The following is a 72,089-nucleotide window of genomic DNA, read 5'->3' as shown; positions in this document are numbered from 1 at the left end:
CAGAACTATGCACCTAAAAATGGTAAATTTTATATATATTTTATCATAATTTAAAAAATGTTGGTCGATATTGCCAAATAGTCTTCAAAGAGGCTTTAGCATTTAACTCTTCCATCCCCACTGGGTAAAGCAGTGCTTGTGTTTCCATGTTTTGAACCTAGTGCCACATCAGCGGTCCCCAACTGGTGGCAGTGAGGGTCTTGGTAGATTTAAGAGACCAGCAGATTCTTCATAAGATCAGCAACAGAAAAGTGCAGCTGTAGAAGTAAAAGAATCCCCAGGAGGGGAGGGTTTAGTAGGCATTCCCTTCTTTTCTTGGAGTTATACCCACTTCTGAGCTTCTTTCTTCATATTGCATCAACTCATTGTGGTCGCTCCAGGATTCTGATGCTTTAATTCTCTGACATAAGTGAGGGCAACTGTCTAGTCCCTTACTTCCCTTTGTTAAGAAAAATTATTCAAAAATTGGAAATTCAGTGAAAAGGTTACTAAGTACTCTTTCAAAACCACATGACTGTGAGTCTGGGTAGCAGTCTGCCTACGTGTCATCTGATTTTCCAAGGGAGGTAACTGACCTACTATTTACAAATGATTAGAGTGAGTTCTGTAAAGTTACATCTATTGGGTAAAAGAGTGCCATGTTTTGCAAATGACCTTTTTTTCCAGTAAAGAAGCAAATGATTTCTGTCTAATAGAAAAAAATACTCAGTTTGACTGCCCTGTGAGGTCATCAGCCTTTCAGTATCTAACTCAGCCATCTTATCCCAGCATTCTCTTCACTCAACAGATACACTTTGATCTATTCTTCTTGGAAATAGCTTTGTCATCATGTTGGTCCTTTATTAGTGAACTAAATAATTTTTTTAATGTTTTTCATGGTTATTTGCTTGAGAGAGAGAGAGAGCGTGCAAGTGGGAGAGGTGCAGAAGGAGAGAGAGAGAGAGAGAGAGAGAGAGAGAGAGAGAGAATCTCACACAGGCTCAACCCTATCAGCACAGAGCCCAACATGGGGCTCAACCCCATGGACCATGATTTCATGATCCTGAGTCAGACACTTAACCAACTGAACCTCCCAGGCCCCCCTAGTGAGCTACACAGATTTCAACAAGGGCTCACTGTATGTTTGTTTGAGAGCTATGTCTTTACCTTTTGGAAAATGATACTTTGACACTCTTAGCCCAGTGGTGGCAGGCTTTCAAAATGACTGTTAAATATGAAAGAAAAAGAATAACAGAAGGAATTTAAGAAGCATAAAAACAGTCTGGCTTCTGATTCTATCACAGTAAAGGTGTTACCTACTTCATGCCTTGTCCCCCAGAAATTACAAGGCCTGGTGACCCTCCCACATCTCCCTCCTAACCCTACAACATCCACAACGACAGTGTCATCTGACCAGCTGCCAAACTCAAGGCCCTCTAACATCTCCAAATTAAGGCCATGAGAACATCAAAATCTACCACTCACTTCTGGACCCTGTTTTGACACTGGGGGCTTGACTTTCTCCCAGAGGGTGAACCGGGCTGGATATGGCTGTGTTCTCCTTCCTCTGGACCCCTTCTCCCACCCTGGTTGGATGGGCTCTGACTCTTCCAGCACTCAACTGTACACTGCACCCTTGCTGTGCATGTCTCCAGTGTGGGCTGGGAAGTCCTCAGTCCCAGGAAGGCACCCAGTCCTTTAACCTTCACATCCAAATGGTTCAAACTGCACCTTCCTGGGGTTTTCCTTCTGGTGGCCACTTCCTTCCAATGTCCTGTTCCCACTGACTGCCTGTGTCAAGTACTGTGGCTGTTTCCATCTCTTGGCCCCAGCTTTAGAACCCAGCTTCCTCTTAATTTCTCAGAGCCATTACCTCCCTAAAGCAGTTACTCCTAAAGACTTGGAGGTGTTTGGTTCCTTCACAGCACTACGCAGCCAACATTTTCACATTTACTAGTAGAACCCACCGGCCTTCCTGCCTTCTGAGTGTTTTGCTGGTCCTCCCTTCTGGGGCCTCACACTGTACTATCTGGATGGTAAGTCCTTCTAAGTTCCCTTCTCTAAACCTCTACCTACCCCTCCCTTCTCTTCCCAACCCCACAGGGCTTTTTCTGGGGAAAGTGTAGCCGTGAGCTTTAGGCCTAGATCTGAATGATTATTGACTTTTTAAAAATATTTATTGAAAGAGAGAGAGAGAGAGAGAGAGAGAGAGAGAGAGAGAGAGCATGCTCACATGAATGTGCAAGCAAAGGAGGGGCAGAGAGAAAGGAAAAGAGAAAATCCCAAGCAGGCTCTGCACTGTCAGTGCAGAGCCCCACCTGGAGCTCCGTCTCACAAACCGTGAGATCATGACCTGAGCTGAGGTCAAGAGTTGGACACTAAACTGAATGAGCCAGTCAGGTGCCCCATGAGTGTTCACCTTTAACACCAGGACTGGCAAGGTATTCCCCTCAGACAAAATAAGACATTTCTGTAGAATGGGAATGTGGCAGCAACTGGTTCTTGTTTTAAAAAGGTAAAATTTTCTCCTCCCACCACACATGGGAGATATATATATCGCACAAAGGAGAAAGGGAAGAGGAACTTTTTTCTGTTACATGGCTCTCAAGGAAGTTGCTCCTAAATTTACAATATTTTATTCTCTCTTTCTCACAGAGTGAAAAAAGAGCTGGATTCAGAATTGCCCTTTAGGGAAGAATACAGTTTTCTTAAAGGCAGAACAAATCTTTTGGGCAGAGATCGTTGGTGTGCTCCTGATACACACTCCAAGGGCGCTTAGTGGGATCACAGAGTGATGGGGGTCTTGGGAGAGGCCTCAGCAGCTACCAGGTTCTGCACTACTGAAACAGCAGCGTGAGACCTGGTGGGACAGCAAAATTCTCTTGCATTTGGTGTCAACTCATAATCTCCATATGTTAGCCAGCACAAAAAAAAAAAAAAAAAGTCAAGGAACAGTTAAGTTCCATGTTGCAATTTCTAAAAACAAAACTTCCTAATTTTGAGTTTCACCAAGCTTAGGTTTTGTTTTGCAATATTACACATATATTCTCTACTTCTTACATTGTCTCAACTTTCATACTGCTTTTAAGAAACGTCCTGTTGCATGGAGAAACTGTCCTAAGAAAGCTTGCTGTTAACCTTCCTGTTGACCTCCAGTATGGGAGTATACCAGACTGTATTAGACTATGTGGGCTGCCATGACAGAATACCATTGATCAAGGTGGCTAAACGACAGAAATTTATTTCACAATTCTGGAGGCTGGGAAGTCCAAGATCAAGACATTTCTGTAAAATGGGAATGTGGCAGCAACTGGTTCTTGTTTTAAAAAGGTAAAATGCCAGCAAGGTAGGTTTCATCCTGAGGCTCCTTCTCTTGCCTTTTAGGAGGCTGCCTTCTCACTGTGAGTTCTTCTTTCTGTGCATATAAAAAGAGAGAGAGCTCTCCAGTGTTTCTTATTAGGGCACTTATCCTACCATGATGGCCCCACCCTAATCACTTTATCTAACCCTAAACACCTCCTGAAGACCCAACCTCCAAATACTATCACATTGCAGAGTAAGGCTTCAACCTATGAATTTCAGTGGCTGGTGAGGGGGTGACACCATTTAGTCTATAGCAAGGTATCAGCCTTTGGGGCAGTCTCTCCAATTCCCAATCATGTGATGTGAAATGACAACCAAGACCACAGGCTGCATTTTATTTTATTTTTTCAGGTTTTTTTTTCTAATTAGAGAGAGAGAGAGAGAGAGAGAGAGAGAGAGAGGAAGAGAATGCACATGAGCAGGGGAGAGACAGAGAGGGAAAGAGAGAATCTGAAGAAGGCTTCATACGGTCAGGGCAGAGCCCAATGTGGGGCTTGATTTTATGAATTCTGGGATCATGACCTGAGCTGAGATCAAGAGTCAGACATTCAACTGACTGAGCCACCCACATGCCACCACAGGTTACATTTTAAACTCTGCAAAATTTACCTCTTATCTTCCATGACTATAAATAGGAAAGCATATTTTAAGTTATTATCCTAATTTTTAGTTTTTTTGCAACCCTCTTCAAATACTTCATTAGAATAGAAGGTGGTAGCATTCCTTTGAATTTCAAAAAGTTTCTGTCAAATGACCTACTGGAGAAAAAGAAACTCATGCTAGACACAGGAAGAAGACAACAGTAAGTTCTTCTCTGTGGTGATCTAAAAATATCACAGAATGCTGCATGTTAAAATGCATTACAAATGCATAATGACTTTCTTCTCATCCTTATATCTCCCTTATGGACTGTGATTCATACGTAAGAATGCTCTGTCACTGGAAAAGCATAAAAATCTAATTTTACCATGGCACATTGCTACTAGGAAAATATGCAGTGTTAAGACACTCCTTTGGTCTTTTTTTTTCTTTCCTGTGTTATTACAATGTTAATTGTACATTTATTTCTAGAACAATAGTAAATAATAATAGCTAACATTGAATTCTTAGCAAGTGTCAGCAACGTACCAAATGTTTACACTCCCTGTCTCTTTTAACCCTCAAAAACCCCAGGAGGTAGATATTGTTATAATCTGTGAAACCACACACAAAAAGTTAAATGTTAAGTATTTATAATTGCCTCCCTGCTCTCCAGGTAGAGTCCCTGGAGGAGTCTTTATTTTCTTTGGTGGGTGCTATTGGGGACAGGAAATGGAGAAGCCAAGAGAGAGGGGGCTAAATTCAAACAAAGAGATGGAGCCACTGAGCTGAAGGGCTGGTGGGAGCTGGGCTGACTAAGGCCTGGAAGCGGAGAGGAAAGAGAAAGAGAGGGTAGAGAGGAGGGATAGGTGGAGCCTGGCAAGGCCTGGCAGGTGGCATCAAGGCACACCATGGTCACCATAGAGAATTGGGGGAAAGAGTGGGCTAGTGGGAGAGGATACTTCAAACTTCAGGTACATAAAGTATAACTTACTCTTTCGTAGCTCTGGGAAAGCCTCACTAATGACTCTGCCATATTTCATCTAATCTAAGACACCACTGCCTATAAGATATAATCATTGTCAAGATACGTCATTATTTTATATGCCAGGAAAAAAGGAAGGAAGGAAAAAAGGCAGGAAGGAAGGGAGAGAGGGAGGGAGGGAGGAGAAAGAGAGGGAGAGAGAAGAGAGAGAAAAGAAAAAAAAAAGTAAGACAGAGAAGGAAGGAAGAAAGGGAAGGAGGGAGGGAAGGAGACAGAGAGGGAGGGAGAGAGGGAGGAAGAAGGAAATTACAAGTCCCCATCATTTGAACACATGTCCTGATTTCAGAGAAACATAATAGATTACTCTGTAATCCTCTCTCAATCAGGTTTATGGGGTTTTTCCTTCTTTTTTTTAGTGCAACATTATTTGGTTAGCCCAGATCTGAGCTGCCCAGGAAGGTTTGGCTATATTTTAGTTACATAAATTTTACAGATAAAATTGAATCTCAGAGAAGCTAAGTCACTTACCCCTGGGCTCACAGCTAATAAATGGAGAGCCAAGATTCCAACCCAAGTTAGCTTAATTCCCAAACCTGTCCTCTCTACTTTTTAATTAAGACACGCAGGCAATAGTTGGCCAGTATTTTTATTAAAGCTGTCGTTAGTAACAAAAATAAGTTTGGAATTAAAAAATAACAGCTTTATGTAACATCATTTACACGTTGTTGTGCTTCAGAACTTCTTGCTCCATCTGGAGCAAATTGTGAAAAACCATGATTTGGGCTTTGTGGCTCAAGAATTTCTTTCTATTCTTTTCAAATTATCTTGAATCAAATAAGGATAGGATGGTCAATGGGGTGCCTGGGTGACTCAGTTGGTTAAACATCTGACTTCAGCTCAGGTCATGGTCTCACAGTTTGTGAGTTTGCTGACAGCTCAGAGCCTAGAGCCTGCTTTTGGATTCTGTGTCTCCCTCTCTTTCTGCCTCTCCCATGCTTTCTCTCTCTCTCTCTCTCTCTCTCAAGAATAAACAAAAACATTTTTAAAAATTTTTTTTAAAAAGATAGTGTGGTCGGGGCGCCTGGGTGGCTCAGTCGGTTGAGCCTCTGACTTCGGCTCAGGTCAGATCTCACGTTCCTGGGTTCGAGCCCCGCATCAGGCTCTGTGCTGACAGCTAGCTCAGAGCCTGGAGCCTGCTTCCAGTTCTGTATCTCCCTCTCTCTCTGCCCCTCCCCCTCTCATGCTCTATCTCTCTGTATCAAAAATAAATTTTAAAAAAACATTAAAAAAAAAGATAGTGTGGTCAAACTCCTGAATATTCATCAGGAGGGTCTAAAATCAAAGCCAACATTTTATGTACCTCTGCTAAGCAAACATTTTCTTTTGGAGACAACAAAAGGGAAAACCTTTCTATGAGTCATAGAATTAAAGAAACATCAAGCTCTAGGACCAAGCTCTAAGGACAAGTTCTAGAACCAAGATCAAATATATAAAATGTAAATGAAGGAGCAGAACATGAACATGGGAAAAAGTGTTCAACCTCACTGATAATTACAAAAATCCCGGACTCTCCAATTCTAAAATGCGTACCTGACAATACGGTTCTGCTACATCAACTGACACTTTTAACAATCTGAACTTTTGCTTACTCTGGCCTTCTACCCAAGAATGCCTCCTCCCCCTACTCCCACTTATCAAAATCCTTCAAGGAGGAATCAAAAGCTTCCTTTTCTGTAAATCCCTCCCAAATCCTCCAAGAGGATTAATGACTCTTTATGGATTTTCCTGTCCTGATACTGATTTTCTTCCTCGTTCATTTACAGATTGTTGATGAAAGACTTCCTTAGTAGATGATCAGCTTCCTAAAGACAGGCGTCATTTGCTTGTTTGTTGGCTTGTTTTTAATGAAATCATGCTTGTAAAGCTTGAGCACAGTGAATGACATGTAAAGGGGAGCTGACAGAAGTCCAGAGCAAGGACCACCGTAAGAGACCAGAATATGGGGTTGGCTGGGTGGCTCAGTCAGCTGAGCATTGACTCTTGATCTCCGCTCAGATCAGGATCTCACAGTGCATGGGCTCGAGCCTTGCATTGGGTTCCAGGCTGACAGCGCAGAGGCTGCTTGGGATTCTTTCTCTCCCCGTCTCTCTGCCCCTCCCCTGCTCACATGCACACTCACTCATGTTTACTCTCTCTTTCAAAATAAATAAATAAACATGAAAAAAGGACCAGAATATGCCACCCCAAATATGTCTCTTTGGTTTAAGGTTTATTTTGAGCTCATGTTTTTTGAGAAACAGCAGACACAGAAGAAACTGAAAGCAGGGTAGAAGTTACCATTTTATAAGGGAGATTTAAATTTATAAAAGAAATGTCCATTTGTAAGGATGTGCCAGATAGAGAAGGAAGACTTTAGATCACAAAAGACTTCCCAACAGAGAAGGCACTGACTTAAATCTATATTAATAAGCCTTGCCTTGTTGACTGTACTCTTTCTGGTCATTTTCTCAGAACTTGCCTCCCCACCCTTCCTTTGTTTTAGCTAATGATGGTATTTAAGCTCAAGTTCTAGCCACCTCTTTGAGTTACTCTTCCTTGAGTTTCTCCCATTTATATGAGACACATGTTAATAAACATTGTTTGTTTTTGTTTTTCTCTCATTCATCAGTCTTTTAACAGAGGCTCCAGCCAAGAACTTACAAGAGTAGAAGCCGAGGGTTTTTTCTCTTCCCTACACCACCTAGTTAATGGTTGAACCAGATGGAGCTGAGAATGCAAAAGCGCTTTTCCATGGAACACTGGCTCCTGCTGCTGCCCCTGTGGGCACTCCAGTTGCTATTCTTGATAGCAGTAACAACAACAACAAACAAGTACTTTAAAAAACAAAACAGTATATAAGGAACAAAATACAAAGAACAACTTTGTGGGGTTAATGTTCTATTTCTTCTTTTCTTCAACTTTATTAAGAAAGTTGTTGAACTATTGAATCAAAAAGTTGAAATAGATGACAGAATGAACTTCATCTATATTTATTAGTTGTTAACACTTTTGCCTATTCTTTTTTTTAAATTATTCTTCTCCGTTCCTTTTTTTTTTAATGTTTTATTTATTTTTGAGAGACAGAGAGAGAAGTGCAAGCAGGGGAGGGTCAGAGAGAGAGGGAGATACAGAATCTGAAGCAGGCTCCAGGCTCCGAGTTAGCCATCAGCAGAGAGCCCAACACAGGGCTCAAACCCACGAACCATGAGATCATGACCTGAACCGAAGCCGGATGCTTAACCGACTGAGCCACCCAGGTGCCCCCTATTATTCTGAACAACTTGAAAATAAGTTATACATCCAGACACTTCACCACTGATTATTTCATCATGTACCTCCTAAAAATAAGGACATTCACCTATGTAATAATAATAAGATTATCAATAATAAAAATAATTTCCTGACACTAATTCTTTTTTAAAATATGGATCACTTCACACATTTGCATGTCATTCTTGCACAGAGGCCATGATCATCTTCCCTGTATCATTCCAGTTTTAGTATATGAGTGAGCTGCCAAAGTGAGCACTGACACTATCTAATTCTAATTCTAATTCCTCCCCCCAACTATGCCCAGAAGGTCTTTTACAACTAGAGTTTGTTTTTATTCCACTAGGATCTAATCAAGGTTTATACATTGCATTTGGTTATTTCTCTTTAGCTTCATTTAATGTAAAACAATCCCTCAATTATTTTTATTATTTATGGCATTGACTTTTTGAAAAATGCAGGCCATATGTCTTACAGAATGTTCCACTGTCTGAGTGTGTGTGTGTGTGTGTGTGTGTGTGTGTGTGTGAGAGAGAGAGAGAGAGAGAGAGAAATGTAGTTTAATGTTTTTTTTCTACCACCTGTATTTCCTATTAAATACTGAGGTTGGGTGATTTAGGTTTAAAATTTTGGTAAAATTATTTCACAGGTGATGCTTTCTATGTCATAGAGCATCTCATCAGAACGCACACATCAGGTGTCTCACTCTTAGTAACCTGGTTGGACTGTATCGCTAAAGTGCTGACCAGCAGATACCTCCCTTCGCAGTGAGCAAATAACTTGTGGAGTGACACCCTGTTGTACCTTGTTCATTTCTGTAGCTCTCAGTCCCTAGCACAGGCCACACCCAGCAGATGGATGCATTCTACCTTGGCACTACAAACTACCGTTGAGCACAAGCACACAGATCTCAGAAAGGCACTTCCTTTAATGGATTATTCTGAAATAATAGAGGCCTTGCAGCCCTAGGAGACGGCAGTAGGAATACCCAGAGCAGGTGCTGAGGAGTAGCATGGTTTCTGCTGACGGCTCAGGCTGAGTTTCCAGACTCTGTCTTCTTTCAGAGACCTGCTGGAGGGGGCCACCCAGAGCTAGGTGGAAGGCAGAAAAACAAACAAACAAAAAATTTGAAACTATCATTTCAAAGCTGGGGACAGTTTTCTGTTTTGCAATAAGTGAAGACTCGAAATCTTCCTTAGTTTTCAGAAAACCATCTGCCTGGCTCATTAATGTTATGAAATTTCAAGCAGAAAATGTTTGAGCTACATTGCTTATTATAATGTAAGAGGATGTCTATGTTTTTGCATAGTCATATCTTTTCAGAGTTTGTTCCCTTATGAGAAAAATCCTAATTTGTTTGCTTGTTTGTTTTGGGATGTGTGTATGTGTGTGTGTATGTATTGCCTGGCCATGGTTTAAAAATTCTCTGCCCATGAAAACCGTTGCTCGCTGCGCTGGAGATGGGTGGGAGGGGCACCCCAAGAATTAGTCTGTGTGAAGTTCTCACTGTTGTCATGAGGGCACCATCCACAGAAGCCCCTTCAAGCTGAATGGGAGAATGTGAATAGTCTGGCTCCAAAGCAACCCTGGGCATTCATAAAAACACCTGAGGGACATCTGCGGGGTAGCTGAAACTCATCTTATCTGTGTATGAAAGTTAAAATATGACCTCATTGAGATGTAGTTTGACGTAGCACACAAAATGCTCTCACACCAGTATGTGCACATAAAACTTCTCTGAGAAAGCAGTGTGGGCACAGAAGTGGTGGACACAGAAGTAAGAGCCACCCCATCACTAGCAGCTTTGAGAGAGAACAAAAGGGAACATGTTGGCCCCAGATCCTTTCACATTTTTTAAAATATTTATTTTTATTTTGGGGGAGAGCGGGAGAGGGGCAGAGAGAAGGGGACAGAGGATCTGAAGCAGGCTCTGTGCTGACAGGCTGACAGCAGCGAGCTGATGTGGGACTTGAACCCATGAACTTCAAGATTATGACCAAGGCCGAAGTCAGACGTTCAACCAATGGAACCACCCAGGTTCCCCTTCACATTTGACCAGGCAAAGAACTGTCTTCTTTGGCCAGGAGTGGAGGGTAACTACAGCAGTATCACTAAAAATGAGTCAGTTCTAGGTAAATAGCAATTCATATCACCTGATACGTTATCAATGGGTCAGAATTGGCCACAGTAGAGTGGATGTCTTCAGTGGAATGAACACACTATCCAAGATTTCTTGATTCCTAGAATTCCAGTTTTTTGATTCCTAGAATTTCTAGATACCTTAAACCTCTCAGCAATAAAGTTCAAGGAACAATCCACCAATCTCCACTTATCCCAAACTAAACATAAGCCTCTTCCCAAGTCCCCAGGGACAAGCAATGTACTTTCAGGATTCACCCTGTGCGGGGTTTTGTGTAGCACTGGGGCTAATTTTGCTCAGACAGGTGCGGTTTATAGCACAGGGCCCAAGGACTCAAAGTCTTGTCTCCCTTAACATCTTTCTTTGTTAATTAAATTTTTTTTCCTAAATGTTTATTTATTTTTGACAGTGAGAGAGACAGAGCATGCGTGGGGGAGGGGCAGAGAGCGCGGGAGACACAGAATCCGAAGCAGGCTCTAGGCTCTGAGCTGTCAGCACAGATCCTGGTGAGCTGTCAACCACCCAGGTGTTGAAAGAGGACACTTCAGATGCCATGAAATCTACCTGCCTGCCCAGGCAGGGTCCTCAGTATATGGTCAACTATTAGTGTTTCTCTCAATTAATTGAAGTGTCTCTGAATATAAGTTTCTAAATTAATAAATAAACTTTTTAAAAAAGTTTTAAATAAAGTAGGAAGAAGGAATTTTCTGATCTCAGTATCAAGGAATTTTTTTCTCCACTTCATAAGAAGTGGAATAGATCCAGGCCTGGTGAACCCTGAAGTTTATGCAATTTTATGGCCCTCTTACACCAAAGAACATAAAATTCCAAACTCACACAAAATCACTTTTCTTAAAATAAGGAAGAAAATCAAAACAAATTAAAACCTATATAGGGGCATCTGGGTGACTCAGTTGGTTAAGTGTCCAACTTCAGCTCAGGTTATGATCTTGCAGTTTGTGGGTTTGAACCCCGTGTCGGGCTCTGTGCTGACATCTCAGAGCCTGGAGCCTGCTTCAGATTCTGTCTCCTTTTCTTGCTCTGCTACTCCTATACTTGCACTTTGTGTCTCTCTCTCAAAAATTAACGTTAAAAAATTGTTTTAAATTAAAACTATATAAACTTTAGAAATATAAGAATCATAAAACCCAGAAATATTACGTATTTTCATAAACTGTCTGACGTATCTCTATAACACTTTTTCCCCACATTTTTTGGTCCATACACTCTCTGGTTGCTACTTCGTATAACAGTAAATTTGTGAAATACGTTTTTATGGAAAAAAAAGAAAAAGAAGGATAATTTAGTCTTTCCTCCACCATTTTTGGTCAAAGCTTACTTTTCAGGGTGTTTAGGTGGCTCAGTTGGTTAAGCATCAGACTCTCGGTTTTGGTTCAGGTCATGATCTCACTATTCATAAGAGCTTCACAGCTCAGAGCCTGGAGCCTGCTTCAGATTCTGTGTCTCCCCTTCTCTCTGCCCCTCCCATGCTCATGCTCTGTCTCTCTCTGTCTCTCAATAATAAATAAATGTTTAAAAAATAAAAAATAGGGGCGCCTGGGTGGCTCAGTTGGTTGAGCCTCTGACTTCGGCTCAGGTCAGATCTCACATTCGTGGGTTTGAGCCCCGCGTCGGGCTCTGTGCTGACAGCTAGCTCAGAGCCTAGAGCCTACTTCCGGTTCTGTGTCTCCTTCTCTCTCTGCCCCTCCACCTCTCATGCTCTGTCTCTCTCTGTATCAAGAATAAATAAAACATTTAAAAGAACATTAAAAAAATTTTTTTAAATAAAAAATAAAAAATAAACCCACTTGAAAAAAAAAAGAAAAGTCAACTTCTCCAGCTCAGTTTTACAATTCATTATTTGTAATGTCATGTATATTGTTGGATTTTCCCCAAATTTGGAAAAACTATCAAGTTCATTTTGTACAGGAGCTATATATAATTTCAGGAACTTCCAAGTTTTTCTTGTACAGTGAGTCATCTTATTCTTTGAATTGATAACACTCATTATCCAGTTTGCCACCAATATTCTCATAGTGGCATATGTCAATGTTTTATGTCAAGACAGCAAAAACTTAGTAAGAATCTACAAAGATGTGCTTGGGAGATGCCATTTCAAGTTGGAGAGAAGTATGAGCACAAGCACGCCTAGCAAAGACAAGAATTAAATGGATGAAGCAAAGGCTACATGGGTGATGGCAAACAGGTGATAAGACTGTAGGTGGAAAATCGTGCCAAACAAAGCAAATATCTGAGGACACACTCTCATGCCTTTAAGTATACAATCAAATCCTCTGATGGATCACTGAGAATAAGAAAGCCAACCCAGTCTTGCATTAAGTTCATAAGATGAACCTTGGATTGAATCCTAACTTTGCCAAGATCAGCCTGGCAACAACATGACTTTCCGCAGAAACGACTAGCTAGCAACATGAATGAATGCCTTGAAATCCACTAACTGTATCTCCAAGTCAACTTTCCCTTAGTCAAATCCTCAAAATGCCCCAACCATTCCCACACCAGCAGACTCAAGAGGAAGTATAATGGAGGTGCCTGGGTGGCTCAGTCGGTTAGGTGGCCAACTTCAACTCAAGTCATAATCTCATGGTTCATGGGTTTGAGCCCCATATTGGGCTCTGTGCTGACAGTTCAGAGCCTGGAGCCCGCTTCAGATTCTGTGTCTCCCTCCCTCTCTCTGCTCCTTCCCTGCTCACACTCTGTCTTCCTCTCTCAAAAATAAATAAACATTAAAAAAAAAGAAGTATGAGGGAGGGAGAGCTGAAGCAGTAAGAAGACTCAGCCCTAACTGATTGCAGTTAAAATGGTTTCTGTAAATTTTACAAAAACATATGACTACATGACCACATTGCTAGGAACTCTCCCAAGGCCATGCAAGGGGCTTATGCAAGTGAGGGGCCCAGAAATGCAAGTTTCTCTAGTTTCATTGTACATTCATCTCTTGGTGGAGAGCATAAAACAAAAACCACATACACACTGTATTAGTTATTTCCTGTTGAGTAACAAATTATATCAAAACTTAGTGCTTTCAAACCACATACATTTATTATCTCAGTTTCTGAGGGTCAGGAATCCAGGCATAGCTCAGTTGAGTCCTATGCTTCATGGTCTCTCACAAGGCTGCAGTCAAGATGTTGGCCTAGGGTCTACAGTCTCATCTGAAGACTTGACTGGGGAAAGACTGGCTTCCAAGCTCATTCATGTAGTTGTTGGTAGGATTCATTTCCTTGAGAACTGTTAGACTAAAGTCCTCATTTCCTAGTTGGCAGATGGTCAGAGCCTACCCTCAGTTCCTTGCCACATAAGCCTGTCCAACATGGCAGCTTGCTTCATTAAAACTAGGAAGAGAGAGTTTACTAACAAGACAGAAGTCACAATCATTTAGAATTGAATCATGGAAGTGGCATCTTATTATCTTTGCTGTAGTCTATTGGTTTAAAGCAAGTCACTAAGAATAGACACTTGGAGGCTCCAAGAAGCAAGCCAGTCTCTAGAATAATTTTTCAAGTCTGCCCACTGGCAGGAATACGAGGCACAACACAACCTGGCTGGTTAGCCTACAGGGTATAGCAGGAAGTAGAAATGCCTCTCACACACTGCGGCCACAGGAAGTGGGGAAGATGGAATGCCAGACTCCAGTCTAAATGGATCATCCTGCGATTCAGGTTTCAAAGTGAATCATTAAATGCAGGACTGAGACAGATATCAAAGTCAAGAACAGAGGCAATGGGAGTTGGACAAGAAGTGATTCAGGGAGTCCTTCAGGCAAGTGGCCAGCACCTGTGGCAGGGTGTTTAGCTATCTTCAGGTTATCTTTGCATAGGCAGGTGGTCCATTAAGAGGTTGGGAATGGACAGACAGAAAGGACATAAATGAAGAGTTAGCAACTATGTGAAACAAACACTTCCTTGCTTTTTCTTCCTCCCCTCTCTGGAGACATTTTGAGTGCCACTCTAACTTTTCCTCTTTCTTTTTTTTTAATATTTGTTTATTTTGCAGGGGGAGGGGCAAAGAGAGAGAGAGAGAGAGAGAGAGAGAGCGCAAATCCCAAGCAGGTTCCGTGCTGCCAGCCCTGATCCTGATGCGTGGCTCAATCTCACAAACCATGAGACCATGACCTGAGTCAAAATCAAGACTCAGACACTTAACTAAACCACCCAGATGCTCCAGTGAAATTTTATTTTTTTAAACAAATTTCTTGAGACATAACTCACATACCATACAATTCACCTACTAAGGCATAGAAGCAATGGTTTTTAGTGTATCAACAGAGTTATGCAACTATTATCACAATGAATTTTAAATCATTTTCTTTATCCTCCAAAGAAATCCCACATTCCTTACTAGTCATGTCCCATTTCCCTCAACCAGCACTTCCAAGCCCCAGGCAATCACTATTCCGCTTTACCTTTCACTGCCTATTTGCAATTAAAAGGTCACATGCTCTACAGATCTCACCTAATAACACTTCTCAGTGACCACAAACCTTTGACAAACAAGGTAGATCTGTGAGTAGAACATCAGGGATTGCATAGTGAGGAGTGGTGATGACTCTGTGGGGTGGGGCGTGGTGATGACTCAGTGATGACAAAACCTGAGTGAAGCAGCTGATGGAGACGAAAATCCCTAGACAGCAGGGTCAAAGACCAAAGAGCAAGTACAAGTCCATGGCTAAGGACTAGCAGAAATGCCACAGCACCAGTGGCACTTTATTGGATCACAATAGTCTCCCAAATTCTTTTCTGGAAGGCCTAAGCAGACAGTCCCACAGCGGGATAAAGCTCTTGGGCTTTGGAGTCAGAGGGCCGGGTATAACTACTGGTTTCCCACTTGCTAGTTGTGTGAACTCGGGCTGACATACTTCTTAAGCCTCACTTTCCTGATTGGTAAAGACGAAACCAGGCCTAGGATGGGTGGATCACGGTGTGCAGGCTCATGGGACTTACCTCCCTGCGGTGAGAGCTTGACACACATCTGGGCCCCTACCAGGTGTGGAGGACCCACCTTCCCACATCCACCAATGCCAAGCGAATTTTTAAAAAAATTTTAAATGTTTATTTATTTTTGAGAGACAAAGAAAGCATGAACATGAGCAAGGGAGGGACAGAGAGAGGGCAGAGAGAGAGGGACACACAGAATCTGAAGCAAGCTCCAGGCTCCGAACTGTCAGCACAGAGCCCACCGGGGCCTTGAACCCATGAACTCACGAATCATGACCTGAGCTGAAGTTGGACACTTAACCAACTGAATCACCCAGGCGACCCGCCAAGTGCAGTTTTGAAAGAATGACCACGTGATCATAAAAGCAGAGAATTGTTCTTTGGCTGTTCCATCCTTTGCAGCTGGGCTGCTGGGGCTCAGCGTGCTCAGGCCCAGAAGAGTCCTGGGCAGCTTGCAGCCCAGAATTTTCTAGCAAGCATCCATCCACTTTCCCGCTTGCAGCTGGGCCAAGTTATTCACTCCCCACTGTGGAGGAGCCAGGGTCTGGACTCAGGTTCTGCCTCCCTTGACCATACGGCCCCACACAGTGGACAACACCCTACACGTGATAGGGTAGCTGCATGGACAGCTAAGCACCACCCCCTGCCCTATCTTTTCCTACCTCACCAGCATCTTGTCCCGAGGAACTGGATTTTGCACATGCAAACACACACACACACACACACACACCTACCTCTACCCTTTGTTGTCAGCTCTTCAAGGCAAACACATGAACAAAGCCGACTGACCCAACCCTGAAAGAGAAGCTGTAAACTGTCCTGCCCAGGGACCTCCAAACCTGCGCTGAATACACCTTGGGAGAAAGGAAGGCCTGCCCCACTTCCTAAGTTTCTCCACCCAAATTCTTGGTTCTAAGACAACTATATAACTCCCATCCCCAGCTGCCAATCAGCGTCTCAGGGTAGGACTCTGGGGCGGCACCCACGGCTGGCCTCAACCTAAAACTCAGAGAAGTGAGGATTTCATGATAGCAGCCGGGCCCAAGGCACCTCACTCCAACAAGCCTGAGCAAAAAAGGGAACGCACTGGTTCAAACGCCGGTGAGGACAGGGTGGCAGTGGATCCAGGGCTCTACGTTGTCCTGTGTCACCTTTGCTCTCTTCACTCCTGCCTGTTCCCACGGGTGTTGTCCTTATCTTTTTGCCAATGGGAAACTTTCTGCAGACAGTCAGGGAGCTGGCGGGGTAACCCCATGTAGCAACCCCTCTCCCATTCCCGGAGGATTCCCACAGGCCCTGTTCAGCCACGTGCCCGGCCCTCCCATCCCGGGGGTCCGTCCGTCTCCAGGAGGAGGATGGAGAAAGGCATTCTGGGCAGGCAGAAATAGTAGCTGTGACAGTCCTCTACGTTGCAGCTGTTTTCAAACATGGGAAACTTCTCCTCACTGAGTAAAAATAGAGCCCAAATGCTCTAAAATAGGGGAGGAGTCTGGAAGGCCAAGAAAACTGCCAAGAAGAGCCGTTCTGTAAATAATGCACTCTGTGCTGGAGCAGGACAAGGGATCTCCTGGAAAGCAATTCATAGCAGGCTCTCCGTGCGCACACTGGCATCTCCCGACCCTGGCTGAGGGGCTGCTGCTCTCCACTAGAGGGAACGAGGTCACCTTAACTCGGGCCTCCTTGCCCGGCGTGGGAAGAGAAGGCAGGGCTCTCCCATATCAGACTTTGCTGCTTCCTCCACCATCACCAGACCCTTCTCCTCTAGTGTGACCCCTAAAAGTTGCCCAGTGCTGCAAACCACCCCCTCATTGGAGAAAGCTCCACCAGCTTCTATGGGAGGAGGTCCACCTCTGGCCCATTCTAGGACCAGTGACTGTGGGTCCTCAGGTTCTGGTCCAGACTCCCACCACAAGGGATATGGGACAGCTTCCCCTGACCCCAGGCACGGGCACCTCAATGTAAACAGCTGAACCCTTCCTCCTGTTCCACAGGGGCTCTGCCCCCGCCCTGGAGTAATAGTAGGCTGTTGCCCTGCTCTGATCCCCACATGCTGAGAAGGATTCAACCCTTTGTGCCCTTCTGGAACCGCCAGTTATTCTGAATGAGAGTGCCAACCCCACTGCGAGAAAGTGACCAGCATGAGGTGGATCAGCACGGGATGCAGAGGATAAATGAAGAAACAGAAGTAGCCAAACCAGAGGAAGAAAACAAGAGAAAGAACAGGAACAGAGGGAGCAACAATGATGAGGGGAAAAGCAACAGCCACCATTTACCGAGCACTTACTACATGCCAGGCTCTAACCACTTCACATGCATTAACTTACTTAATTATCTGGACCTTTTAAAAAATATCTCCTTAATGTTATTTATTTTTGAGAGAGAGAGAAAGTGAGAGAGGAGAGAATACAAAAGGGGGAGGGGCAGAGAGGGAAGGGGAGACAGAGGATCCAAAGCAGGCTCTACAATGACAGCAGAGAGTAGCAGAGTCCAATTCGGAGCTTGAACTCACAAACTGTCAGGTCATGACCTGAACTGAGGTCGGACATTCAACCAACTGAGCCACCCAGGCGCCCCTATCTGTACATTTTATTTTTTTTAAACTAAGAGTTACTTCTTTTTTTTTATGTTTTTTATTTATTTTTGAAAGACAGAGAGAGACAATACGAGCAGGGGAGGGTCAGAGAGAGAGGGAGACACAGAACCGGAAGCAGGTTCCAGGCTCTGAGCTAGCCGTCAGCACAGAGCCCGACATGGGGCTCGAACCCACGAACTGTGAGATCATGGCCTGAGCTGAAGCCGGACGCTTAACTGACCCAGGCGCCCCTATCTGTACACTTTAAACGTACAAACTTTTATTTATTCTTTTAAGTTTGTTTATTTATTTATTTATTTATTTAGAGAGAGAGCACACAGGAGCCAGGGAGGGACAGAGACAGGGGGAGGCAGACAGGATCCCAAGTAAGCACAGAGCCTGATGCAGGGCTTGAACCCACAAACTGTGACATCATGACCTGGGCTGAAACCAAGAGTTGGATACTTAACCGAATGAGCCACCCAGGCGCCCCTGTACAAACTGTTAAATGTATAAATGTCCCCCAATATATTTCTGCAAAAAGAAAGATAGCACCTTACAAAGGAGAAACCCAGTCTCCATGTTTAAATGACCAGGAGTCAGACATTATTAACCCCCACTGCGATGCACGGAGAAGGACAAAACATCACGTCTGTGGCATTCTTGCCCAAAATACATGACCTCATTCTAATTGTGAGAAAACAGCAGACAAACTTAAACTGAAGGACATTCAACTACTCAAAAATACTCTTCAAAAGTATTAAAGTCATAAAAAGCAAAGAAATGTGAAGAAACTGCAACAGATTAGAGGACTCCAAGGACAAATAACTCATTGCAATGTGGGACCTTGAATAGGATCCTGAAACAGAAAATGGGCATTAGTGGGAAAGAAATGGTAACGTTCAAGATCTGTAGTGTAGGTAAGAGATGTTGGTTCATCCAGTGTGATTATTGCAATGCGGTTGTGTTAACATTGGGGAAAGCCGCCTGGGGGTAGATGGGGACTTTCTGAACTACAACTTGTGAGTCAAAGATTAATTCAAAATTTAAAATTTTTAATTACTTTTGAATTTTATGTTTTTGGGGGGATTTGTTTATTTTTAAGATTTTGGGTTTTTTAAATTATTATTTTTGAGAGAAAGAGAGAGAGAGAGAGAGAGAGAGACAGAGCATGAGTTGAGGAGGGGTAGAGAGAGACACAGAATCTGAAGACAGGCTCCAGGCTCTGAGCTGTCAGCACAGAGCCTGACGCGGGGCTCAAACTCACAAACTGTGAGATCATGACCTGAGCCGAAGTGGGAGGCTTAACTGACTGAACCACCCAGCTGCCCCTTGTTTGTTTATTTAGTTTTGAGAGAAAGGAAGAGAGAGAGCATGAGCAGGGGAGGGGCAGAGATAGTGAGAGACAGAAAAGTGGGGCTTTAACCTACCGACCATGAAATCAAGAGTTGGACACTTACCTGAGTGGCTACCCAGGTGCCCCTGAATTTAAAGTTTTTGAGTGCAAGATTTCTCCAAACAAATCAATCCATCTCAGAAGAGTAACTTACAGGATTGGTGTACGAGCAATGAAAAACACCAGACTTTGGGTAAGGCAGAGAATATTTTCGTGTGCAATGACACGGTATTGTAGGATACCATGGCACAGGGTGCCATGTGGTAGCCCCTTTTTGTTAAGCACGTCCTCGGTTGTAAGGACTGTGTGGCTCCCATTTCAACAAGCACCTCTGCAGTTTCTGGAGGTGGAACAGCAAGGCCGGTTGCCTCCAACCAGCCCCACGAGCCAGGAGGTTGTTTTGCGTTTTCTGTCCTGTTCTTCAGCCCAGCAGGGCCCAGTGACTGGGAAAGTTCTCGGCTTCCTTGACAGTGCATCCCAGCCCCTCCTCCTTCATTCCTTCCATGGTGACTCACTTTTGGAGGCTTTCACAATCAGATAAATAAAGGCATTTCCCACCAACCGTAAGCTTGACAACTTCAATCCTCAGTGTCCACCAATCCTTTCTTATATCCCACAGAGGAAAAAATCAGTGTGGCGTAACTGCTTTCTAAGTGGTTGGGTTTGCCTACGTTTACTTATCTTCTTTCTCTTGGTGCTGTCTTTGTGCTGAACCAGCAAAGCTGTTTTCATTCTCTTCTCTGCACCCCACAGACTGGAAACAAATTATCCAATAATTAGTTAACACTTTATCATTGTACCACATTTTGAAATGAGGTGGGACAAGTGGGGAAAAAAATTCTGATCTCAGTGTCTTGAACCCTTGAACAACAGTAGGAAGAGCCCAGAAGGCTATTGATTCAAAGGAGGTGAGGGCTGAGCATTTCTCCACTGTCCAAGGAGACCTGGGGTGGGGCCAGAGTGAGGCTGGGACAGCTCAATCACTTCCCACCCACCCAGAAATTTTTGGCAGCTTTGGGGGTGCTGCCTGGGCAGGCTTGGCTGTCTGTGAACCAACCCAGAGCCCTCTTCCCAAAGCCACCCCCTTGGCTACAAGAAACAGATCTGGGGACCCCAATTCAGGAGAACGGGCAGTCAGAGGTGTTGTTCTTCTCCCCCTATTAAAATCGCCTTGAAATGACAATAAAGGGATACAAAAATGAAGAACCCCAAGGCAGCATTGGCAACAAAGATGGTACCATCAACAGAAAGATCATTTCTGAAAGATGAGAAATATATGCAATTATATTACTGAACAAGATGAAAGAAGGGAAGCAGAGCCCAGAATATGGCTGAGAGAAAACTAGCTTTCCCAGGGGAGCCCCACAAAGGCCCTCAGCTTGCAGGAGGCAGTGGGGATGATTTGCTGAGGGGCTGGCTGCACCACAGCTGGCCCCACCTATCCAGACACACACACACACACTTCACACACACACACACACACACACACACACACACTTCACACACTTGGGTGAACATGAGCTCAGATGCTTATATGCCAAGAAATGTTTCCTCAACAGAGAGAGACAATGTTCTGGTTGGCAGGAGAAGCTGAGTAGTACAGCCTGAAATAGAGGCAAAGCATAAAGGAGGAAAGGAAGCTCCAGCATCTGGGTTCCAGCCTACCTGTCTCTCACCTCAGACCCTGAAATGATATTGACCTCTACCCGGACACTACTCATACACACCCTCACTCAGCCTCCCAATGCAAGGAAGTGGCCTCTGGGATGAATGGCCCTGAAAAGAAACCGTTTCCAGGAAGTGACACAAGTCAGCTCAGTGCATCCATTCACAGAAATGGCCAAGGATCACTTGGTATTCTCTTCCATGAAAATTAAAGTGAAAACCAGGTAAGACCTGAGATACTTCACTAAGAATTATCAAAATAAAACAGGACCAACTCTTCTAAGTCACTGCAGCCTGTGGATGCAGTGTGAAAAGCAGAGTAATAAACAAAATATTGTTTTTTGAAAATTAAAAAAGAAAAAAGATGGCCAAAATAAAATATTTCTATAGAGGGCCAAGTAAAAGAATGATTAAGACTAGAAACCTGTGTGTGTGTGTGTGTGTGTGTGTGTGTGTGTGCGCGCGCACGTGCACGTGCACGTGCTGCAAAAAGCTTTGTTACATTTGGTCCCCGGCTTGGGAGAGGGTAAAAACCTGCCTAGGGGCCGCAGGAGGAGGCTCAGGCACAAGCCCTGGGGATCGCATGCCAGAGGCCCCTCAAAGGCTGCCGGGCTTCGGAGGCTCCTAGTCGTGCTTGAGGGTGAGCCTTGCGAAGAGATACGCCCCCGGCAGCCTGGGGGCCATCCCGCCTGCAGGGGTGAGTCATGGTTGCCCATCTTCTTGATCCCCTTCTTGTCTTGGTCCTCCAGGAAGTCACAGAGATGGGGGTTGCGTGGGCGGAACCCAGGGCACACAGAGCCAAAAGGGCCTTGGTCAGGTTCTCCAGAGCTGGGGTGGCTTGTGTGGTGTCCAGGGTTTTATTACGCTCATCCTGGAACAGCTTCTGCCTGATCCTGGTCCTGGAAGAGGTGCAGCTGCCTGGCTGATTTGGCATCTTCCGGGGACACTCAGCACCCTCACACTTCTCGGCCAACATGTGGAAGTGGCCCAGGCCCTCCAGATCCCCATTGTCACAGTTGGAATAGAAGCCCAGACAGAGGTAGGTGTAGGAAGCCTGCAGAGGCGTGTTGACCGGGCAGTTGACCCCTCCACTCGGTATAATAATTCTGAGGAATCCAGGAAGCTCACAGTTGATGGTTAATAAGGAGCTAAGCTCAAAATAGGGTGTTGGCCAGTCCCAGAGCCAGAGCATGACTGAGAAGATGGCTCTGAAGGTTGTGACTGGAAAAAAGGTTGGAAGGTGGTCAGGAGGCCAGTAGCACGGGCGTCCCTGCCTCTGTTCTGTCCAGACACTGTTGAAACAAGAGACAGATCCACAGGGCATACTGTGGGAAACCAAATTATTTTTGTAGTGGATTGCAGTGCAAGCTACAGCACATTCTAACTGACCAAAAATCATCATACACAGAATGGGTCACTATCCTGGTGAAAAATTATACCTCAATAAAGCTGCTGTAAACAAAAGCCCAGCCCCCTCAGACCTTAAGAGGGATCATTCTGGGGCATGTTTTCTACACTGTTCTCCACAGATATCCCATGGGATTGAGCTCCAGTTCCATGCTGGCAGTTGGCTTAACTGAATACACTCTTTATTGGCTGCCTTTCTTCCCAACATTACCGTCGCACAGAACATGTACTCAAAAAACTACTTGTGCTAGAATCCTTCTCTAGAGGTCTACTTCTGGAAGAACCCAAAGCAATGGCAGGATAGTTTTTCATTTTGTACTCTTCAGATAGTTAAGGAAGAGATGGTAAAGTTGGTGCCAGGATCAGGGTTACTGATGACATTTCAAAAGAAAGGTTAAGAAAGCCAAGCTGGGGAAGGACTTGGTGACTGGTGGGAAGAGAATTTAGTTGAAGACGGGCCAGGAAAAGGCATGTCCCAGGATGGTAGATTTCCAGGGCGATGAGAAGCACTTGCTGGGATGTGCAAGCTCCTCTCCAGGCCTACTGGCGGGGTAGGACGAGAGCAGTCCTGATTCAGGACCACGATGGGGAAACTGGCCTCTGACTTAGAAATAAACCCTTGGATTACAATCAAATTAAAAATCCTACTTTGCTGCTTCGGTGCAATCAACGTACCTCCCCTTCCACAGTGCACACTAGGCAACAAGAAAGCACTCAAAAGCCACCACATGGTTGCTTGGGTGGAAATTGCTAGCCACAGAAAGTGACGGGAAAGCAGGAAATATACCTAAGCAGGGCTCTATTTTTCAATTTAAGAGTTTTAAATTTTTATATATATGCATGTAATACACACACTAAGTCTACATTTCAACTATTTTAAGGAGTAATAGTTCACACTGTTAATATTTCTGCTATTGAGGCTTTATCAACAACTGATATATATCATATTGAATGGATTTTCAGTGGTACATAAAATACCACATTTTAAAATTAACAAATATACTTTATACACAATGCGACATGATTTTTTGGCTCCTTAAAATATAAAAATGCCTCATTCTTGGCCTCTAACTTTTCAAAGTATTACTTTTTTTTAAATTTTTAATGTTTTTTATTAATTTTTGATATAGGAGAGACAGAGCATGAGAAGGGGAGGGTCAGGGAGAGAAGGAGACACAGAACTGGAAGCAGGCTCCAGGCTCTGAGCTAGCCGTCAGCACAGAGCCTGACGCGGGGCTTGAACCCACGAACGTGAGATCTGACCTGAGCCGAAATTGGAGGCTTAACCGACTGAGTCACCCAGGGGCCCCTCAAAGTATTACTTTGAGGCCTGAGTGAATCAGGACAAATACTTTAATGTTTCAGATTTACTGTTAACTCTAACAAGGTGAAGTTCAGCTTCAAGATTATGTGGTAGATGTTCCTAACATATAAAACATATAACCAATGTAAGTGTCTGACTCTGGATTTCAGCTGAGGTCATAATCTCGCGGTTTGTGAGACTGAGCCCCACTTTAAGCTCTGCACTGACAGCACAAAGCCTGCCTGGGATTCTCTCTTTCTCTCCCTCTCTCTCTGCTCATCCCTCAGGTCATGCACTCTCTCTCTCTCAAAATAAATAAATATTAAAAAAAATAAAACGGGGGCATGGTGGCTCAGTCGGTTAAGCAACCGACTTAGGCACAGGTCACGATCTTGTGGTTTGAGTTCGAGCCCTGCATCAGGTTCTGTGCTGACAGCTCAGAGCCTGGAGCCTGCCTCAGATTCTGTCTCCCTCTTTCTCTGCTCCTTCCCCACTCACATTGTCTCTCCCTCTCAGAAATAAACATGTAAAAACTTAAGAATAAAATAAAATAAAACATATTCCCAATATACAATTAACATTAAGGAAAAACTGAATTTATCCAATAATCCCCACAGCCCAGCACATGAAATATTTGTTTTCAACTGTTTTACACAAGAATGTTTACTTCATCTGACATTTTTCCTTAAGAAGGTAAATCGCATTGAATTAACATTTGGCCCAAGTAAAGGCTTTATTCATTTCAGCTTTCTTAGCAATGAGTAAATGCCTTAATAAATGCATCTTTTCTCTTTCTGCATCTGAGGAATCGAAGACAACCCAGAACATCAAATATTCTAGACCAATGTCAATCAGGAGTAGCAAAGTAGGAGATGGTCATACTTGGGGATAAGGGGGCGGCGTGCTTTAACTAGAGTCAACTTGCAGGTGACTCACAGTATATTTCCTTCCTGCCCTTCTTTTCCATTCTGCCTTGACCAACTGAAGAAAAGAAACCACGGTCAGGGATTTCCCTTTTAACACCTGCTTGGGTTCATGGAAATTTAAATCTTGGCAATGGTCATTCAGCCTTGACCTTCAAACCTAAAATCAACATGTCTTGGGAGTAGCTGTGAAAAAGGTCCAAACACATTTCTGCTCAGACCTCAGTTGAGTAATTCTCAAAGAATGAATTAGACGGTGGAGATTCAGGAGAGAATCCATCTCGTAGGCTCCAAGAGAGGGTTTCATGAACTCGAAGATCAATTGGTGCCATTATGGAGCCAAAGGCACATGTAAAGATTTAAAACACAGCCCCCAAATAGACACGGGGTAGGATAATAAAGTCTGTAAGATGCTGCTTTAGAGACAAGAATATAAAATGAAGAAAGGACAAGTCTCTTTACTAAATTGTGCTGGGAAAACTGGACAGCTACATGCAAAAGATTGAAACTGGACCACTTGCTTATACTACACACACAAAAATAAACTCAAAATTGATTAAAGACCTAAACGTGAGACCTGAAACCACAAAACTCCTAGAAGAAAATACAGATAGTAATTTCTCTGACATCTGTTGTAGCAACATTTTTTAATATGTGTCTTCAGGCAAGGGAACCAGATCAAAAACAAACCATAGAGGCTACACCAAAATAAGAAGCAAAGGAAATCAGCAATAAAAAAAGGCAACCTACTGAATGAGAGAAAACATTTGCATAAGATATAGAACCAATGTATAATTTGATTAGTATCCAAAATGTATGAAGAACCTTTATAACACCAAAAAATAATCCAATTAAAAACGTGCAGAGGACATGAATTGACATTTTTCCAAGGAAGACCCACAGATGGCCAAGAGACATATGAAAAGATGCTCAGTATCTATCATCAGGAAAATGTAAAGTAAAACCACAATGAGGAATCACCTCACTGACTAGAATCAAAATGACAATAAAAAGGATTGACAATGATGTAGAGAAAAAGGAACCTTCATGCATAATTGATGAGAGTGCAAATTGGCACATGCATACAGTATGGAGATTCCGCAAAAAATTACAAATACAAATATCACATGACCCACATAATTCCACTACTGGTATTTACGTACAGAAAATAAAAACATGAATTTGAAAATATCTACACACCCCTATGTTTACTGCAGCATTATTTACAAAAGTGGAGATACGAAGCAACTCAAGGGACCATGCATAGATAAATGGATAAAGGAGAGATGGTATATACATGCAATGGAATATTACCTAGCCACAAAACACACAATGGAATATTACCCAGCCACAAAACACACAATGGAATATTACCCAGCCACAAAACAAGGAAATCTTGCCATTTGTGACAACATAGATGGACCAAGAGAGTATTAATGGTAAGTGAAATGAGTCAGACAAAGAAAGACAAATACCGTAGGATTTTACCTTTACTTATACGTAGAATCTAAAAAACAAATTAATAACTACAAAGCAGAAACAGACCCATAAACAGAGAACAAACTGATGGTTGCCAGAGGAAAGGGGGAGGGAAGATGGGCAAGATGAAAGAGACAGGCTTCCAATTAGAATAAAATTCGCCGAGATAAAAGGCATAGCACCGGGGAATATAGTTGATGATACTGTAATCGTGTTGCATGGTCGAAGATAGAAGATACACTCATGGTGAGCAGAACATAATATAGGGAGAAATTTAATCACTATGCTGTACACCTAAAAATAATGTAACATTGTGTACCAATTATACTCAAAAATATTAAAAAGTTGCTGCCTTTTTCCTAGTTAAATTCTCTCTACTTACCACAAATGGAAGCATAAATAAATAAGTATTTATACTCTTCTTTCAAGACTCTAAATGGGAAAGCACTTTTAAGAATTTTAAATGCAAAGACAGAGGACCCCCCTGAAACAGAAGAAGTTACAGGTCAAGAGTACTATAATAGTTTCTGGGTAGAAAAAAATTGTCTCTTCTGGGAAAATGTAATCAAATACAAGAAACAAAAGAGAGCATAGATGATTACACATTACACATGGCAATTAAAAATACAGTGACTTTATTTCCATCATCTTACAGACCCCAGTATCACATCTGGTAAGAAGCATCATTTCTATAAACAGAAAAATATTTCGAGAAAGCATGTTACAAGATAGTATATATAAGCAACAGTTTGGCAGAATTTTATCAACTCTAGTAGTTCACAGACCCCTCCCCCGAAAAAAGCCAAATTTTAAAATTCAAAAATAACAGTTAGCTTTAACATATGTTACACCTTAACACTTAAAATACCATGCTCTAGTTAAATAGTTTCATCAACAACACTGTATACAAATAAAATATTACACAAAATATATTTAAGAAAATGTTTTGGTCTTTGATCTGAACAATAAATAAAAACACAGGCACTTCTACACTGAGACAGGGAAGCAGTCACTACTCAGAATAATTTTGTATAAGTGACACGAGAAAATATGGCAAGAATAGAATCCTGGAGTTTTAAACTGACAATCCATTCACGAGAAGGTCTGCAATTTCAATCTTTTCACTTGAAGTTCAGAAATTACAAATGCCTTCTTGGTCCCCATCGAAAAATCCCAAGCACAATATGGCTCCCAGGGTCAATTTAATCTTCCAATGGCCATTAAGAAATCAATCTTCAAATACTAAAATTAGAGAACTATCATGGTACCACCAGCAAACCAAATACCGGACAGTTAAGCTTTCTCCTTATTATGGTCATAAGACCATATAACAAGGTAAACTGGGTAAGTGTCACACAGTGATTCTCATTTTGCAAAATTAACTGACTTATGAAAATAAGAAAATACTGTTGGGGTGGCAGGAAATCTTGACAGAAGTTAATTTTTGTAGACCATTTAAAAATTTCATCCAAATTTCATGAATATAAATGGAATTCCATTCAACAAAAACCACTGAATCATGTATAACAAGATTTTTGTAGCCAAAATGTTTATAAACAGCTAAATTGCAGATAATTCACTCATTATAATGGAAAGTAAGAATATTCTCATAGGAGGGCAAAACATACACATCCTAAACTGGTCAAATTCCAGAAATTATGATTTCAGCTGGGAAGGGAGGCAAATTAGAAAATAATGGCCACTACAGGAAGGATTGGAACCAATTTTCCCACCATATCCTCTGTAAAAAGTTAACAATCTTCTGCTTTCCCTCTTCAGAAAGTACCACACTGGAGGGTTTAGAGGCCCTCCAATGGGTACTACTAACGAAGGCAATTTTGATGCTTTAACATGGATATTACTCCTAATGTGGAAGAACACAACATGGGAACTACTGAAGATATGTCTTTCTATGCAAAACTTAGTTTGTATATATTTCAGCAATTTAAATGAGCATTTCGCAACCGAGACCAAATATCAATCATCTCTTGAGGTTTTCTACTATGTACTAACATCAAATCTACATAGGAACAAATGTTATTCTTGTTTTTCTCTTCTATATCAAATGTCTTGAAGCCTTTGTGTTTCTCTGGAACGAGGCCGAGTTTCTGAAGGCACATTCCAGTATAAACATCATCGATGGGGTAGAGGAGGACCCGGTCAGTCACATTGTACAGCCTCAGGGCCAGGTGGCCAGAGTAGAGGAACCCACCTCCCCCTGCATAAGGCGGATAGACACCAGTGTAAACAACTTCTGGGATGTAGTACTTCAGTTTCTTATCCCGATGAGGTCCAGCATTGTGGATCACATCACCTATAAACAAATCTTTGGCTTTGTTCTTGGATAAGCTATTCAAGTAATTCAGGATGTGATGCGTGTTCACAAAAACATCGTCATCGCCCTTGAAAACAAACTCAGCATTTGGGCAGGAAGTGCTCACCCACCGGAGAAAGAGCACTTCTTTCAGGGACAAGTTGAAGAAAGTGTCTCTGTAGTTCCACATAAGAATGTCTTGGTGCTTCTCACTCTCAAATTTCAACATATCTGACAGGTCTGGGTGGTTGTCCTCTGGCGGAGTCTGACCCAGTAAGAAGACTCGCACTACGGTTTGGTTCTCCACATTGGTTTCTCTGCCCCAAGATTCTCGAATTGCTTGCCTTCTAGCAAAATGTGGAATGAGGGACTTTATCGCCAGTAATAAGAAGGGTTTCTTTGCACATTTATCTGGTTGATCTATAAGTAGTGAATAATTTCGACATCTCAAATACAGTAGAAAGTCTTTAAATCTGTCTGGCAAATTGTTGAAACCTGAAACTACTGACGTGACCCTCAGGTCAGGCTCACAAAAATTTAGATGGCTTATGTTGGAAAACCCGTATACTTCCCCTGTCTGGTTGGGCAACATATTCAAAATGGGATTGTACCGCCTGTTCAGCTTTTCTTGTTCTCTGTTCCAATATGCCACAGGGGGATCAGATATCTTCCAGAACTTTTCTTTGGGTATTATTACTTCCCCCTTTCCATTTTTTTCTTGGCTGCTGCTTTTGGAGACTTCCACAATCAAATAAATGAAGACATTAACCATCATCAGGATACCCAACAATTTTATTCTTCGTCGTCCAACACTCATGTCTCATATCTGGAATAAAGAGGAGGAGCATTGTATTAATTAGATCATTATTAATTTGCATTTGCTGACATATGTCACTTGCCTCTTTGTCTTTATCTTCTCTGGAATAGTAGTTTAGAACATAGATTCAAGGCTCATACTGCCTAGGTTCAAATCATGGCCCTACAGGGGTGCCTGGGTGGCTCAGTTGGTTAAGCCTCCAACTTCGGCTCAGGTCAGAACTCACCTTCGTGGGTTCGAGCCCCGCATCAGGCTCTGTGCTGACAGGTAGCTCAGAGCCTGGAGCCTGCTTCCAGTTCTGTGTCTCCTTCTCTCTCTGACCCTCCCCCTCTCATGCTCTGTCTCTCTCTGTATCAAAAATAAATAAAACATTAAAAAAAGTCATGGCCCTACCGTTCTAACTCTGTGACTGTGGGCAAGTTGTGTAACTGAGGTCTCAGTTTCTCCTCTATAAAATGGGGATAATAACTCACTTCATAGAATGGTTGCAAGAGCTTTATGACTTTTTATATGTAAACCTTTCAAAACAGTGGCTGGCCCACAACAAGCAGTACATAAGTGACTGTTACAACAGAGGGGATGTTTTAGACACCTGAAGCCAAAGATATGCATTTACTAAATAACCCCACAGGTGTTCAACTTCCTTACTTACAAGGAGACAAACAGAAACCTCTGTCTTGCAAACTGATTCACCCACAATACATAACAAATTTTGTACTATGACCCAATAAGCACATAGAACTGTATTCATATGTGTGTTACAGTGTTACAATGTGTAATTCACAGATTTTTCTATTTTGTTTTATTTCATTTTTTAGAAAATGGCGATCCCAACCCTGAGTGGTTTCTCAATTCACAGTTTTATAGATGAAGAAACCGAGGCAGAGAGATTAAGATGCTTGCCCAGGGGTGCAGGGCCAGGAGGTGGAAGAGGCTGAGTATGCAGAGAAAGAAAATGACAAGACTCATATTGGCTTTATCCTACTGGCCAAAAATTGAGGACAACCCAAATACCATCAATAGAATAGATCATCAAATTGTAGTATTTCATAAAATGGAATAACCCCCAGCAATAAAAATGCTGAAAGACAGTGCATGAAAGACAAACCTCAGGGGCACTTGGCTGGCTCAGTCAGTAGAGCATGCTATTCTTGATCTTAGGGTCATGAGTCTGAGTCCCATGTTGGATGAAGAGATTACTTAAATAAATAAACAAGCATTGTTGTTTTTATTTTTTAAAGAAGACCTCAAATTCCATATGTTAGGTTCAAGAAGGCAAGATAAATCTGGGATCTAAAAATCTGAAAATGACAGAAGTAGAGGTTTTGACTAGAAAGTGACAGGAGGGAACTTCCTAGGGAACAGAAATGTACTGTGTACGTCTTGGCCTGGATGAGGGTTTCATGGGTGTACACATTTGTCAAAACTCAAACTGCATATTTAAGATCTCTGCTGTTCATAGCAAACTGAAAAAGGGAAATGAAAATGACATTTTCGTGAAATATCAAAGGCCAAGAATAGATTTCAGGCTGTGGGCAACTGAAGAAAGAGCAATAAAATAGTTGGTTTGCCAGGGATGTAACTCCAGAGTTCTAGTACTACTGTGATGGATGACCTATGACCTACAAATGGATGACCTACACAAGAACCATCTAGATAACCTCGACAACCCAAAAAAGTGGTAATGGGAATATACTGTAAGAATGTTCTTACCAGGTTAATTCTATCACTGAGAATCTATCCTTAGAAAAGAATTCCTAAGAAGTACTGTGTCCCAGGAAGGGATACAATGTATCTATGAAGTAGGTGTGGTTACTTTTATTCCGACTTTATACCTGAGGAAACAGATTTAAAGAAGTAACTGTTAAGGGCAGACCTGGAATCCTAGCCAAGGCAACCAGGTTCCAAGGCCACCAAATTAAACAGTAGCCACTCTCCTCTGACCTCCAGAAACAAAGCTGGGTGCCTATTTCAGTAAAGGATAGTGTTTATTATTTTTAAAAAATTTTTTAATGTTTATTTTTGAGAGAGAAACAGGGAGAGATAGAGAATGTGTGTGCATGCCTGTGTGTGTATGTGTGTGTGTAAGGGAGGGAGGGTCAGAGAAGAGACAGAGATACAAAATTTGAGGCAGGCTTTAGGCTCTGAGCTCAAATTCAGACTGTGAGGTCATGACCTGAGCTGAAGATGGACGCTTAACTGACTAAGCCATCCAGGCGTCCATATATATTTTTTTTAATATAAGAGGGTTTTTACATTAACTGGGCTCTAACATCAAGTCCTAAGATGAAAGTATTTGTTATGCTGAGAATGCTGTGAAGTTATAACCTGCTGCACAGCCCACATTAGATGGGGTGGAATTTGCAAGTTCTTTTGTGTCTTTTAAAATCTGCTTACTAGGTCCTCATCTAACTGCTTCTGTTTACCACTGCTACACAGCTTTGGTTACACACAAGGAAGTAAAAGGTGTTTTAAAAAAGCATGACCCCCGGATTGTGGGATCTAGTCCTGCATCGAGTCTCAGATGAGCATCAAGCCTACTTAAGATTCTCTCTCTCTCTCTAAAAAATAAAGAAAGAAATAATGTAAAACATGCATACACCACACACACACACACACACACACACACACACACACACACACACACACACCAGCCCCTATCCCATACTTCTAAAGCTTTTGCACATCTAGAAGACATGGCAGATGACAAAGTTATGTCAGTGCCCTCAACTCACCCAATCACCAACCCCCATCCCACTCCAAATCTCCCTTTACTTCTGAACCATGACCTACCCCTCAAAAATCCCACCACTGAGCTACTAAGAAAGGGCTTTGTTAAGCTTCCTCCAGAGAAGGCAGTAGAAAAACCAGAAGACATTCCTTACTTCCTTATTCCAGTTTTAAAGGGCCTCAAGGCACACACAACCTAAATAATTCAAACACCCATAACCAGGTGTAGGGTCTGCATTCCTCAGGTCAGCTCCTTTCAAATGAGCTTTTGGGCAAACTTAATGCTCAAACTGAAGGTCTCAGTCCAACACATCTTTTGCAACCTAAACCCCTTTGCTCTGGGACTTCCTTGCGAGGGCAAGAGAACTCAAATGGATATATAGAATGTACTTACAGGAGTACCTCATACAGTTAAAGAAATAGCCATTTTTTTAGAAAATAAATCATAATTTTAAGGGTCTTTTTTGGCTTCTAGATTTGAGAAAAAGTAGTTTTCAAAAACAAGTAATTCTCTTTAAATTGGGATAACTCTTCCTAGAGCTATAATAGCATTTGACCCAGTATCTCTGATCTCTGTATCTTGGGTGCTTCATGTAAACAGCTTGAAGGAAGGACAATAAGGAAAAGTATGAGGGTGAACGGAGAAAGGCTACAATGAGAAAAAAGATTTGGAAGGAATTCAGGAAAAAATAGTTAGCACACACTATGGACAGCTAACTACTGACATTTTCAACTCCAAAAAGGAATACAGGTATCAGAAGACTATCTCTGAAATTTCTAGAGTGAAAGAGGTCAAGCTTAAGGAAGAAAAAAGGAAAGCACAATACTTTATATAGCAGGTTGTGAACCTCTAAGTTAATTTTCCTAAAGGAAGATTCAGGGTGAATAAGATGGGAGATGATTCCGGATAAATTAGCTAAATGGGCTGGTTGTGCATCCAGGCTATGGGGCAGGGCTCTGGCTACCTGGAATGCAGTCATACTGTCTGAAGTGATGGTCTGAAGCTTCTGTCACGAAAAGCACTAATCCTCCTTTTGGGAACACTCTGAGGAATACATTAGGCTTGCTGCCCAACATCACCCATTGCAAGTCAGGCTTTTGTTTCCATGACTAAGACCCACCCAGGACTTCCCATCACCTCGGGAAAGACCTGGGAAAGACAGGGCTTTGTGGCTCTCAAAGGGACATCATCCTCACTTTATATGTGCTCAAGGATTCCAGGCTGCAGAGCATTTTTCTGCCCATTTTTCACTTGTACCCCTAAGGGAAGCTGAAAAGACAGCACCTTCACAGTGAGAAAAATGGAGGCTCAGAGAGGGTTAACTGAGCTGCCTAAATATTACGTAAGAGTTAAGCGACAAGAGTGACGTGATATAGTTTTTTGGTTCCAAATCCTGGGCTCTTTGGATCTCCTCCTTTTTCTACAAGGCACAGCCACATTCTTGTAACCTGACCCAGGTCAACAGCAAAGTCGCAAGGGCTGGCTCAAGACTGAAAAAACCCAAAGCACGGGAAAACTCTATTTGTTAGCTCAAGTGTACCAACATACATTTGATCATTACTAAGACTCTCCGAAAAAAGAGAAATACGAGTGCCTAGAGGCTCCCACCCCGCTTCTGGAATGGGCCAGCCTTCTTTGTCAAATTCCCAAACATGCAGCTCAGGCTCATGCTTACCACTACTTGCTAACGGACATTTCTTCCAACCTGAGAAAAAAAAGATGGGAAAATCAAGATTCTCAACTACACTTTTCCACCAAGTTTAAATGTCATCTTTCATTTGTGACCTGGGCACAGTCCCTCGCATGAGAACTCTGCTTTTGGTAGACTCTTACTACAAACCAAAGTTCATGGAAAGGAGGACAAAACAGTGACCCCCCCATAAAAATATCTGTGGGAAAAAGCTCTCTGAATATCTGACTAAATATTCCCATTACAGACATAAAACCAATACATGTCCTTTTCTGAGCAGGAAGTTACATTGCTTAAAAAGAATTTGAGTAAGAAAACTTACCCCAAAGCTGGACAAGATGTTATACAACCCTGAGTGAGAAGCACAGAATTTCTCTTATGAGTAACAGGAAGAAATCCCATATGCTAACAAAGACCAGCCTTAGCCTTTCACTTGGTGCTCCCCAATAAGGACTGAACAGTTTTAAATTGCTAAAACACTTCAGTTGGTTCTGTTAATGGAAAACAACTTTCCTTATTTTGCAATTAAAATATTTAGAAAAGCAAGGTATCAACAAGAAAAATATATTTGTTAGCTGAAAATGGATTATAAGATAGCACAGAGGCTATGCTTCAACTATGTGAAAATCCAGATAAAATACAATATGAGAACAAAACTGGGTTCATCAGGGCGGTAGGATTACAGATGATTTTAACATTCTTTAACGCTGCCACACCATGTCCCTCCTTGAATAGCCTCTACACCACATGCATCCGGACTGCCTGGGATGGGCGTGGGGAGCACATCACACATAATTCCTGAGACTGGTTCCCCTTTATGAAGCCCACGTCACTAGCCTGTGTCATGGCCTCAGTCCCACAGTCGCTGTATCGCTGCACTGGACCCCTCACAGCGTTCCGCAGAGGCTCTGTCACAACATCCCCCCTTCGCCCATCTGTACATCTCCTGTGCCCTTTATCTGAATCCATCTATTAGAAAGGATGCTTTCTATGAACACATACGCTTTATTTGAATAAATACTTAGGTGCCTACCAGGCACCAGCAATCCTATGAGGCAGATACCCTCCAAAAGGTGACTGAACTTCCCCAAGGTCACAGAGCTGGTTCAAACTCAAACAGCTCAGCTCCAGAGTCTGAATATTAAACCATAATGCAAATAAATGCCATTGCACTGGGTTATGACTAATGGGATGCAAGTCTTACTCTCAATGGTTAATCTCCTTAAAAGTTATTAAACATTTTAAAGCGTTTCATTTATACACTTTAACCTACAAAACCACCATCAGTCAAAGTCAGAAATGGGAGGCAGGGTGGTAAATAAGTAACCTTCATTGAATGACTACTCTATAAACCAAGTTCTGGGCAAAATACCTCACATACCTCATTTTGTTTCCCAGTATGCAGTCCAAGCAAGCTCAGTATTTCATTCATGGACACCTGAGTGGGAAGTACTGATGTGGATCATCCTAAAAGGTTTCCTCCAGTTCTGAAAGCCCTAGAAACACTGAAACAAAGTGCTGGCCAGAAAACATTTTACTGTGGCCAAGAGGACTCATTCTCACAGAACTCCAACTCAAGGAGAGTCCATATCTCTCACTCTCACTCTGTCACTCATACACACACACACACACACACACACACACACACACACACACACAGAGCCAAGGAGCTCAAGCAAGTTAGGGAGATGGCTACCAATAGCTAATCAGGGATAGAGCCAGCAATCACACCCAGGCCTGTCCCAAAACTTGTGCTTGAGACTGCTGTACCTTCTCACCCCAATATTCCCCAGGTTAAGGATAAAGGAAAGGCAGGACCTTCTTGTGTAACCATTAAATAAAATGAGCAGCCATCCCTGTCTGGTCAGGCTGAGGCAAGGAGGCTGGAATTCCAAGCTCTTGATTCAACCACAGTATGAGCTCGTAGCCTTCGTGTCCAGGGGGTCCCGCTTTCTGCTCACTCTCCTGCACAAACCAGACACACACACCTTCAGGGGGGAAAGAGCCCAAGCCCACTGCCGTATCATGAGAGCAGGGGAAACACGTACAGTTTTTGGAGAAGGTGCACATCATTCTAGCTGGCGCTGCTCTCCCCCGCCCTCCAAGAGCCTGGCGAGAATGGCTTTCCTAAATCCTTACCTCCCAGGCTGCTCCCATCTGTTGCCTAGTCCTTGCCAGACCCTTCCAGGCTCTGCTCCGATAAACAGAGACAGGGACAGTTTGCAGCTAAGTGATTCTGGGGGAGAGAACAGCTTCTAGCACTCGTGCAGAGACAGCGGGGTGGTTAGGGTTTGAGGGAAGCAGCTCAGAAGAGCTGGGCCAGACCTAGAACCCGTTCCTTAATAGGAACAAGATGGCTGGCCTGGGTTCTTGCCAGGGCTGGGGCAGGGAAGCCCAGGACTTCCCCTATAACCGAGAGGCTGGCACAGAGAGAATATGTGTCTTTGACTTTGCTTTCTAATCTCTAAGTCATGGAACAACTATTGGATAAATTCAAGGAATCTGATTCACAGTCATTAGTATAAGGACTTCAGGTTTGAAACAAAAAGGGACAAGAACGTGTGATGAATGTGCTCACCTACACATCCCCACAGGCAACATTATACATAAAAGTATCTGACATTACGTGTCCAGTCCCCAACTGATTACAGTTCCCCAAAGCCTGGTATGGGGAGCACTTGACTTCCTCAAGTGGCATTTATCATTTTAGATAAAATTAATCACTAGGTTCATTCTTCAAATAAACATGTACAGAACTTTCAGGAAAGGAGGAAGAGGATAATTTGCAAATGATAGCAGGGAATTAACCCTCCCAGACGCCACTTTGACCCTGCTTTTTGTAAAACTGACAAGAGATTTTGATGTTCCATGTGGAAGATTATGTAGTTATAAAACAAGATTGGTGGATGTTTGAGGACAGAGATGTCCCAGATCCATTTTCACTTTCATTTTTTGTTTGTTTGTTTTAAAAAAAAATTTTTTTTAAGTTATTTATTTTTGAGAAACAGAGAGAGACAGCGCAAGCAGGAGAGGGTCAGAGAGAGAGGGAGACACAGAATCTGAAGCAGGCTACAGGCTCTGAGCTAGCTGACAGCACAGAGCCCGACGCGGGCCTCGAACCCACAAACCGTGAGATCATGACCTGAGCCAAAGCCGGACACTTAACCGACTGAGCCACCCAGGAGCCCCCATTTTCACTTTCGAAGGTCAGCTTGGTATCTGCAGTCAGATAGCCCAGAGTTAAATTCTGGTTATGCTACCTACTAGCTGTGTGACCTTGGGCAAGTTACTTGACTTCTCTGTTTCCTCATTTGTAAAATGGGGATGAAATTACCTACCACACCAGTTGTCTATCACTCAATGGGCATTCCACAGTTCTTCAAGGATTCTGATTCCTCCAACATTAAACACATTTCATTGCCCCTTTCATAAATTCCTTCTCTAAAACTTGTCTATGCACTGCCTTAAACATCCCTTCTAAAAGGAGGACCACAGGTTGACTCAGTTTGTAGATATTAGCTTCTAACAAGCTTCGTGGGGTCCCTCTTCTCAGGCCCCCTATTTAAAGTGGACCAACTTCACAGGCACCTGGGTGAACACTCCAGCATTACCTCAAACTGCCACCCCTTCCTGCTTTGCACATCCAACCCAGGAGCTGAGTTCTGCAGACCCACCTCCATAATGGGACTTGTACCTCCTTCATCACTTCTCCTGTTCTACTCAGGCTCCACCACCAGCCACCGAGATAGCCTACCGCCTTATGTCCACCAGGTTCCCAGCCATGCCCTCTTCCTCAACGACTCAGTCTTCGGTCCCCTGCACACCCACACATTCCCTGCTCATGCTCTTCCCCCACTGCGGTCAGACCACCACCAAAAGCCTGCTGCTCCCTTGAAGGGTAACCATTGCTGTGATGTCTTCTAAAACTCCTTGGAGCCCCTGTGTGGCTCAGTCGGTTAAGCATCCAACTCTTGATTTCGGCTCAGGTCATGATCTTGTGGTTCATGTGTTCGAGCCCTGTATTAGGCTCCACATTGACAGCGCAGATTCTTCTTGGGATTTTCTCTCTCTCTCAAAATAAATAAACAAACTTCAAAAAAGAAAAGAAAAGAAAACTCTCTTCTCCATTCCCAGAGCTGGAGCTCTGGGCCTCAGGGCCTCAGGGCCTCTCCCCCTCTTCTACAATATGACCTCCTCAGTGACATGTCCCAGCCTACACACCAGCCTCAGTCCTCCAATTTTCCACCTCATACCCCCTCTGATCCCAGCCAGGGCACTTCATAACGATTTGGGTTTCCGTTCACACCATCTCCAGCCAACATCTTCCGTCCTCACACCATCCACACCTTAACATCCAAACACAGCAAACACATGTCTCTTCCAGAAAATCTCAGCTTCTCTCTGCCCTCTGCAGAGTGCCTTCCTTTTGTTAGGCTTTCCTGGAGAGCTTTTACTCCTTTCAAATTAGCTCAAGTGTCACCTCCTGGCTGAAGCACCCGCATCCCAGGGGTTATGGCATGGTCTCCTGATCACGTTGGCCTACACCTGGGCACATCTCATGATCAAAGTCTTCACCCTCTACCACCATTACCTGAACACTTGGCACCTGAGTCACTACGCATTTGCTGGACAGCTATTTCAGTCATCTGGCCAAGTTCACTGAATACGGTGAGATATTCAGTGGAAACTGGATTAAACATATATACCTCTTCTCCAAAGAGAGGACATTGGAAAATCATGTATGAGCATGCTGGTAAATGACACACATGTATTTATATAAATCGGTCTTCTTTTTATTAAAAAATTTTTTAAATGTTTTTATTTATTTTTGAGAGAGAGAGAGACAGCATGAGTTGAGGAGGAACAGAAGGAGAGAGAGAGAGAGGGAGACACAGAATCTGAAGTTGCCTCCAGGCTCCAAGATGTCAGCACAGAGCCCAACGTTGAGCTTGAACTCACGAACTGTTAGATCATGACCTGAGAGGAAGTTGGATGCTTAACCAACTGAGCCACTCAGGTGCCCCCATCTGTCTTTCTTTTTAAAGCACTAAAACACAATAGAAAAAAAATTAAAGGATCTTTCTAGAATTGAGAGAGAGAGAGAAATTTCAGAAGTAGTGAGCCCATATTAAACCTGAGAGTTCAGGGATAAGTTCTGAAGTAGTAAACAGGGGGACACTATAGCCCCCCATTTCCCACAGTCAGCCCCAGACCCACCAAAGGCAACATATTTGTGGGTGGGCTTTAAGCATGTGCTGTGCATGGGACTCGTAGTGCTTTCAGGTGAGGGCTCCGACCCTCCTCCTGCAGCAGACCCCTCCGCTGTCCTATCCCACAACAGGGAGCCTCCACACCCCCTTCCTGGAAGGGAGCAGGGGAGTGAGGGAAGACCTTGAGCAATTGTTACCGCCATCAAGGCCATGATGGCAGAGGCACAGGGTGAATAGCCCAAAGGAAGGCAGGCCCTTAGTGTAGACTTACAATTTGAGGGCACCCACTTCCCTAAGGCGGGTTATCATTTTAGAAAAGAAACACTGAAGCGTAGGCAGTCACTTCATGTGGAGCTTCGTGTGATTTGGAAGCCCATGTTAAGAGCTGGACATGGCTATGGTTGGTAAGTACTTCCACTGCCCGCTGCGGGATCCATGCACAGATGGTGTCGTCCGGCACGCTCTCAAGGGCCACCAAGATGTCTCTGCCTCATCCTTCTGTTGACTTAGTTGGGTTACATGGGATATGTTTGTCTGGAGACCACACAGTAATTAAGCACAAATTTAAGAATATGGTACCTGAATAACTATAGGATGGACTAGATCTCTACAGAGTAGGCTCTGGCAGATGAAAAGTACCAGAGAAAGGACAAATGTGGGAGACAGGTTCAGAGCTTATTTGAGAAGCTATGGGTGGCAGAAAAGTTCCCAGGTTCCCCGGCCACAGATGGTCCAGTCACCAGGAGAGCAGGAACAAGCCCCTGGGGTGCAGGCACAAAGCTCCCAACAGGAGGATGAGAGAAAACAAACCGTTGAGGCTGCTGGTGGGCATGCGGAGAATGAGGTGGAGAGGGGGTCACCACACACAGGGAATCCAGGGTGTTGCTGGAACAAGGAAGTAGGGAGACCCCCCCTTCTGTGACAGGTTAGCATGTCAATGGACGGCTTGGACAGGAGCAGCTCATGGCCGCCACCTGAGACAAAGATTGGGCGGCCAGTTCACTAGATGCCCGGGATCCTGGGGCCCGAGTATGAATACACACGGGGCTAATAAGAGGAGCCAGGGAAGCAGTGGCCTGGGCTGGGCCCAGCCTCCCGTTCCTACCACTGTTGCCAGAGCTGGAAGAAGCCATGCCCTGTAGGCAACTAGGAGTGCAAGAAAAACAGCAGGTTCTCTAGGAGCCTGGTTCTAGACACTGGGATCCAGGAAGGAAAATTCTACTCCTCTGCATCCTCTGCAGCACCCTCTTCAGAGTCTCAACTTATAGAAGGCCAAGGAAAAATATTTAAAGGCCCTGATCCATTTTCACATATCAGGCAACACACAAAAACTGGCACAGGTTCTAGGTCTCTAGATCATCAACCCAAATTCATTTCCAACCACAGCACTTTAATTGGAGTCTGAAGTTGGGAGGAAAGGTTATAAAACATGGGTCCTGTACAGTGGACTGGTAGAGGTGGGCGCCAAGGCCACACTGGGAAGAGGAAGTGAGTGCTGGTGGGCCCAGGGCCTCACTGCTAGAAGAGGGTGACTCATGCCACGCCTAACTTCACAAGTGCTGCTGCTGGAGAGACTGTAGGAATGTGTTTTCTTTCACAGCCCCTCTATTTACAAAAAAAGAAGAAAAGAAAACTGACTAAATCACACAGGAATATTAAATAAAGGAAAAGGAAGAACTTCGAATTGGATGTCCATGTTTATGAGAAATACAGTTGGCATTTGCATTCACGGAGATTTAATTTCTGTAAAGCAAATTCAGTCCACAGGGGAAAGAGCATGATCTGAGTCATCTGTCTCCTATGGGCAGATCTCTCGTAAAGCTCTGTTGGAACACAGGCATTTGTTCTGGCTTACCAGTCACTACCAAGGAGTTGTTTGTGATTTTCCACATATTCAAAAAAAATCCTGGGGCACCTGGATGGCTCAGTAGGCTAAGGGGCCAACTTAAGGTCATGATCTTATAGTTTGTGCGTTCGAGCCCGGCAAGAGGCTCTGTGCTGACAGCTCAGAGTCTGGATCCTGCTTCGGATTCTGTGTCTCCCTCTCTCTCTCTGACCCTCCCCCACTCACACTCAGTCTGTGTGTCTCTCTCATTCTCTCAAAAATAAACATTGAGGTGCCAGGGTGGCTCAGTCAGTTGAGCGTCAACTTCGGCTCAGGTCGCGATCTCACCGTTCGTGAGTTCGAGCCCTGTGTCAGGCTCTGTGCTGACAGCTTGGAACCTGGAGCCTGCTTTGTATTCTGTGTCTCTCTTTCTTTCTGCTCCTCCCCAACTCATGCTGTCTCTGTCTCTCTCTCTCTCTCAAAAATAAATAAACATTAAAAAAATAAAAAAATAAACATTTAAAAATTTAATTTAAAAAACCCTGATGAACAACTTCATAAATGCATCTTTTTTGTCTTATTACTTCCTTTGGAAAAACTACAGAAAGAACACAAATTTTTTTAAAGTTTGCTCATTTTTTTCTTAATTTATTTAGAGCAGAGGAAAGACAGAGAGAGAGGGAGACAGAGAATCAATCTCAAGCAGCCTCCGCACTGTCAGCAGAGACCTATGTGGGCTCGAACTCGCAAACCATGAGATCATGACCTGAGCTGAAACCAAGAGCTGAACCCTTAACTGACTGAGCCACACAGGTGCCCCAAAAGAAGACAAATTTTTAAAGTCATTTAGAAACCAATCAAATTGCTCTCCTCTCCTTCCCTTCCATCTCCCCGCCAAAAGGAAAAATCAGAACTGGTTTATCTTCGCTGGACACCCAAGAGCATGGAGCCATTCACATTTGATTATGGATGCTGTCCTTTTTAATCTTTATTAAAAAAATGGACATCTCCCTGTTTTAATTTACACTTTAAAAAAAAATGTGCCTCCTTCCTGGTTTTTCTACTCCTCATGCCCTTTCCCCTTATCCTATGTTGGTGATTCTCATCTCACTTAATCTTCTACAAGCTCAAAAATGTGAAGCAATTAGTCTGAGGTCATGGAGCTTATCCCAGTGGAGCCAACACTTGGACCCTGGACCCTGACTCTAAGACTAAGCTCTTATTCTTTCTACCACACAACACTGATGCTCAAGAAGATGTCAAGAATCCCTATATAAAGTTGGACTTAAAAAAATAATAATTTAGAAATGAAAATCTGAATCAGCATGAGAAGGAAGTAACGTAGACAAAACAGCCTGTTGGGAACCGTTCACTGGTTTGAGGCGCCAGAGTTCTGGTCTGGTAACACAGGCACCTTCCTTGATAGGGATGAAGTTCCTGCAGATGTATGAGGAATTTGTCCACACTACAGAATGAGAGACTGGCAGGGGGTGAAACTGGTCTAAGCACTCAAACTCTTGTGAGAGCTGTTTACACAGAGAAAATGCAGCCTTTTGGTTCCCTTCCCCTCCAGCACCACAGCCTGAAGCGAGGATCCCAGCCCGGCCCTCCATCCTGCTACAGGTTAGTGCCTAGGACTAATCTGACCTACAACTCCACTCCCCTGGCTCTGAGAGGAAAGGACACCAGCCCACACCAGAAGAGATGATCAAAGAGCAAGTGTTGGCCACAAACCGTACTATCTCATCCTTCACTGGTTTTCTCCATACCAAGAACACACATTCCACACAGAGATCATATGCCAATTTCATGATCAGAAAGAAGCTGTAAGACTTTCCTTTCCAGGGCCTTATAGCTCATCTACTCCAACCACCTCATTCACAGAAGAGGAAATGAAGTATCAGGAGGCTGTCTTGTCCGATGTCCCCACAGGGACAATCAGAATCAGGACAGTGAGTCCAGCAGTGAGAATTACCATCAGGGACAAAGTCTTTTTCTCATGGTCTACAGCTTCAATTCTACAACTTCAACTAAAAAACAAAAAGGCAGAAGGACCAATTGCCCCAGCACTGCCTGGAGCGGTACCATCCTGATCTTTGTGGTACTTCCCCTTTGCTGCTGGAACACCTGACACACACATTTATCTGACTCCCCCACACCTCCTGGTTAACAAGCCTGACACACCCACAGGATGTGGGAGCCTCAAGGACAGGGCTAGGCCAGATTAATGTCTGTATCTCTCATGTCTGCCACTCAGACAATATATTGTTTAGTCAATGAATCTAAGGAGGAAAAGGAGGACATAAAAGGGGAGGTACAATAAAGAAACAAGAACTATCTACATAATTTGTTATATTTTTGATCCTTATGATCAAGAGTGAACATTACTCTAAACAAGTCACAGTTGAATAATTTCATACACAGGAGCTACATCTCCAACGCCCTCCACTCCCACCACCCTGAGCACCCTATCTGGCCCCCAGCTATCTGTCAGTCCAGGTCAGTGCTCTTCCTAAGGGTCCCAAGGCTTTCCCAATTCCAATGCTTTCCCCCTCGATGCCTCACCCCTCACCCATCAGGAAAACAGGAACTTGGTGTCATGTCATCTCAGTGCAGTACAGCACCTGAAGACAGCTCAGGAAACAGTCTAATATGATTAAATAAACCTATAAACAGCCACAGGCCCAAGGTTTGAAAGACAATTACGAATTAATAAAAATGCACAAGCATAAATTACTGGACTAGAAACACAATCCCATTATATAAACTAAGTTATCAAACTGACTTTGTATAAATGCTTCTGGAAGTAGGCCATACTCTTTTGGAGTTTCTTAGAGGAGCAGCCTTGAGTTAACTGCCTGACTCACTGTTCTAAAAACATGCATGAAAACCACAGAAAGTTGTACAGAATTGGCATGTACAGAGATTTCAGTGACGATATATTAAAAGAGAAATAATCAACAGATCTAATATCTCAGAGGGAAGAAGGGAGACAAGAAATGAAAGAATGGGACTGTCCTTATAACAAGACAAACTGACAACTGAACACCGGCCCCGACCCATTCACTGTCCACATGCCAGGGAGTACTTCAAGGGCCCAACTGGATACTGAGTCTAGGAAACCATCACTGAGGTATCCTTACTTTACAGACAGGTCAATCGCTTCCAAAAATTGGCCTGAGGTTCCCAAGATGGAGAGTGAAGGGAGTGAGAGTGGCAGGAATTGGGAACCCAGATGGGTTCTCAGCCTGTCAGTTCATCCCACCTGCTGCCAAACTTGAAGACAAGCATGGCACTGTGTGGTTCTTGGCCAGAGTAGAGAGGTAGACATCCCCATCGTCATTAAGCATTCTCCCAAGACCATCCTAGATCAAAGCGTGTTACCCTCAAAGTCCCCTCCCAGAGAACTCCTGGGCACCTGCACCGCTCAAGAACAACTCCTGTCCATGCTAGTTTTTCCCAGCCTGACAAGTCCATTCTTCTGCTTCTCAAACCTACCCTCATCCTTGAAGGCAGAGGTTCAAACTCTACCGCCTCCTCCATGTGGACATCCTTGATTCCCTCAGTGCACACTGCATTTAATCTTACCTCCTGGCACTCAGGACCCCCCCCTCAACAAACTGGAGGCTCTCAAAAAGAGTACCAGGAACTAGTTACCAAGAACCCATTCCTCACTCTCAGCAGCACAGCAGCACAACACTTGTGGTGTAGCCATGAGATGGAAGCAAACCGACCATGCGAGTGAGTGCCAGGCGCTGCTACACACACACACACACACACACACACACACACACACACACACACTATCCAATTAAACTAGGCTCCCCTGGGATGCCACCTCTTCTCCGGAGTCAGGGACCATCCTCGTCCCAGTAGACAACCTTTCTAGTGACAAGTGACCCCAGGGTGGCAACTTCAGAATGGGGTACCAAACAAGCAAAATGCCCCCCTCAATTCCCTTCCCCTAGCTTCCTTTGCCTTTCCTGCCTCTTCTCCTCTCCTTGAATGTTAAATTTTAAGAAAATTACTAAAAGGAGCCTGAGGACTGTTTTTAAGTTGCTTTTTCAAATATCAAAATAAATCATATGGATTTAAAGTACCTACCATCAAAACTGATATTTTGGCCTTTTATCCAAATGTTCTATTAAAAGGGGGGCTGTTTGACCAAGACTTAGGTCCACGTACTTAAAGGGACGAAATGGTAACGCTTCTTTCTTTGGCTACCCGCCAAGAAAAATGTATGTTGCCAAAATAAAAGAGCACATGTTTGCTCACTTCTAGAGCACAGGACACAACAGCTTAGACACTGGGCCTCTTTGACCAAGCAGTTCAAATCATCCAAGTTTAAGTGTATCTGTGAATGTCACCTTCACATGTCACAGGCTATCATCTACTTGGAAGTATCAGGGAGGGTAGCAGTCCAGGTCTCCCTGGGTCCACCTTCTGCCTGCTTCTCGCTCCTCATGGGGTTGACACACTCTCATGGTTTCTACCTGTCGGACTGACGATGTGGAGGGGTAGCTGGCCTTGCCCTCCTGCTCTGGCTGCTGCCCACGTAACCTCCCATGCATGCGTGGGGCAGGGACGAGAAAAGAAATGTCATGCTGAAACCAGTGACAGCACCTGAGGCATCGTGATTATTATCACTCCCTGTGTCTGTACTAGTTTGAACATCTCCATTATAAAGAGCTTTTTTTTTTTAAAGGATCCATCAGAACCTAAGGAAAAAAATTCAAAAGAGAAACACTCAGTTAAAAATAGGAGTATTCATGAGAGATATTTTAAGTTCACATGAAGAAAATATTTCCTTATGTGGTGATGGGAAGAAAAATAAAATGGCTACATCTCATTTACTATAAAGAATAAAAGCTACAAAAGCTCCTTATAAGTAAGCGTCAAATTCAGCCACAAAATAATAAATGCAAAATACATCTCTTTAGTTCCCAATGTTAAATGTTTAGAAAAGATGGTATTTGTGACAAACCCAATTTGACCCTTTCAATGCTAAACCAAATATATTTGATTCTAAAAATATCGCTAGGCTTCCCAAAGAACTATCTAGAGCCAGACTTGAAGGTTGTTTTATTTATTTGTTTGTTTGTTTGAAGAACACTATTGTGTTACTCTCTGATCACGACTCAAAAAAGCAGTAGTTCAGAAGCACTTGGATGTTAAGTGCTTTTCAAAGAAAATAAACAACAGAATTCTGAAGCATAGATTAGTTTATGGTGCGTACAATCAACATGTAAGGTTGGCAGTGCAGAGGTTTTTTCCTATGAGGGAGGGGGAGGAGCTAAGTTGGGTTGCCGCGGTTACAAAGGTGTTTGGGGTTTTTTGTTTGTTTTTGTTTTCTTTTTCCCCCTGAAGTCAGCTCTGAGACCAAAATCTACTTCAAGTTCTCCACAAGGATCACTCTCCCCTTGACAGTAAGTCACTCCCCAGCCCTCCTAAGATTACCATCCCCTGTGACAGCCCTTGCTGCTCAGCGGGGAGTCCCGTGTATCCATGGTGGATCTCCACACTCTCCTTCATCTTCAAACTCTCCCAGCGGCTCCAGGTGCAAGCTTCTCTTTCCTTTCTGTCAGTATCCTGAAAAGGCTCTGCTCCTCATCATGCCCTTTTGTAAGCCTGGACCTTCCCAATACCCTTCATCCTCTAGAATCTTCAGTCCTCGGCCTCTCCTGACTTCCTAGGTCATATAACACTGCTAACCACCACACATGCCCTCACTTCAAATTCAAGACCCCCCAACCTGGATTCTCTTCCTGGTTCTCTTGCACTTGGCAGCTTTGCTCCTGGCCCCCTGCCCCAAAATGGGTGCTAGCCACAGTTCTGGGCTTAAGCCTTTGCTGGGTCTTCTCTTGCTCCTGTCCCCTGGACACTCTGAGACACCGCTAGAGCCTCCAATATCCTAAATGTTAAAAAGCTCCCCAATGTACCTATATCTGTAGCTCACCACCTTCACACTTTGCTATACTGGTTTCCAAATCCCACCCCACCCATATGAAGCTTTTTATCTCTCACTCTCTTTCAAATATATCACATATTCACACTTTAATCCTGTACCATCCCTGGCCTGGTTTGGGCCCTCAGATTTCCCCCAGAAAGACTGGTGAAGTGACTGAATTCAATATATATCAAGCACCTATGTTAACTGAGTAGTACTTAAAACAGACAAACAATGGGTGCCGGGTGGCTCAGGAGGTTGAGCATCCAGCTCAGGTCATTATCTTGCAGTTCATGACTTCGAGCCCCGCATCAGGCTCACTGCCGCCAGTGCAGAGACCATTTCAGATCCTCTGTTGCTCTTTCTCCACCCCTCCTCTGTTCATGCTCTCTCTCAATAATAAATAAAACATTTAAAAAATAGCCAAGAATAAAGTTATGTGGTCGATTATCATAAGGTTGAAGAAACACAAAATATAAAGGGCAGTGCAGATGCTAGGGATGACAGTCAGACAAAACCTCTCTTCTCAGAGAGAAGGTCACAGGAGTGGGGCAGGATAATTCCAGGAAGAGAGAACAGCCAGTGTAAATGCCAGAGGCAGGGCAGCACAGAGGCCAGTTTGGCTGCAGTAAATGAACCAACAGTCTGGTAGGTAACAGAAGAACTCTGGCTTTATTCTGAGAAACAGTAGGAGCTACTGTGTCAAGAAGCATATAGGATAATTTCAATTTTAAAGATTCCTCCACCTTCTTTCAGAGAATACACTGTTGTAGGGCTACACTGGAAAAAAGGCTCCCCGTCAGGAAGCTGTAAAATGACCCAGGCCCATAATCACACCTGCCTTGCATCCATCTCATCTTCCTACATGCAAGCTTGACCCTGAGATGTCACCACATCCTCTCCACAAGAACTTTCCATGGCTCCCATGACCTCCATTAGCTATCAAGTGCCACTTCTCTGCATGGCCACTGAGCTTGCACCGTGTCCTATTACTCTTTCCTAAACACCCAGACCTCCAAACCCATGAAATCACCTGCTATTTCCCTGACACACTACCACAAGCCTGCAGTACCTGCCTTTGCCCTCCTTTCTCTGCCCTCTGAAAAGTTATTAATTCATCCGCGAAGGTTAAGTCCAAACACCACTTCCTCAGGAAGCCTTTCTTTCAAAACTGCACATTGCTTGCACCTGTACGAGAGCAGTCTTTCATAGGTTCCAGGTTAGAGGTGTCACAGACTGCTAACTCAAGGGCAAGAACTTCGGCCTGGCCCATCTAGGAATACACGTGGGGCCATGCACAGTGCTAGGCGTACACTAAGTGCTCAGTTAATGCATGCTGGCTAAGTGAACAAAATGCTCCTGTGATTACATACCATCTTGAGGTCTTAGGGGGAAGAGGGTTCCAAGCACAGATTTTCTCTCTCAGCAGCTGTCATGTGGCGGACAGGGGTTCTAATGGAGAGTTGGGGGACTGCATGTCCAGCACTCCTGACAATGGTACGGCTACAAGTAGGGGCCAGGCTGGGTACAGATTTGAACTCAAGCCTTCAAAGCCTTCTGCCCTCTCAGTCAGGTATCTCTAGGCAGACCATCCAATTTGTTTTAAATTTGCTTAAAGTATCAGCAATGTGTTTTTCCTAAGCCCTGTCCGAAAGTGTACAGATATAAAGAAAAGAACCTAGAAGGATTCAAACCAAGTTAACAGTCATTACAGAGTTAAGAGATGGCAGCATTAACTTTATTTTCCTTAAACTTACCTTAATTTTTCTCCCTAAATAAACATTATTTAAAAAAGGACTTTTAGAAAGAATGCCAGAGTACCACCCAAATTACATTTTTTAATTAAAAAAAATTTTTTTTAATTTTTAATTTTTTTAAATTTATTTTTGAGAGACAGAGACAGTGTGAGCAGGGGTAGGTCAGAGAAAGAGGGAGATACAGAATCCAAAGACAGGTTCCAGGCTCTGAGCTAGCTGTCAGCACAGAGCCCAACGCGGGGCTGAAACCCACGAACCATGAGATCATGACCTGCGCCGAAGTCGGATGCTTAAGTGACTGAGCCACCCAGGCGCCCCACATTACATGTAAAGAATGGCTCCAAGAATACAAAGTATCCAAAAAGCTCACCAAAATACTGGGAACAGGAGACCACTGAATATATAATACCGCTTACCCAGAAGATTATAAAAGCTGAAAATGTTTTAAATGGTTTGTCTGAGTATGTGGTCATCTCAGCATAACAATTTGTCATGTGCTTTTACTTCTGAAATTATTATTTCATAAACTATAAAGGAGTAAACCTTGTTCCGGATATTCCGGGCCTCTTATCTAAACTCTTCCATAGACTTCATAATCAAGCGGAAGCTGTCATCTTTGCACCACAGCTCATTCCACACAGGTGACTGCCAAGGGACTAATCAGCTCTAGGCGGGACATTTCAGTGACTGTCATTTCATGACTTATAAAGGAAATGTCAATAAAAATAATAGATCAATTATTAAGACATAATATGTCTTATTTAAGCTGAAAGCACATCAACAAAGTATTGAATCGACAAAGACTTGGCTTCTTTCATAAAAGACCAACATAAGTTTTATAAAGAAATGGCATTAAAATGAGGAAAATACAGTTGCTTTAGTTGTCACCTCTTTAAAGAAAGAAAAGAGGGACATGGAAAGCATATGTCAAATACAGTGCTAGATATCATAAATGTATGATCATATGAATCTTCTTAGTAAATCTGAGACAGAGCTTTATCTTCCCCATTTCACAAATGAAAAAACGCACAGAGAGGTTAAGTAACTTAGTCACTGGAACCACAGTCACACGGTGGCAAAAATGCAACTCAAAACCAGACCTGTTTTACAAAAACCCCAACACTGTACGATTCTGTAATTCCACTTATATTAAGTTCAAGAACAGGCAAAACCAATCTCCATGAAAGGAGTCACATCTAAGATGATATATGAAAGTTAGAAAAACGGTTCCCTCTAGTGGGTGGAGACGGACTAGGAAGGGGCACAGGCACTTCTGGGGCACTGGAAATGTTTACCTCTTGAGCGAGGTGGTGGACACACACTCAGGAGATGCACACAGTCTCAGGGCACTTCACACTTTCCTGTATGTTGTCTTTCAAGTTAAAACAATTTTTTGAAATCCTCATCTGACTGACTCTAAGATCATACTCTTAACCACTAAACCACCAAGGAGCCACTCTGACAGAACCTGGCCACACTCTAGAATTGATTTCCTCAGATAATCACTTTTTTAAAAAAATATTCTGGTAAGCAGTGTACATCCTAATCACAGAGTGAAGACACTAGAACAATAAACCTGCTTTTACATGCCACAGAATGAAAAGTAGAAAGTATCAATTTCCTGGCTACTGGGAATTTCCCCTCTGTAGCCACATCAGAATAACAGATGCACACAAAATCATTTGTAACAAAGTTATCTATGGAAATACCTAAAGCTAAAATTATACAAAATATTTCAAGACATGTTATAACTATCAAGAATGCTAACTCTCAGAAGCAATTTGAATTGTTACAAAACTTAAGGCAAGAAGGCAAAGCTGATGGGCAAAGATCGTAAAGCTGTCAGTAGAAGCAACACACAGTAAGTGCAAAATCTCAGCTTAGTGTTCTAACACACAGAAAACTGGTCCGTGCAATTAACTTTTTCCAGTAGTAAAGTAACTGTATCACATATGCCCTGATAGCAAATTCTCCATTAAGTACAAGTTCTTCCCACTGAAGTTCTGTTCAGACTAGCAAAGCCTCATCACCACTAGGTGATGATGAAATTATTACATCAATTCTCTCAAAGTCTTATTTATACCACACACATATACATCTTATTCAAACAGTAATTGCCTCTCCAGAGAGAGGAATTTATTTATCCTACAACTTGGAGACATCTTCGGTAAGCACCTAGTCACAGTTACCCCCCCTTCACCGGGAGTAGGGGGCGGGGGAGGACACAGTTGTATCTAGTACCTGTTGGGTGTATGTACTACGGTCTTAATGGGTACTTTCGATTGTGTCAGCCAGGAAATCTAACTTTCAAACTGTCACAGACCAGTTTAATTCATATTTTAACGTTCTGTATGCACTAAAATTGCCAGGCAACTGACTGAAATGATTTTAGCTATCTCTGATTATTTGCATGTAAGACCAAAAGGCCTTTGGAGGATTTTTCACTATTGGTAACTTTTATACACCAAGATAGGACATGTTGAAAGAGATTATATAACCAAATATTATCCCAGGTGCAAGAATCTTAAAGTTTATAAAAGTAACCATTCGCATTTATTAACTTTTAAACTCTTTAACAAATTGTCCAATAAAACAGTCAAAAAACCTAAGTAAAGTCAAATATTGTGGCTATTAAGCAAGTTACAATTAAAAGCACTGACCCAGTATGTTAAGAACAGAGTATGCTTCGGTACATTCACGGCACTGGGTCAGGATCTCTAAATTATGGTTTAAAACAAACCAAACCAAATGAAAAAAATTACCAGAAAACATTAAAACTTAGTTTCAAAGTTTCTCTAAGCAACAATGGATTCATCTTTACTCTTACCTCATAATCAGCTGAAAAAGCCCCACACATTTGTATCCAGAACATCTTAGCTTTATACCAACAATGCATCATGTAAAGCAGAATGATCCATTCTTTTACATTCTTATTTATTTCCTAATGTAACTCCTTTATTCCCAATGTACCGCTAAAGAAAATATGACACACATTTGAACAAATTGTATAGTGAAAAACTGACCATGAATTATCAGTTCCATTTTCCTATTTTAGCAAAACTGTAGTATCTTAGAATTAGAAAAATCTAAGTTGTGTGTTTTTAAACAAGAAACTCTCCAAAAGTACAAACCATCACTCAGCTATCCATCAGAAACCCAGAAAAAAAATCCTAATTTTTACAAGCATATGGTTATTTTCATCAAAAGATTACTTCATTCCCTGGACTTTATAGACTTTACCTCCATCTGCCAAATTTGGCTGATTTCAGTCAGACAAATCTGAACGGTTCCCAGTTACCCTGTATATTAAGGGGAAGTTGATGGCTAGAGGAACTTCTATACCGATTACACAATGACCACCACTTATTAAGTGCTTGACTCCCATGATGCGGAGCCAGGACTTCAGCAAACATTATCCTATTTGTCCTCAGAAACAATCTTGTACAGCAGGCGTTACCATCTCCAAAACCAGTTAAGGAAAACAGGCTGAGAAGATCAACAACCTGCCCAAGGTCACTAGAACAGTATGTCACAGAATCAAGACCAGTGAACAGTAAGGGTGGGAACTTGAACGGTTCTGGAGAATTAGGTCTTGCATCACGTCCTCTACACAAAAACTAAATGAAGAGCAGTGAGCCCCTGCTGTTGGGAGATGGCCAAAGGAAAAAGCAGTATTTCAAACTGAAAAAGTTTCAACATTCTAACTTCAAACATTAGAGCCAAAGATAAAGGCATTGGTAAAGGCTGGGCAGGGCAGAAAGCTTGACTGGGTAGAGAGTTCTATAGGGTTCTGCACTTCCCTAGTCTTAAAACCTCATCTGATTTAAGAGCACAGGGACTCTGTAACACTCTCCCAAATTCCACCAGGCTTAATAGCCTCTATTCAAAAGAAAGAGAAGAGAGAACTAGGACAGTGGGAAGAAGTGACCGCCCAACACTGTCCTCCCACCGGGGTCAGCTGTCAGATCCGCATGGGCGCGACCAGCAGACAGCTAGGCTCCAGAGCTCTTCAACTAGACTAGGCTCGGGTCCCCCCTCCTTCCTAGTCCCAATCCTGACTTCCTTGGCCACCTCCCGAGGCAAAATACACCGGAAGAATTTGTTATAACAAGCAGACACCCATATTCACCAACTGGTTTAGCAATCTGAACTACACCAAGGCTCCAACAGAGAGGGGCAGGAAAAGATAGTATAATTGTCCTAAACTATCTTGCTACTAAGTTGGGAAGGTTCACGAGACCATGAGGGGTAGGGAAGCAAAGACAAACGTATCACCAATACGTTTTAAGGAGGAGAGTTGGCCGCCTCGCCCAGATCTAAAATGTATTATTTACAGAGATATGCTTCCACGCCGTGACACTTGTGGGGAGATAATGGGTTCTGGGGTTCCCTTGCCCTAAGTGCCTGGAAATTAAGGTGACTTGGTTTTATTGACTCCACAAGGATCCGCCTGCCGTCCCGGGGCAGCCTCCAGGACCCCCGCCCGAGGCCCCAGCGGGGTCCCACCCCGCGCCCCCACGCCCACCCTTCCAGCGAGGGGTTTCGCAAAGGCTGCCTTACCAGCTCCCGGCAGCACCCACCCATCCCCCTCCCCAGGTCCCAGGCAAGTAGCCTGGTTAATCATTCAACACGGGCAGCGTGGAACATTTTTTTAGAGGTCAAAGCAAAGGTTCTCCCTAAGTTTCACAGAAACCAGCCTTTGGGGACCCGGAGGTGGCAGCGGCAGGCAGATGGGGGTGGGGAGTGGCTGCTGGCGGCTCTTTCGCTCACAAAACACCTGATCTCCCCATGCGGCACTCGAGACCAGCGCAGTGAGAGGGTGGGGTGAGGGGTGCGAGAGCGAAATCACGCACAGACCCCCATCCAAAAAGCCCGTGGAAGCCAGGTGAGGACTCGGGCCCCACATGCCTTCTCGCAATGCCTGCATCACCCCGCGCGGGCTCCCCCGGAAGTTGGGGTGCAGCGAGGAGGGGGGAAGTCCGCGGGCCCCGTAGGGGTGGGGGTGGAAGAGGGCAAGAGACTCAAAAGACACGTTGCTGCCGGTTTTGTTACCCTCCTCCTTTAGAGTAAGGAAGGTAGAGAGAACGGGGGACGCCTAACTGCGGCGGGAGCCACCCAGGAATGGTTTCCTCCTCTGGGGCGCCGGGACGACGCCGGAACCGGCGAGGATCTGGATTGGGGGCAGAGGGGTCAGTGTGGAGCCGTGGGGAGCCGGGAGCAGAGACAGAAAGGAAGCGGAGAGGGCCGGGGGAGGCGGTGGGGGAAGGGAAGGGCGGAGGGGGCACACCCGCCCGGCCGTACCTTGTCCGGGAGCAGCTCCTGCTCTGCGGGGCGGGGGCGGGAGATCCCGGCCGCATCCACGTCCCGGCCGCTCCGCGCGGCTCAGCCCGGAGACCTCCGCCGCTCACGCTCCATGCGTTGCACTGCGACGGGCGGCCCAGTGGTGTCGGCGGCGGGGAAGTCACCGGCACGGCTCGTCTCCGGCACTTGTTGCCGCCTCTGTCACCGCGCCTCTCACTCCCGACTCCGGCTCCAGGCGCCGCCGCCGCCTCAGGTCGCCCCGATCCGGCCCCGCCTTCGCCCCGTCCCCCGCGCCAATCAGGCCCGGCACCGCCCCTCACGTCACCGCCCAGCCCGGCTAGCGGCCCGGCGCCCCAAGTTTGGGGAAGGCCGTGTGCCAGCCTGTCTGAGTGAGAGTTGGCGCCCAAGATTCGCCCAGTCTCGAGTTTCTCCTCCCTTCCGGGGACCCTCTGGGGCCCCCAGGGGTACACGTGGGTAGTAGAGTTAAGCCGGGGGAAGGGGACCCCAGGATGCAGACCCCCTCGGAAAAACACGGCAGTTTGACCATATTCCAAACCCGGTCTAACCTAAATCTCTCCAACTGCAGGTCGCCCCTCTTGCGGTATGTCTGATGTTGGAGGACTAAGCACATGGCCTGGGGAGGACTCCAGTGACCTTTCATGTCCAGAACCAGTTTGTAACTGGGCCTGGACAGGACCGTAGCCGCCGTTCAAGGGTTTGGGTGCGTGCGCCCCGGGAAAACCCGGAGTTCCAGGGGAACCAGGGCCAGAATGGGACTTGACCATTGCTCTCTGCCCTCGTGGTCATTACCCACCGCCACCTCTCAGATACCCAAATGACGCCCTAGAGCCCAAGGCCTACAATGGTGCCCTACTTGGCATTGCCGCCAGATCTTCGGATTTATGAGGCCGCCCACTAATTGGTGAGGGGGAGTTTTAGTTCTCCTTGCAGTGTCTTGCAGAGAATTTCCTCGAGGTTCCACGCGCCTCTTGAAAGCCAGAAAAACGTGTACAGACCCTGCCTCTCCAACTCGCGCCGCGGCCCAAAGGGGCTGGGCGGATACCTGGGAAGAGCCCCAATGTCTGAACTCTGACGTGCACACCTCCGGCTCCCTTCGGCGGGGTGAGGATTTGGCGCCTACGACATAACACTGGCCGAAACACCTGGAACCGTAGACGCACCCTCTCAGCCCAGCGCCCCCGCTCGCCGGAGCGCTGCATTTTAAGGTGGACCGCAACTTTGGGGGACCCCAGGTAAGCCCGGCGCGACCGGATGGGGAGGTCGCCCAGGTCTGGAATGTCCAGCACAGCCAGCTCTCCCGGCGCGTACTCCGCCTGGAGGCAAACCTGGCGGGAGGTGCACTTGAGAGCACCTCCCTCTCTGGATCCTTATCTCTTCGGGAGGAAAAAAATCTCCTTTACATAACCATACTGTACAATTAAGGACACTACACCCTCAAATATTTGCATTTCTCAGAAGGTTTTCTGAGGCGGAATTAGCCGAAGGGGAAGGAATTGCAAATGTAGGAATTCTGGCACCTGTGAGCTCAGCCCACTTCACTGTGGGTCCTCACTCTTATCCGAGCTCCGAGCAAAAGAACACTTTGCTGCTGGATGCCCGGAGCCACGTGGGTGCACACTCCTCTAGAAGAGGGAATTCAGAGCCAGATCTGGGTAAGTTTTGATTTTCAGCCTTCAGACCTTTTTGCTTTTATGTTGATCACATGAATCTCCTAAGACTGAGACATAACAGTCCAAGAAACAAGTTGGATTTTTGTGTATTCATAGAAAAACAAGAAGGATGCACCCCGACTTCTAACCACCATTACCCCAAGTGTGGGACTGGCGTGTGGGAAGGGGAGGGAGGAGATGAATTTTGTACCATTACTGACTCTTGAGTTTTGTATTTTTCAAGTTGTATTAACTCTTTTAACTTAGAAAGCTAGTAAAACATTTAAAAAGAAATATAGAGATTAGAAATCCTTTAAGAACGATACAGAAAGTACAAATTAATAGACAAAGCCTATGTCTTTCATTCTGTGTCAAAATAATTAATCGTGAGTCCATGTTCCTTGGTTTAAATAAAGATATCTCTATGCTGTTTTTCTGATTAACTGCTGTGATGGGACCAGACTGACATCTGAAGATTTTTCTGTGCCATCAGATTGATATATTGTTTCTTAGCACGTTTCTTCTCTGTAAATGCAACCAGTAACCACAGACTTAGTTTCAGGGACTGCCTGCCAGGAAGTTTTTAGTAAAAGAACTGCGACAGTGTCAGTTGGGAACCAACAGGAAATTAAGCTGTGTCCTTTGCAGCTGCCCAGCCCCTGAAATTTAAAAATAAGGGCATTCTCTCCATCCTGTCATTAATTAATACAGTTGGGAGTATCTCTGTAACCATTAAAACATTGTTCCTTGGGGAGAATTACTCAGTGCTAAGTTCCACACCCACGTGGCTGTAGTTTTTTTTTTTCTTGGGTTGGGTCCTGGGTCCATCATCCATAGGTAATGATGTATTATTTATTTATTTAACAAATATGTGTTGGCCACCTTCTAGGTGCATGGCATAGTGCACGGTGCCAGGCACTGGAGTGGTGACTGTGGCAAGCACTTCCCTCTCAGAGCTCACAGTCTAGATAGAGACAGAGAGTTTAACAATGAAGTACATTATTGGGGTGCCTGGGTGGGTCAGTCAGTTAAGCATTCAGCGCTTGATTTCAGTTCATGTCATGATCTCAGTTTGTGAGTTCCAGCCCTGCATCAGGCTCTGTGCTGACAGCGTGGATCCTGCTTGGGATTCTCTGCCTCCTTCTCTATCTGTCCTTCTCCCCCACTCACGAGCTCACTCTCTCTCAAACTAAATGAATAAACATGGAAAAAACACAATCAAATGCACTATCAATTATATAATTGCAATTTGATATGGGCCACAGGAAGTACAAGGTGATGAGACCATTTAAGGAGTCCAAGAGGAGGTGACATTTGAGTTGAGCTCTGAAGGGTGAGCAGGCAAAGAGGACAGTGGGACAGAGTTCTTGGCTGGTTTAGACTACAAAGGGGATGTGGTTGAGGGAGAAGTTGGAGAGGTAGGCAGAGGCTTGGTTTTATAGGGCCTAGAATACCATTTTCAGTAAGATCACTCTGATCCAGTGTGAAGAAGAAATAGGGAAGAGGGAGAAAGGGAGCTGAGGGATAGTTAGGAGCCTGTTGCTCAAATACAAATGAAAGGGGCCGTTTATCTAAGCGGTAAAGCAAATAGAGAGAAGTAGATACCAACAAAGTTTGGTGATTGCATAACTAGGGAGGACTCAAAGAAAACTCCCAGTTCTCTGCTTCTCCAACCAGATGGACAGTGGTGCTGTTTTCTTAGTTGGAGGGCCTTCAGGGAAGAGGATTCACAACATTCACATTTGGTCAAGGGGGGTCTGAGGTGCCTGTGAGATGTCCAAGTGGAGATGTTGAGTAGGTGGTTGGTTGCAGGATCTGGTGTTCTAAGGAGAGGCTGGAGCTGAAATAGTAAGTGTAAAATTGTTATACAGCCAGGAGAATGAGGTGGTCTCCTAAGAGAATACAGAGTTTGTCCAGAAGAAGACCAAGGACTGAGCCCTGACGAACTCTTATCTAAAAGCTGGATTGGGGCGCATTGGTGGCTCGTCGATTAAGCATCCAACTTTGGCTCAGGTCATAGTCTTGCTTTCTGTGAGTTTAAGCCCCACATTGGGCTCTGTGCTGACGGCTCAGAGCTTAGAGCCTGCTTCAGATTCTGTCTCTCTTTCTCTGTCTCTCTCTGCGCCTCCCCCACTTGCACCCTCAAGCTCTCATGCTCTCTCTCTCTCAAAAATAAATAAACATTAAAAAATTTTTTTTCAGCTGGACGTAGGTGAACTATCCTGCAGATGAAGCGGAAGAGCAGCCAGCTAAACAGGAAAAAAACTAGGAGGTTGGGCAGGTGGGGCCCCAGAGCTCAGGGAAAGAACATGTTATAAGGAGGCAGTAGTCAACAGCACTCAAGACAGCTGACAGACCCAAGGGAAATGAGGACTAAATAACATCCAGTGGATTGACTGGCCTTGGTGTCATTGGGACTTTCATGGAGCAGTGACTGGTACAGTGAATGACAAAGAGATAGACTGGTGTGAATTCAGGAGTGAGAGGTGAAGAAATGAAGAAAGGTACTTACTTCATGCAAGCAGAAAGGGTTGAAGGGTCAGAGAGAAATAGCTGGAGGGGATTGTTATGCGGTTTCGGATAGAATAACTTGAGTGTGTTTAAATGCAGATGGGAGGGATCCTATAGAGAAGTGGAAGGTGAAGGTATAGTAGTGAAAGGACAGTGGACAATAAAGACTCCTATGACCAGGGGAGAGGATGGAACCAGAGTATGGATGGAAAAGGCTGACCTCAGGCTACCTCCACTATTCTAACAGGAGCCAGCAGGTTTGGTGATGGACATTGAATCTTTCCACATGATGACTTTCTATTGCTCTGGGACATACAGGAGGCTGAGGGTGAGGCAAGGAGAGCTGAGAGATTTTGAAGAGAATGGAGAAGGTGTGACAGAGTCACTGCAGAAGGTGGGAACGTTGAGATGACCAGAGGAATAGCCAGATGATAAGGCAACGTGGCAACCAACTTGAGATTGGTGGTGTGAACTTATAAGGTACCCTTGGGCCTTCCTATGTGATTTCTTCCAGCAGAGCTCAGCTGTCTGCTCTGGTGCAGGCTCAAGTGAGGGAATCGCTAGGGCCGAGGAGCAAATTCCTTTTGCCAAGGAATTGAGAAGCAGCAAAAGTTGGGTTGACATGATGAATGATAAGAGAAAAAGGACAGAAGTCAATGGGATGAAGGGTCAAAAGAGGCAAGTTTAGTCATGTTGGAAGAAGAGCAGGTTGGGTCAGCAATCTGGATGCTTACATCAGTGGTTCAGGAGATGGAGAGGTTTAAGGTTGTGGCAAAACCACGATAAGATAGAGGAGAGTAAAGGAGAAAGTAACTGAAGAATATGAGGCCCAGGGATTGAGAAGCAGGGTATTGGATAGGTCATCTGTGTGAACAGTGAAGCCACCAGGAAGATGTGGGCAGGAACTGAAGCCAAGGTCCTAGTGTGAAGGTCATGGAGCTGGGAGCTAGTCTTAAAAAAGTGAGATGGAGGGAGTGACCAGGAGGTCAGAAGATGGGAATTATCAGAAAGGAAGATGAGTATGAGTAGGCAGCAGTCTCCTCAAAGGAACAAGCGTTTGCAAGCGGTGGAGGAGAAGTGACCAGAGAGGACTGACAACACCCCTGGTGGGACACACAGGTGAGAGTTAGCAGCTTCATCTACTGGAGCTTCAAGGGGAGCAAAGGAGAGTTCATTCTGAGTAGAGCTTAAGGATGGACAGACGGATGGATAGATGGATGAACTGACCTGAAATTCAGTTTGCTGATTGAAATCTGCAATCCCAGAGGGCTATATAAAACGATTTGGAGTGTGGGAGTGAGTAGAGATGGGAGGTCAGGTGCCCAGAAGAGCAGAGGATTGTGGCATGATGGTGGATAGAGGATCCATGAAAGAATGATAATGGAAACGAGAAATGAGTGATCTCTATAAAGCCTGACCCAGTAAGTCTGTAAACAAGAGCCACATACCCCTCACTTGTTTCACCCCAAGATTTGCATCAGGGAAAGGCATATGGAGGCCTCCATTCTCCTTCCCCTTCTCCACTGGGAGCTCCTATGGGACTCTGGCCATGAATCAGGAATCCCAAGCTTCTCTTCTGTCTTTCATTGTCTGTAGGTGCTAAAACACACACCCTCTCAGGACAATTGTAAGGAGTAGAGAAGATAACTTAAGTAATAGTTCTTTCTAGGGGCACCTGGCTGGCTCAGTTGGTAGAGCATGTGACTCTTGATCTTGGGGTCATGAGTTTTAGACTGATGGGTGTACAGATTAATTACGACGACAACAACAACAAAACTTTCTAAGCTGTAAATTGCTGTAGGAATGTGAGTGATTTCCCTTGATCAAAACCCCCTCATATACACCCCCTCACACACATCCATGTCTCTCCCAGGAGCTCTCCCAGTACGATTGTGAGTCCAGCTATAGAGGCAGCTGTAATCTTGCCCAGAGACAGGACAAACACACCCAAAACAATTAGAAAGGAATGCACAGCTGTGTCTGATTAAGTGCTAAATTGTAAGGTGCAGACAGCAAGAGCTCTGAGATCAGAAAGGGAACAATTAGGCAGAATTGGGAAAGTCTGGGAGGCTTCCTGGAGAAGGTGCGGTAAAAGGCACCCAGACTGACACTTAAGCTGAGAAGAATATTTGCAAATGCCCATTTCTCTGTGTCAATCTGACAATCTGACATCGGTCTACAAAACGTTTCTAGGTCACAGGTTTCTCTCTTGGCACCCCTGCTGCCTAACGTGTTGTCACCTCGATAGCCAGGCACCTTTTCAATCTGCATCCTGTGCTCCCCCCAGGTGATTGGGCAGCCTGGGCTACACAGTGAATCTTATGTGCTTTGTCCTGGGCCTCTCATGCTTGGGTCTCCCTTGTTATCTATTTTCCTGGTGAAGAAACAGATGTTGATCTTCAGCAAGTTTCCTGTACTGTCTTTGGTGCTAGCACACAACTCGTACATTTGCCTAGTTGGACTGTAATCTCTCGAACTAGCAATCCTGAATGCCCCTCTTGGTGCTGTTTGCCTCACTGCCAGGCTAGGGTACCTGCATGTGCCCTGAATCAAAGCCCTGCACCAGCTTCCCCACCTGCCTCCTTTGCTCCTTACTGCCTCTGCTTCATTGCCCAGGAGCTTCCTACAACCCACCACTCAGATACAGACATCGTGGTGCTGCCACCCTAGAGCCGAAGACCTGCAAGCCCAGAGCCGGAGTCCACCCCCTTGGTTGTGCTGGAGCCAACTCCTGCAGCCCTTTGGACATGGCTCAGAATGAAGGCCTTCTTCCTCAGTAGCTAGCCCTGTGGCCTGCGTGGTCCCTCAAGCCCTGCACTTCCCCATTCCCTTCACCACAGACCCAGAAAAGATCCCATCATGCTTCAGGGGCGAGCACACCCGGGTAGCATCAGCAGCAGAAATCCCTAAATCTTGTGTGCGCTATGGACTTAGGTTGCTCCAGAAGGACAGCAGTCTTTTGCTAGTCTGTTAATGAGTCCCAGTCAGGGCCATAAAAACAAAAGCCACCTCTGTCAATGGCCAAAGTATTAATGACTGATGGAAAGTGTGGAATCTGGGCATTGGAATTCTTGGAACTCCAGTCTAAATCTCTTGGAACTTACAGATAAGAAAAAGAAGGTCTGAAAACTAACTTTCTGGAGGCCAAGCATCTGATAGTAGAGATAATCTCTTGAGTGATGGTCAGTTAAGTCACAGGTTAAAAGTCACCTGGCTCCTGGGGGCCTGGGTGACTCAGTCAGTTGAGCGTCTGACTTCAGCTCAGGTCATGATCTCGTGGTTCGTGGGTCTGAGCCCTGCATCGGGCTTGCTGCTGTTGGTGCAGAGCCTGCTTTGGATCTGCTGTTCCCTTCTCTCTTTACCCCCCTCCCACTCATGCTCTCTCTTCAAAATAAAATAAAACTAGGAGCACCTAGGTGGCTCAATTAGTAGAACATCTGACTTCAGCTAAAGTCATGATCTCACGTTTGTGTTCAAGCCCTGCATCAGGCTCTGGACTGACAGCTCAGAGCTTGGAGCCTGCTTCAGATTCTGTCTCCCTCTCTCTCTCTCTCTCTCTCTCTGCCCCTACCTTTTGTGTTCACTCTCTCTCTCAAAAAAAATGTTAAAAAAATTTTTTTAATTAAAAAAAGCCTAGAAGCTGCTTCAGATTCTGTGTCTCCCTCTTTCTCTGTTCCTCCCCCATTTGTACTCTGTCTTTCTCTCTCTCTCTTTCTCAAAAATAAATAAATATTTTAAAAAACTTTTTAAATAAATAAAACTTAAACAAAATCACCTGGCTCCTAAAGCAAACCCTTTATCCCAAGATTACTTTGACTTTGCAACAGCAGAAAAACATAAAACCTCATTATCAGATGCAGATGCCAGAAACCAATGTCATAATTCCCAGGGGATTTGCTCCATCTCCCACAGAATCCTGATTGCCAGAGGAACTCAGAATTCCCAGGTGAGTAAAGTCCAGCCTGTGTATGACATTGTGATAGTGTGTAAAGTCAGTAATTTGAAGGGGCACGAACAGCCTTCTCTATTGGGGTCATAATATTGTTGGGGAATGGAACTCTCTTTAAAGAGAAATGCAAAAATCATCCTTGTAATTATTATCAAATTCAAGAGGAGAGGCCCATAATTGCAGCATCAAGCATGAGACAGTGCCATTAATATGGTTATCAGGGCATAAGCCTATTAGAGAACGTAATGCCGCACTGCTGGCATCATCCTGCTGGCTACCCTGGGTCTGGAAACCATCTCAGTTGTAAACACAACTGTTACAAAACAGTGATTTCCAAGGGGCATAACAAAGATTTGCTGGCCTTTACCAAAGGTCAAAGCTGCCTGGCGAAGGAGAACAGAGAACGTTTCTGAAAAATGAAGATTCATCCGCCAGCTCTGCTTGGCTCTTACTGAGAAAGGAAGTATGCTAAGCTCTGAGTCCTCCCCGGCCCTGCAGCAACCCAGCTATGGGTACAACTGTGAGGTCTGTTACCTTCTGATAGGCATGTGTCACTTCAGAGGGACACAGGGGCCTAGGTCTTGGCTGCTGGTGGTGAAAAAATCAAGGTATGGAAATCTACAAACCCAAGTTCAAATCCCATTCTGGGAACAAGCCCCATGTGTCCTTATGGGTGTAATATTACCTCTCTTGAAGAGTTCCCAAGATGGAGAAATAAGGTCATTTATGATCAAGTGCCTGTAGACACCTGGTGCTTAAAAGAAGTCTGTTTCACCCTTGGCCTGAGCAGTGGGACAAGTCCTCATCAGGGTGGAGTTTAGGTGGTGTCTTGGCCGAGAACCTGAGGGATTACCAGCATGTGACCTGGGCGCCCACATGAGGAATTGCTCTTCTATCTTTTCCCAAAAATGTTCAGATATCATTAATCAAAATCACCATTTAGGATGAGAAGATCAACTGGCTGTACCTAGGAGGGTCCACTTGCTTGGTCTTTAGGACCCAGTGATTTATGAAATTCACTTGGCAAGTTGTCTCATAGCAAAACCATCACCCGGAGGTGCAGGGCCTTTTCCTTAAGCATAACAGATGAATCAGAGACCATTGGACCCCGTGGATGGTTTTAATTACTTTCACTGTAAGCATCTTTGCCCTAGACATCTTTACCTCCAGCATTTTTGTCGAATAACTAATTAGCAATACAACAATGTTGCCATTAAAGATTAAAAAAACAAAAAACAAAAACGTAAGGGTGCCTGGCCAGGTCAGTTGGTAGAGCATGCAACTCTTAAATTGTTTGGGTTTTTTTTTTAATTTATTTTTGAGAGACAGAGAGAGACAGAGCACAAGTGGGGGAGGGGCAGAGAGAGAATGAGACACAGAATCCAAAGCAGGCTCCAGGCTCTGAGCTGTCAGCACAGAGCCCCGGCACAGGGCTCGAACTTACGAACTGTGAGATCATGACCTGAGGTGAAGTCAGACACTTAACCAACAGAGTCACCCAGGCACCCCTTAAATTTTTTTTTAATGTTTATTTATTTTTGAGAGAGGAAGATATAGAATCCAAAGCAGGCTCCAGGCTCCAAGCTGTCAGCACAGAGCCTGACGTGGGGCTCAAACTCACAGAGGGCGAGATCATGACCTGAGCTGAAGAGGCCACTTAACTGACTGGGCCACCCAGGTGCCTGGGCATGGAAGTCTTGATCTCAGTGTTGTAAGACAGAACCACAATGGGTGTAGAGATTACTTAAAAAAATAAAATCTTAAAAGTAATTGGTTGACAGTCTGGTTTGCTTGACAGTTTGGTTTCATTTCTCCATTGAGGCAGTCCTCATATTTTTATATAAGTCTTAGCTCTCATAATAGTCTATATGGTGGCATAGAAGTGTTTTATTTTGTCTGTTTTATTTTGTTTTGTTTTGTTTGAGAGAGAGAGAGCACCAGCAGGAAAGGAGGCCAGAGGGAAAGATTTTGAAAGAGTCTTAAGGCTCCAGATTCAGTACAGAGCCTGACATGGGGCTCAGTCCCACAACCCTGAGATCATGACCTAGGCCAAAATTAAGAGTCGGATGCGCAATCAACTGAGCCACCCAGGTTCTCTGGCATAGAATCTTAAACCTGCATTTCCCATAGAACTTTGGAACATCTATCAACAGACAAGTGAAAATATGCCCAGAACAACTAGCAGTGTAGAAGGCTTTCACAACACAATACAAAGCCCAGTTACAGATATGCGTCCTAGTATTTGGAATCCGATACCTCTCATAAAGAAGGAAGAAATTTTAGCAAAAAAAAGTATAATGCCAAATGGGGAAACAAATCAACAAGCCAAAGGAAAAAGTATAATACTATGAACAAAAGACTTTGAAGACAACCACTTAGGTACCAAATCTACAAAATAAAACCAGTTATTTGTGCAATACTGCAATGAATCAACATTATATATTTTGAATGTATTGAAATATTTTGTATTTTGCAATAAAGGCTTTTAAATTTTGTTTTCGTTTTCCAAGTTTCATTATGTTCTTTTTAATGAATGTTTATCTCTCTCTCTCTCTCTTTTTTTTTCTGCCATTTTATCTTTTATGTCAAGTTGTCTTATAGCCAATAAGTTATAGGATGAAATGCTTGCAGCAAAAATGTTTAAGGCAAAAAAACCAGACACATCCATGGAGGGTCTTTTTTTTTTTTAATTTTTTAAATGTTTATTTATTTTTGAGAGCCAGAGAGAGACAGCTTGAGCAGGGGAGGGTCAGAGAGAGAAGGAAACACAGAAGCTGAAGCAGGCTCTGGGCTCTGAGCTAGCTGTCAGCACAGAGCCTGATGCAGGGCTCGAACCCATAAACCGTGAGATCATGACCTGAGCCGAAGTCGGAGGCTTAGCCGACTGAGCCACCCAGGCGCCCCCCATGAAGGGTCTTAAAATGGAGGCAGGCTACATGTAGCAAGGGGGATGAATCTCAAAACATGTTGGGTGAAAGAATTCATACAGAAAACAATATCCATGAAGAATCGGTAAAAACTAACCTATAGTGATAGAAATCAGAAGGCCAGTTGCCTCAGGGATAAGGACAGAATTAACTAAAAAGAGGTATAAGGGGGGAAAAAAGAAGTATGAGGAAACTTTCTGAGATGAGAGAAATGGTGCATCTGTTGATTGGAATGATGGTTTCATGGGAGAACATCACTGTCAAAATTTACCACACTGTACACTTTGGGTTTGTGCATTTTATTGTTCACAAATTAGGCCATAACTAGAAAGAAAGGGAAGCGGGGCGAGGAGAGGAAGGAAGAAAAACAGTCCTCAGGGGCGCCTGGGTGGCTCAGTCGGTTAAGCCTCCGACTTCGGCTCAGGTCAGATCTCACGTTCTGGGTTCGAGCCCCGCGTCAGGCTCTGTGCTGACAGCTAGCTCAGAGCCTGGAGCCTACTTCCGGTTCTGTGTCTCCTTCTCTCTCTGCCCCTCCCCCTCATGCTCTGTATCAAAAATAAATAAAAACATTTTTTAAAAAATTAAAAAAAAAAAAGAAAAACAGTCTTCAGGTGGAAGGGAACACATTACCATGCCAGGCAGTTTCTTCAGCACCAAACTCTGGGACAGCTGTGACAGCTATGAACTGACATTTCAAAATAAACTACAGATAGGAAAGGATGCATTTTTCTAAAAATTAAGTATCCTATTCTGGGGTAAACATTTGGTTTAAGCCCTTGTTTCTCTGCAAGTTGAATCCTTTTCATCACATTTCCTTTGCTTCTCATGTAAAGCCATCCCAGGACATAATTTTCCAGAGTCAGCATCCTTTAGGAGTCACCCTCTCTCGGTGCCCAGCTGCACATACACATTATTGGATTTCATGACCTCTATAAATTTTGTGCCCAGGAAGCTATAGAAAATGAAGCCGAGTTTAAGTGATCAGCCAAAATTAAATTAATAATCATTAGAAGCCAGAAAAAAGGGTTTGGATCACCATGAAACTTTCCAGGAGAATCTTGACAATTAAAGATTTCAAAAAGGGGGCACATGGCTGGCTAGTCAGTGGAGCAAATGATTATTGATCTAGGGGTTGTGAGTTCCAGCCCCAGGTTGGGTGTGGAGCCTACTTAAAAAAAAATTTCAAAACGTGCAAGCCCCTAAAGGATGGGAAAATGAAATAACATTTGGAACAGGAACAAAAATCACAGATTATACACCCAACTCGGTCAATAAGTACTTGTGTGACAAATCCCTTCTGTGCGGTCAAAGGGGATTTATTGCAGATGACAGAAAGACCATAGGCAAAGGGGGCTCTGCTTCAGTTTGATTTCTCTGATACTCTCTTGGCTCCCTCCTCTTTCCACCTCTGTTCCTTCCTATAGCTATTTTGGGCATCCCATTCTGAGCCAACATCCAACAAAAAAGGGACTCTTTATCTCTTGTCTCTTTTCCTGATCCAGAACATGTCCCATAGTTCCCTCCCAGATTTCCTTTTCTATCTCATTGGCTAGAATGGAGTCATATGATCCTTCCTAAGCCAATCATAGGTAAGTGAATGGGGACCACTCTGGCTATAGCTTAGACCAGGTATGGTTTACTCCTAAGTTGTCACATAAAGAAGGTAGGGCCCCCCAAATATAGGCAGTGCTCTACTAACCAAGATAAAGGGGGTGATGCAGAGAGGGTGCCCCTATCCCTGAGACAGAGGTTTGCATGTAGGAAGTTTCCTAGGAAACACCTGGAGGGAAGGGAAGTAAACAGGAATGGACACAGAGAGCAGTTGACCTAGCTGACCTTTTAGGGAGCTCTCCTGCTGGGCTGTCTCAGATTTGTCCCAAATTGGGGTGACAGAGCTGGGCCTTTTTACTCCTGCATCAACCAGATATAAGATGTGAGCTGCCCTTGGGAAGGGGGACAATGACATGGGCAAGGTGGTTCTTTTCAGTACAGGAGAAGTCTCAAAAAGGGACTCAGCTGACAGTCACTGCTGTCAACCCTCCCAGTAGATGGGAAACAAGTGCTTCAGTCTTGGAGGGGGGGATCTGGGCGGCACAACATGTCATCCACTCTAGGGGAGGATGTTTGTTGCATATGTACTTTGACAGGTCCCCAAGAAACAAATGAGGAGTCCACACTCATGTCCAGAGAAAACAGTATACATCAGCCTGTACCAGGATCACCTCTGGAACCCAATAATCTCACTACCCTTCCACTTCCTTAGGAAGAGGTGACAGGAGAGAGCCTTTAAGTGTCAGCTGCCATCCTAGTTTTTAAGGGTGGGACAGCTGGGAGGTGGCTGTGCAGACTGATTTCGGGTGGGACCTACGCCCTCAGGTTTAAGGGGCATGATGCCCACAAGAATGAAAATCCACAGGATTAGTCTTGAACAAGCTGAGAGCCTGCTAAGCCCTGGCATCTGCTGAACTTCCCAAATTACACACATTAAGCTGTTTGGTTCCACATTTCCATAGTGTGCTTCCTGCCAAGCTTCCTAGCACAGTCTACACAATAAGAAAATCAAAACGAGCAGTTAGGGCAATTATGGATACGACAGGTCAAACAAATAAGCCTTCATCTAGGACTTAAACAGACATAGTCAACAAGGGTCTAATCCAAAACTGAGATTTGAACAAAGAAAGGCTTTGCAAAACAGAAAAAGGTGAGGGCAAGGTAGAGAAATTTGCATGCATTTTTCTCTCTGTCTTGCTGAAAATACTAAAATAACGTATTATTCAGCCTCTCCATGCTGCTCTGTCTCCCCAATCCCCACCCCCAGCTTCTTGAACATTCTCTATTACTAATCCAGTTATAGGGCCAGCTCATAGGGAGTTATGCTAGGGTATGAAAATAGTTGTCATTGAAAGGGGCTGGGAAATTTACTTTGTTCATCGTTATGCACCCAGTTAAATACCCAAGAATTAAAGCCATATACATGAGTGGTGTATTAATTAATTCACAAGTATGGAGACTATGCACTGCAGAAACCCTAAGCATTTCAGCTAAGTGAGAAATTCTAGGTAGGGTGAGGTGCTTCAATCTGATACTGCCACTATTGTAGTGAGGAGCCAGATGTGATAGAACTTTATTATTTTATTATTATTATTTTAACAAGAAAAAGGAAGTTTCTAGTCACTCCTCATTCTAGCAATGGAGATGTCTTGTGGATGCTCATTGTTCTGTGGAAGGGAAATACAAAACAGCTTGTTTTTTTCTTCATCCATTTTCCCCTCTCTGGAGTGGTAAAGGCCGCCTCTCCTCATAATCTTATGTGCAAAGCAGAAATGCATACAGCTCTGGAAAATGAGGTGGCACTAAAGCCAACCTGGCAGCAAAACCTGACTAGAATTTATGAGAGGGCAGTTCTAGTTTTTATTTAACCCATGTTTCGCTACACATGTGTTAACGTGTTTGGTCACAGGTGCTGCTACAGACACACTCGTGTGAATGACGATACACAGGTGGGGGAATTCTCAGTACACAGATGGTAAATGAAGTCAATGGGATGGTTGAGAAGGTCCAGGGAATGAAGAGACTTGAGAAGAGGGCCTAGGAGAGAGCCCCTGGGGACCAAATTTAGTGACTGGGCCTCAAGGAGGAGGAAAGCAGTGTAGAGATGCAACAGCCCAGAGAAGAGAACGTTTGGACATGCAGTGTGGTTCGCAGTGCTGGCCGTGGAGGTCAGTGCTGGACCAGAGGGCAGCTGCGGGATTTTCAGCCTCAGAGATCATGTCTTTTGAAGGCTGAGAACATGTCTTAAACCTATATTCTCTTTTTAACACACTGAGCTGTGCTTTGTTCGTGGTAGGTCCCCAATGAAGACTTGCTAATTACTTGATTATGTCAGTAAAAGCCATAGATCAGAGAGACAAACCTCCTTTTGTGAGGCCTCATTTGGGATAAAAGATTGGGAATACCACAGAAAGAGCACAGAAAAAGAGCACAAAAAATGACTGGGAAGTGAAATGAGTTTGCTCACTGACAGGAACAGCTGGAAAGGAGAACATTTTGCTCCTTTCTACATGGAAGAAACAGTGAAACTGGCAGATCATTGAGGTGAAAAGAGTAAGAACCATGGGTGGAGAGACAAAGTAAATTGACCAAATAAATATTTATTCTTAAACAATGGGTCAGAGCAATTTATGGAAACTTGGAGATAAACAAATTAACTATTGTTTCACAAATGATAAAATAAACAGAGAATCTGAGCAACTCTCTTAAGGGAACAGCTAGTTACTGACAAAACCTGGACTCCAACTGAGGCCTCAGGGCCCAGTCCAATGCTAGTCCGCATAAACACAGAGTCTCAGTCCTGGGCCCCTCTTCCCATTTCCTGCCTGTCTTTCTACACTTTTATCAGTAAAATCTGGTTAAAATGAACATCTGGACAGCTGTGAACATCTGCATGAAACCATAGGCCTGGGCTGAAGCAGTTTTTTTTTTTTTAAGTTTGTTTATTTTTGAGAGAGAGTGAGAGAGCACATATGCACGATGCACGTGGGCAGGGGAGAGGCAGAAAGAAAGGGAGACAAAGGATCCGAAAGGGGCTCTATGCCAAGAGTGGAGAGCTCCACACAGGGCTCAAACTCACAAACCATGAGAGCATGACCTGAGCTGAAGTTGGACACTTAATTGACTGAGGCACCAGGTGCCCTTGAAGCACTTTCAATGGGCAACAGGCACCACAATGGAATCATGGAATCAAGGATCAGAAATAAGATGTAAGGGGTTTACTCATTTCCCTCCTCTGAAAACCCCTGAAAAGTAAGAACCAAGCATGGCTTCAGAAATTCACCCTGGAAAATAAATTTTTAATGCATTATGGTGGGAAAGAATGTATTATTCTCTTTTCTAAATGGTGTCTATTATTTTTACAATAAAAAAACACTCAGGAGGGGCAAGGGAGAGGGGAGAATGGGTGATGGGCATTGAGGAGGGCACTTGTTGGGATGAGCACTGGATGTTGTATGTAAGTGATGAATCCCAGGAATCTATCCCCAAAACCAAGAGAACACTGTATATGCTGTATGTTAGCCAACTTGACAAGAAATTATATTAAAAATTTCATTAATTTTCTTAAACTTTTATTTATTTTTTATTATTTTATTTTACTTTAAATGTTTATTTTTTTAAGAGAGAGAGAGAAACTGGGGCAAGGGCAAAGAGAGAGAATCCCAAGCAAGCTCCATCCTCAGCACAGAGCCCAATGCAGGGCTCAATCTTACAGCTACGAGATCATGAACTGAGCAGAAATCAAGAGTCAGACACTTAATCGACTAAGCCACCCACGCGCCTTATTTTATTTTATTTTTCAGAGAGAGTAAGGGGAGGAGCAAAAGGAGAGGGAGAATCATAAGCAGGCTCCACCCCCAGCAAGGAGCCCTATGTGGTACTCTCTCCCACAACGGCAAGATCATGATCTGAGCCAAAATGAAGAATCAAATGCTTAACCCACGGAATCACCCAGGTGTCCCTATTTTATTTGTTTATTTTTAATGAGTGTGGGCAGCTGGGAAAGAGGAGTTAGGGTGGAACAGGCTTTTTGCCAGTGTAAGCAGCAACCACTTAGAGTCAGGTCATGCCTGGTAAAAGCAGGCAAGGCTCAAAGAAAACCTTCTACTTTCCTTTCCCTTCTTCTCTTTTGGTAGCTTATAAGTGAACTGTGCAAGGCAGTAACTTGCATAGAAAAGATAATGAAACATTTTCTTGGTAAGATAGGAGATCAGTTAAAGGAAGGAAATGAAGAGGAAATGGACACTGGAGAATGGGTGACTTAGGGAGAATGACTTAAATGAAATATTCCTGAGTTTCTGTTATAAGCAAGACTAAAGAGGATAAAACATGGTCCTTGTTCTTAAAATGTGTGACTCCTACTCTACCCTCCAATACCCAGAATGGTGCCTGATGGACAGAGAGGACTCAGCCGACCTTCCCTGAATGAAAGAATGAGATGTCCATTCTTGAAAAGTTGCAGCACATCCCTTCAGGTGGACAAGAAGTTCCCATACCCTTTTCCTTGACTTTTTTAGATCCATTAGTCCCAACAGGTAATTTCTGCTCTAAGATGTCAGGAAAACCAGGCCTCATGGTACTGAAGGGCCACCATTTCTCCTCTCAACATTCAACACTGCCCAGCTGGCTATCACACTAACTGGCCCTCCTCGAGCATTAGTGGCCAGTTGGGCAGCCTGCTCTAGGACTGCCAGGTCCCTCGTGTCTGAGGCCAAGCAGGGCATTCTGGCTCTAGGAAACCCCAGAGACAGTTTTTCCTTATTCAGTGGCAGATTTGGGCCTGGCTGATATGCTGTGGTATCAGGGACCAAAAGCTGTTCTTATTTTGCTTTTAAAGGTCACTTTTAGATGCCAGAAAAAGGAAGTTCTCCTGCTTAGAACACAACATTCTAAAACAGTTGAGATGGCCTTGGAAAGTTCTCAGATGAAGTTAATTAAAACCTTCCCCTGTCCTAAGGGTCAAATCCTGCTGTTTCACGTTGTTATCCAGCTGAGTTTCTGGATGAGCAAGTCTCCTAAGGACGGATGAATTTGGTTTATTTATTTATTTATTTATTTAAAATTTTTTTTTTAATGTTTAATTTATTTTTGAGAGAGAAAGAGACAGCATGAGCAAGGGAGAGTCAGAGAGAGAGGAAGACACAGAATCTGAAGACAGGCTCCAGGCTCTGAGCTAGCTGTCAGCACAGAGCCTGACATGGGGCTCAAACCCACAAACCATGAGATCATGACCTGAGCCGGAGCCGAAGCTGGACACTCAACCCACTGAGCCACCCAGGCACCCCAGGATGAATTTAGTTTAGAAACCTGTGCCATTTGGAAAGTGCCAACTGTCCCTGCAAGGAAAGCAGTTGTTTTCTGCCTTAAGGGTTCTAGGGCGCAAGTAAAGGAGAACTCAGAATCATTTCTGCCAGCAGCTTTTGCTCTAGCTCATGCTCTCGATTATGAAACAAAGGAATTCTATCCCTCAGAAACGATCAGGAAGGAAGCCTTTGTGATACACAGCAGTGAGTACTATGCTCACTGTCAGAAGGGCTAGCTTTGTTCTGGGAAGAATTAATGCTGTCAGGCTCTCTGTACAACGTCAATAAGTTCATATCACTGAAATGGAATAAGAGGGTTACCATAGCAGGAAGGCAGTGCCTCACTTGCTCTCAGGCCACACTAAGAGGTTTCTTAGCGCAAGGAACTGAGCTCAGCCCTGGCTTGGCCACACACAGCCAGGAGGCATTTCAGGAAAAGGGAGCCATTGTCCCCACAGGATGCATCCTTCCCCAGCGTGTCTCTTCATCAGCCCAACACAGGTTGGCTTCTCTGCCTGTGGATCAACA

At 44.1% G+C, this 72,089-nt stretch overlaps 1 protein-coding gene, 1 long non-coding RNA gene and 1 pseudogene across 2 annotated transcripts; 1 reads left to right on the top strand and 2 right to left on the bottom strand.

Moving 5' to 3' along the window:
* Positions 1-8,363: 8,363 nt before the first annotated feature.
* On the bottom strand, positions 8,364-8,476 carry LOC115290928 (annotated as a pseudogene).
* Positions 8,477-26,676: 18,200 nt separating this feature from the next.
* B3GNT2 (UDP-GlcNAc:betaGal beta-1,3-N-acetylglucosaminyltransferase 2) lies at positions 26,677-53,897 on the bottom strand. Its single transcript, XM_029937452.1, has 2 exons — positions 53,651-53,897; positions 26,677-29,198 (listed from the first exon to the last, which is right to left on the bottom strand). The coding sequence occupies exon 2, from the start codon at positions 29,187-29,189 to the stop codon at positions 27,996-27,998; it is 1,194 nt and encodes a 397-aa protein (XP_029793312.1). The 5' UTR covers positions 29,190-29,198; positions 53,651-53,897; the 3' UTR covers positions 26,677-27,995.
* On the top strand, positions 53,381-55,752 carry LOC115289868. The gene is made up of 2 exons (XR_003907847.1): positions 53,381-53,538; positions 54,237-55,752. It is a non-coding gene; the product is annotated as an uncharacterized LOC115289868 (long non-coding RNA).
* Positions 55,753-72,089: the final 16,337 nt, after the last annotated feature.

This window comes from Suricata suricatta, chromosome 4, assembly GCF_006229205.1.
Source record: "Suricata suricatta isolate VVHF042 chromosome 4, meerkat_22Aug2017_6uvM2_HiC, whole genome shotgun sequence".
In the NCBI taxonomy this organism is placed as follows: Eukaryota; Metazoa; Chordata; class Mammalia; order Carnivora; family Herpestidae; genus Suricata; species Suricata suricatta.
This window is presented reverse-complemented; position numbering and strand designations above follow the sequence as displayed.

Excerpts from the sequence above, each read along its gene's own strand:
- B3GNT2 (XM_029937452.1), bottom strand. The coding sequence starts at position 29,189 with ATGAGTGTTGGACGACGAAGAATAAAATTGTTGGGTATCCTGATGATG.